General features: G+C 40.0%; 1 protein-coding gene across 1 annotated transcript; it reads right to left on the bottom strand.

Annotated features, from left to right (window-relative positions):
• Positions 1-55,182: 55,182 nt before the first annotated feature.
• Positions 55,183-69,547, bottom strand: ANXA5 (annexin A5). The gene is made up of 11 exons (XM_009887874.1): positions 69,467-69,547; positions 68,321-68,415; positions 67,376-67,489; positions 64,881-64,971; positions 63,841-63,920; positions 63,344-63,400; positions 60,303-60,396; positions 59,534-59,629; positions 58,923-58,981; positions 56,656-56,778; positions 55,183-55,507 (listed from the first exon to the last, which is right to left on the bottom strand). Exons 1-11 carry the CDS (start codon positions 69,477-69,479, stop codon positions 55,445-55,447), a joined length of 885 nt encoding a protein of 294 aa, XP_009886176.1. The 5' UTR covers positions 69,480-69,547; the 3' UTR covers positions 55,183-55,444.
• Between the last annotated feature and the right edge of the window lie 2,542 nt (positions 69,548-72,089).

Below are 72,089 nucleotides of genomic sequence, written 5' to 3'. Positions count from 1 at the left end.
AACCAGCTTTTGGTTTATAAGTTCATGGTGAACAGCAGTAGCAAATTTATGCTTAAGTTTCCACTGCTTCTCAAAACTCTGCCTAAGTTACCATCCTGTATTTGGGGGTTTTGGAGAGACTTGGCAAGCACTCAAGGTTAAAAACAATCCCACAGCATTTCCATCTTATGTGTCAGAAAGATTTGGCAACATTTGTTGACAGGCAATTCAAGGCAACTTTGTTTTCAGCTTTCAGGATGTAATTCAGGAAGCAATTGCTTTGGCAGCAAATCTGGCATAAGAAGTTCTTGATTTTGCCTCCCATGCCCTGCTTGCACAGTTCACCATCCTCCCATTTGAACCAGTGCAATGGCTTGTGGATTCACAGTATAAACCCTACCACTGAAATAATGCACTTCAGAAATAACCCATCACCTAGACAGCGAGCCACATGCACAGAGATTTTAATTACTAGATGGCAATCTGCCTTCTTGGCTGATGCCATTAACTTGCGAAATTATACCTTCACATCCTTCCCTTACAGGGTTTGTAGCCTGCACCTTTCAAGACACACAGACATTGAGCAGCTTCTGAGCTTAGACTTGTTTTTATTCGAGTTAGCTTGGCCTCCAGCTAATAATTTTGTTAAAGGTTAGAACCAAGACCTTAAACTGGCATCGAAAGCTGGCCAGGACATAATGCACAACTGTGAATATGGCAGTAATATATTTTTGGAAGACTGAGTGTTGAGTCAGGCAATTTTGTTTGGTATCAGTGGACAACAGGCATTATTTTCCTATAGAAATCCAGTAATGCAACTGGAGGTGACAAATGCATGGATGATCGCTGCCAGGTCCAAACAATGAGGATTCTTGCAGAGCAGAAGGTATGGGAAGGATCAGGTTATTTGACTGCCTGTAGCTAGCAATAAGTTCAACAGGAATTCAAGGAGTCTTACAATTCCAATCAGCAATGTTTCAGCCAGCACTGGGAGATGTGAAAAAAGGGCAAAAGTTTCTGTGCATTTGTCAATAGATGCACAGCAAACTCGTTAAGCTTCTAACCTCAAAATTTGTATGTGTGCAGATACCATTTCTACCAGGAAACTGGGAAAAGTTGGGTGTGAAGTCTTTTTATTCCCATAATAACTTTTCTTCCCAACTTCAAATTATTATTTTTACTAAGAAAAGGCAGCTCAGAATAAATTAGAGAGCAGAAATCTACATAACATTTGTCTCAAGAGATAATCACTCCTGCTTTACCAGCAGCAGCAACTTAATGAAAACAGCAAGTGTTCGGCATGGCGTCACATAGGCTGAGGGGACTTCACTGATCCTGAAAGGCCCAGTAGTAGTCAAATCCTTGAGGCAATATCCCTTCCTTTTCTAACTTTTCAAACTTTTAAAAACAACTAACAAAAATAAATCAATAACAGTGATTTTTGCAGGCAGTCCTGGGTTTGGTTTTAATTGAAATTATTTCCCCAGAAAATAGGTTTCTTGTTCTGTTTAACAGATGTGCAACACTTGCTTGTATGATCCCAATAGCAACTGGCTGCTAGAACTGCTTACTAGTGTTTATTATTCTGTCCTTTACTGGAAGATTTCTTTTCCACAGTGGTCTCACATTTTTCAAGTATACATTATCTAAATTTGTTCCCCTTAAACCTGGTTATAGGTATACATATATAAATTTTAAGGGCATTATGCATTCAGAGCATATTTGAACCTGTTTAACTTGCAAAAAATTAGAAATCAACAGTATTTCTTTGTGCTTCATATTCATATTGAATTCAAAAGAGATAAATCTGACTACAGCTACAAATATCAGTCTTTAATTTCAGCACCTCTACCCTGCTTTGACACATGTTTTTACACAGAGGTAATTTAAAGGATACCCCTGAAAATATCTTGCCCCTAGTTGCATTTTCATTCATCCTTTCAAGTAAGAAAGAAAATATCCATGTTGCATTGAACAAACTTATTAGTCATCAAAAGAAATGACATAAAAAGTATTGACCACAGACAATGATAAGACGGTCAAAATATAACAGATTCTTGAACACAGAAGTTGGGTCCATGTGGAATAATTCAGTAATAGTAAGAGGCATGTTAAATGTTGCTGTTGCTACTGAGACTATTAATTAGTTTAATCAAATTTTAGTCTTAGCTCATTAGAAGAGTTCACAGCCCAGTACACTGTTTCGACAGATTTGTGGCTACTGGAATATGATGTTAGGAAAAATGTCCAACTTTTTGATTGCATTTAAGCAATTGTATACTTCTCAAAGTAAATACAAATCTCCTCTGAAAACAATGTACAGTTTCTGGGTAAGAGATAAAAAAAAACAACAAATAGTTAAAATTATCAACTAAATGCCCAGTATTAGTTACTGCCTGCCTTAGGTCACCTGGATATTTACAACTTTAAAAATGCAGTAATTGGCTCAGTGCGTAGATTCCATTTACGTAAGTATGACACATTCACTTAATTCAGGGTGATAAGCAGGGAATCTACAGCTTCCAGATAACTCCCCAGCATATTGACAGCACATATGCAGCATTTCACATCCAGAAAATGTGCATGAATTTCTAAAAACAATTGCAAGACTAAGTACAACAGCAGTTGACATTGCCAGAGATGCTCTTCAGAAAGGGGTTGCCTTGGACACATCTTGCCAGAACTGGCTGGCTGTCCGAGGCCAATGGCCAAAGCAGCCAGAGTTGTGCGAATTTACACAAGCTGAAATTCAGCTTTTCCTGTGACAGGATCCTGTCCCTGCTCCCCAAGGAGCTTGGGAGGCCACATGTTCATCACCACACAGACCACCAGCTTGCAAGTCGCATGGGGATGATCAGTGCTAAACCTGCTGGTGTATGTTGTAGGATTGACATGCTGATTTCTCTGAAACGTTTCTCATGACAATTTGGCATGGAGGCAGTACATGAGCCTGCTCAGGGTTTGGAAACAGAAAAGGTACAAGAGGAAATGGCTGGCAACATTTAAATCATTAACCTCACAGCCCAGCGAGGTGCAGTCCCTGCTTTTGGGCTGTTTAATAACTCTGCTGCATCCACCTCCAAGAGCAGTGTCCTCCCATACTGGAACCTTATTGTAACAAACCTCTGCTGCAAAACTCCACATATAAAAATTAATATAAACATACTTTGCCAGACAGAGATAGAAAAAGATGGGAGATAAGGTATCTTCAATGCTTTCGAGAAAGTGAGAGGAATTACCAGCACTAGGAGAGATGAAATCTGAGAACAGAGAAGGGGAAGAGGACAGTACCATGAATTACCATTATCGAGCATTCTGGAAGCACTAACTCTTCACATTTTCATTTGTCAGCACAGTCTATCACGGCAGCAACAGGAACAACCCTTACAGCATTATATTTGCATAATTGTAGTCAAAGATTCCAATTTTCTCCTAGTGTACCGAATCAAATAAATTTTGTACTATTACACAAAAATAGTTAAATCTATTACAAGAGCAAAGGCAGTTTAGAAAGGCTACCTTACTTTTCATAAAGAGGTATTTTTTCATGGCTCTAACAGCTAAAACAATAGGAGGAAGAAAGCTGAAGAGTAATATGGACACACCTTTTACAGAAGAAGAATCTCATTAAAAGGAGGTCTCAGGTCATCACATGGCAATACTTTAAAAAAATCCCTATTATATTTGAAATAGGATTTGCTACTTCTAGGAAGTATGTGTCGGGGAAATTCCACTCTGAGAACAGTTTTTCTCGGGGAGAAAGTCTAGTGAAGCTTAAAAATGGGGAAGGGCCACAAAACCATTTCTGTGATGGAGGGGAGCGAGGCCTTGGGACTGAAACTTTGTACCACTGGTCTGTGCTGCTCTGTACTGCTGGTCAAAGGCAAAACATTTGTTTTAAAAAAACAGCTCCTGAAATAAAGCATGGAAGTTTCTCAGAGCAGGCTGCTCAAGAAAGAACTTTGAGATTCTTGAAATAAACTGTTAATTTTCTGTTCTCTTTTCACCAAAGGGGAAATAAAAATTGCAATTAAACTCTCAAAAGAAAACAGAGGTAATGTGAAGACTTTGAAGTAGCGTTCCCTGATTTTTGAGGATTTAGCAACTTAATCATTTTTTATTTTCTTCCCCAGTATGAATAATCTATTTGAATCTGACATATCACATATTTTATTTTTTCATGTAAAATTAGCCTATCTATTCTACACCGAAATGCCTCCTTTTTGCAGGCTCTATCTTTGCATATTTTTCAACAAGATGATCTTTTATCCATAACTGACTTAAGGATACAATAATCACATAAGTTATCTATACCTCATCTAACATGTAAATTCATTCTGTGCCTCCCAATTTAATCTGATATCAACAATGACTTTATAATCTACTTTCCCCAAATAAAGTGTTTAAAACAGGTAAATTTATGACATACGAGAAAGTAATTTAATACTTCCACAATGAATCTATTGAAGTGTGAGTTAGAAGAAAAGTTTGAAAGATTTTGTCTTGGTAAATTATTGGATCTACTTAATATATTAGCACTATCAGGTTCATTAGTGTTCTGGCAATATTGCATTTTTCAGAAACAATTAGTGTGTGCTGGGTGGAACGGCTGCATCATAGTTACCTTTTCTTTGACACAGAATACTTTGGGCTGTTTCTCCTCCTGACTTTTGAGCAGACTAAAAGCACTTGGAAGCACAGAGGCAGGTTGTTCCAGGAAATGCCTGTGACCAGAAGGGGGAAGAGAAAGTCTCAGACAGAGACATTTCTTAATTCACCCTGCTTTATATTCTTTCGTTCTGGAAACAGAGGAGTTTTGCGGGGAATTTCTGTCTGATGATTGAATCCATCACTAGCTAGGGCACAACAGGCAGACCCATACACAGAGAGCATCACAGATGACACAACAATCAGTCAGAAATACTTGTCTCACATTTTGGTAAGTCTTCAAAGTATCAGACCGATTTATTGGGAAGGACTTTTGGATCCTAACACCAAGTTGGAGAGGAACAGAGAAGGTCCCCATCTCCCCAGAGAGGCACACCTCAGCCACAGCCTCCATAGGTAGTTTCAGTGCGGCCACACAAATGTTAGCCATGGAAAGAATATGCAGACTTGAAATATCTGGAAAGACAGATCATCCAGCTTTCATCCTTATAAAATTAATAAACAAATTACAGCCTTTCCTGCATCTCAAAAAAATTAATTTCACATAAACAGGGGGAAAAAACCCAACACAGCTGAAAACAAATCAGTAAAAACACATACCAAAAAAAAAAGGTAGAAAATTATACCTGCGTCTCCATTAAGCTGCACTGCACCATCTACCTATCTATAACCAAACAAATAGCTATAAAGAATTTTAAAACTTAATACATTACCAAAAAAAATCCCCAAATACAAACAATATGGTTTCTTGTGAGGACCTCCAGTTTCCTTTTCCTTGAATTTATTTCATTTCAAGAGCAGTTTGTGTACTTTACTCCAGCAGCAGTATGTGACAGAAAAAGGCATCTCTGAGTATATCTGCACCTCCTCAGGCCTATCGAGCTAGACTTCAGTTCTTTATCTTTCATATTTATCCCTCAGAGAAACACCAACCCTCTCTAACAAATGCACTTATACTTGCATTGGCGAGCAGAGTTTTTCCTAGACCTGAAATGTCACTGGGCTTTTCAGAAAGTCAGGTTCACTTTTCAGAAGAGGTGTTGCTTTAGAAAGACTAGAAGTAGTTCCCTTTCTGATTGATTTCCTTCTTTAATTCTGCACAGTGACAGGTTATAAAGCCATCTTCAAAGCTGTTGGTGAGATCACGGTGATCTAACTCACCCAGCGGTTGCAATGTTACAGAAAGGTTGTTGAGCTCAGACGCCTGCCCTCTGGTGCACCTGTTAGTGAGAACTGTTGGCAGTCAGAAATGTGACCAGCCATGCCTTTGACAGCATTTATTTTCAATCCTGTCCATGAAGAGGGCACTGCTTGTATTTTAATACTCTAAGTCAGTGAACATGGGGTAAAGGACAGCAGAGTAAATACTGTTTGCTGTCACAGAATTGCAACAAAAAGGGTTGCTACTGACTCCTGCAGTGATGCTCACCTACTTCAGTGAGCTCACCGCTTTCAGGAAAGATTCATTTTCCCTGAAAAATGCTTTTATTTTAACACTGAGGGCCATTCATTTTGACCTAGATGCTGTCCTCCCTACTGCTGAGTTGAAGGAATACTGCTTTTATTTCTGTCTGAGATTTGTAGGCTGCTGATAGACTCTTTTAAGGGAGTCTTCATCAGATATTTCCCAAAATTTCAGTCACAGGCAGATGCAATCATTTCTGATCTGTTACAAGAATATCTTCCCATGACAATCTAGCATCTCTTTTTCTTAAAATAAAAGACAAGTTAATAAGGGCACACTGATTTAAATTTACAACCACCTCTGCATATTTGAAGTTGCCATCAATAGAGTGTTAGGAAATATTTTAAATTGCTGGCAATACTCCAAGGTGGGGGTTTTTTTGTAAAATTTCTCGTTACTGAGCATTACTGCAAAAGTCTCTCTCAAAACAACCCTCTGGTAGCAACAGCTTTGTGCTATCACCCACAACTCAAAACAGCCAGTAAAAAGAAGTGATCCCTCTCTGATCGGCACACTAGGAGATTGTTGTGGCATTCAACAGCTACTCAGTCAGAAAGGGCAGGTGTTATTTTCTTCCAGGAAGAACTGAAAAAAGTTGAACCTCAGTAAGCTGTGAAAACGTTCTACCCTTTCAGTTCTCAGACAGAAATGCAGCAATACTTCTGCTTTGCCCTGATTGGTGCCCCTTGGCTTAGAGGCCACAGCAGTACCAGGGTCCAGGCATAATACTACCTGGAGAGGACTCCTTTTCCAGCTCAAAGGGCCTTCCATACCCAGACCTCACCTTCTCTTTGACATTTTTATTAAGCACCGTATTGGCTTTTATAGATGCTACTTAGAGGCACCAAACTTTCCCCACATATTGCAAATAAACTGGTGTGTTAAATTCAGGCTGTGAATTCGACAGCATTGTGGTGCACCTAAGACTTAGGAGCTGGCTGAGTTGAGGTCCACTTTTGAAGACATCATCCTACTGAGAGTAGCAGATGAGTTATCCGTCATCTGATGAGTTCAGAATGAATAGGATAGCCACATGGCCTCCATTGAGAGTAAATCTGCTCTGAATTAGGGAGATAATGTTGCCTACAGAAACACATCAAGAGAAACCCTTCTGAACAGGCCTGCAGATCCTCAAATGCTTGATGTTCCAGCTGCATTGTTAGGAACTGAAGCTTTAAACACCTACTGTGTGTGACTGTGATTGAACAAGGTGTTTATAAGCATTAGCCATATGGAAGTTTTTGGCAATGTTTTATACTGGCAGCTAAAGCCTCCATAGGAAAATTTGGCACACATGTCCCACTTTGGAGCCTAAACCAATGGAAAGGAACTGCAGAGTAAAAGCTAACTTCTGACCTCTCAAAGCCCAGCCTTGAGCACAAGGACATCTAACTTCTACCGTTTAACAAACTCAGAGGTTACCACAGATTTTCTTCTTCGCTTGTTTAAAGAACTTTCAGCAAAACTCCTGTGTGCAGCCTCTTTCATCTGGAGGGGTGATGCTGATCATTCACTTCAATGCCTTCTGCTGCTGCAACTTCTCCCAAGTCACTTCCTGCCGTCTTCCTCTGTGCTATTAGGACCATGAAACCTTGTCCTGTGGCATGAGAAGAAGGGAAGACTTGTTCTGTCGATATGCACCTTTCATAAAAAAGTCAAAGACGATTACTGTTAAGTAAAAGTGCTATATTCAGATATTTACTCATGACAATAGTGGACACCCACCTCTACCAAGCAGAGGGTCATTCCACCTTCACTCCAGTTGATTGGCGTAAGGCACTTCTTGGGATAAGTATGAGAAGAAAATCTGTCTCTTACTTAAATTAGATTCTGTTGAAGTTTTACTGTACTGTGTCTTAATATGGAAAGCTCTATTCCAAACACTTTGTTTTAATATTTGACACAGTCAGCAGAAGCTTAGTGGGAAACAATCGTCATGCAATTTCATCAGAATATAGCAAGTGTAATAGCTCTAATAAGCTCAAATAAAGGTAAAAATCAAGATTTCTTCTGTTTATCCAGCGTATCCAGAAATATAAAATTGCTTTGGCTTCAGATGGCTGCAGTCAAAATTCCATCTGTATTTAAGAACATACACATCCATAAAACTAGGGTCAAGACATGTTTTAGCTTGTCAGCCTTGGGCTAGATGCGACACTTGGCAAGTTGTGTATTGAATTGGTTCTAACCGCTCCACTGCTGTTACCTACAAAGGCAATATAAAAACTGTCTGAAGTTACACAAACACCTGATATACAATTCTCACCAAAGGAAACACATAGCACTGACCCATTTAATTTACATCCTGTCTGTTGGCTTCAGCTTCCAGGGACATCACAAACTACAGAAAAAGTTCATATAAAGTTCAGTCATGAGTATTATTTAATGCTGTGAGTTCAATATAATGCTTAGTTTGGGTTTGTTTGTTTGGTTTTTCCAGAGCAATAAAAAGAAGCCTGTTAACCCTTTAGGCCCCATAGGATCTCAGCTTACTTTATTTACATGCATGTTAAGAAATACTTTGTAAACTTTTGTTATCTCAGGATAACATGAATAAAAAAAAAAAAGTCACATGGATCTGAACATTTCTAAAACATGTGAGAATCCTGAGATTCATCCCTTCCCTACTAATCACTTCAGTCCTGTGCCTGTATTTCTTCTTTCCACTTTTGTCCATCTTGTCTAATGAGCAAGGCAGGGACTCACCCTTACTCTTACTTCCAACTAAAAGTTTCCAAAAACCACAGTTGTGCACTGCTTCCGCACATGCCATGGGTTATAAAAACATTCTTTTTATTCCTGCTTTGTCTCTTGACAGCAATTATGGAAGAAGAAATACTGGAGAAAGTACAAGATTCCCTCAAAGACGGGTTCCTATCTGGTCAGATACTGCTTTGCAATTAGTTTCCAGCTCTTGAATGATATTTCAGTTTTGAATGGCATTTTCTTCCTCAGAATTTCCAGGAACTTTACAGCTCTGAAGATGCTTCAGGGACAGCAATGCTGCATTACTCCCAGCCTCTGAAAGAGCTTAGTTGCTTTGAGCTGTTCAGAGTATACCCAGTAGGTGAAAGCAATATAAATTTGAAATAGGTGTAAAATTTGCAATCTCTTTAAGTGAGGTGGGAGCTTAATAAAGCTTTTAAACAAATACGAGGTTTAATTATTGATATAGTTGGCCTTTTTCTACATGATGTTTCATGAAAGTAAAATGAAGAGATTAAATACTAATCATACATAAAAGTAGTCTTATAGGTTATAAACACGGCATGTAGCATTAAGTAGCAAAGATACTCTGCAGTATCAGTGTAGAAACTATGTTGCATATCAACAGACAATGATCTAATATGTTTTGGAGCAGGGGATTTATTATAAACTGTAGCATTAAATTTGCTGGTTTGCCCAGATTTCTGGGAGAAGAAACAAAAGACGTAATCTCTTTTTAAAAGTTTTACCTTCCGCAGTCGATATGAATCTTTGGATTTATAACTTAACCACATGCTATCCATTGCAATATCCCCTGATCTCCACCTCGACTGCATCCCTATTAGGGAAATGCCCTTTATCTAGGCGAGCATGCCGGCCTGTCCACTAGAGTATCAAAAGCACCAGACTCATCTTGTCACAGGGTTGGTACCTGCAGTATCCTTATAGAGCAAATAACAGAAATGCACGCATAGAAGTAGGGGGAAAATAAAGGTAACAAACAGTGCACATTTTCACAAGTGCAAAAATAAACCATGTCCAGCTTGAACTGGCTTCAAGGAATAATCTCTCGTAGAGGTGTAGGAGGGCCACAGCTGTCCAGTCCTATTTCACCCTGCAGAGCACTACATTGTCCAAGCCTGTTAAACCACTGATCGTGTACCAGCATTGGTACCAACACTGTTAATGGTTTCTCCTCACCCCAATCCCCTCCTCCCAGTCTCTCTGGAACCTTGCAGATCTCTTCTGGATTTATTGTATAGATTCTTCTGAGTCTGTTTTGTTAACATTACTGTAAACACCCCAAGGCACATTTGAAAGGTCTCAATCAGACACAGACCTAATGATAATGTTTTTCTAATCTTTTTCCACCATTGTTATAACTCAAATACATCTGTCTTTTTCCAGCAACCTTTTCAATGCTTAAAAGTCTTCAGAAAAAAAAAAAAAAAAAAGAGAGACAGTAGCTAGACTAGAAAACCACTATGGAGACCAGGAAAGGAGACTGAGAACAAAATGAAAGAGAAGTGAAAGGCTTAAGAGCTGCAAAGAAAAGGAAATCATAGAATCACTTAGGTTGGAAGAGACCCTTAAGATCATCAACCCCAGCCATTAATCTAACTCTGCCAAGTCTACTACTAAACCATGTCCCTAAGTACCACATGTTTTAAATACCTCCAGGGATGGTGATTCCACTTCCCTCGGCAGCCTGTTCCAATGTTTGACAACCCTTCTGGTGAAGAAATTTTTTCCTAATATCCATTCTAAACCTTCCCTGGCACAACTTGAAGCTGTTTCCTCTCATCCTATCATTTGTTACTCAGGAAAAGAGACTGGCCTCCACCTCACTACAACCTCCTTTCAGGTAGATGTAGAGAGTGATAAGGTCTCCCCTCAGCCTCCTTTTCTCCAAACTAAACAACCCCAGTTCCCTCTGCCACTCCTCATAAGTGGAGCGCTCAAGACCCTTCATCAGCTTCCTTGCCCTTCTTTGGATATGGAGGAAAGGACCAAAATCACTTGTTCCTTAAATCAAAAGATTAATTAAAAATTTAATTTCATTAAAAAGCGTTTAAAAGGGAATGCTAGGTCTACTCTCAGAGGCCGTTGTTCTTACAGCTTAGAATTACATCTTATGTATGGGAGTTCACTACAGCCCACATGCTATTTCAAGCTCTTAGTTCTTTTAAAAATTCAACTACAGTTATTCATCATACCATAAAGGAGATCTACAGAATTATCAAGGTATGGAAAAGAATTAACAGCTGCTAAAAATAATTAGTTCCAGCATCAAATGCAATTTCAGAAAAACTCATGGGACCATTAATTTCTAATTGCTTTCCTCCACTAATCACCACCTGCATTGTACAACTTGCACTTATTAGTAAGCGGCATTTCTACTACATCAGGGGGTACCATTGTATGAGCAACACAACACTGACTCCTGAAAGTTGTCAGCAGGTCTAGATGAGGTGTGGGTTGCTCCTTTCACAGGAATTATTGAAGTCAATTGGCTTATAGCGCTCAGCCACCACACCGGGGCAGGGGACAGCTCCCACACAGTGTGGTACTACTACCACCCTCCACAAAGATCACAGCAGGTCAGAGACTGCACAGATGGGCTCCAGGCTATGGAAAAGTGTCCCTGGGGAAAGATGAAGTGTTCAGTGTAAGTGTACTGGCTGCCTTTGGAAAAAAGGGGGCTTTTGTCATCTTTTCTCCTGCATTTTTCTATTCTAGTCATATTCTCTCACAAAGTCAAAGGGAAAAAACTCACCTCTGCTTTGGTTTCCCTCTGAATCCCCTTTACAAAGCCCAGAGAATTTAGTCAGTCTAACATGCTGCAGTTATCAGGAAGCACCTGTTTCACAGACAGAGAACAAGACAATTATTCCCGAGATGGTGGTAGTAGCAGGGAATTGCTTGAGTGACATAAGCCCTGACAGCCCCAGCAGGAGAGCTGCTCCCTAGGCTTCAGAGAAAGGTGAAAACCCGTGAGATCCCTGTGGGGCAAATTCATTTCCATCTCCAACTCAAAGATGCTCAAAGATGAGCGCACACGGGGAAGCAAAAACATCAGGCAAAGACCAGAAAAAGGATCCTTTTGCCACCACAAAGGACTGGCCCACAGGAGTCTTGTGCCCCACTTCCAGCTAAGATCAGCCCCAATGTGCCAGAGGAAAGCAGTAAACCAGACTTTGTACCACTCACGGCTGAGGAATGAAGCGTTCCTAGCCATGACAGGAGAGCCATTGCAATAATTCGTCTTAATACAGAACCACAGTGACCAAAGTGAAGAGCAGGCAGGCAGTGAAAGCAACTCCAGTTACCAGATGTAATCACAATTTTAAATCGTTGATTATAAGACCTTGATTCAAATAATGAATTCCAGCCTTAGTTTACACCTGCGCTTTTTAGCAATTTTCTCTTTGCCGTTTTCTCAGAAACAGTTGGGATTTCCAAGTAAAACACAAGCATAGCCACTGTATTGGAAGCAGCGCTACTTTTCCCCAAAACAAGAGGGCGGTTTTAAATACGTGCATGTTAAAATAGCAGTCATGAAACTCAATACTTATTTACTGCATGACAGGTGATATTTTGTTTGTTTTAAAAAGTGCAGGTTATGTGCCAACTCCAATTGAAATCATACTAACATAGGGTTTAATATTTATAAATTTAGCCAACGCTGCTTTATGAGTGTCCTGCTGGTAGTTTCTCATAGGCATCACAAACACGCAGTAGTCTCTCAATGTGTCATTTTTCTATTTTCCCAAACTAGGTTGGAAACACTCTGTTAATGGCCTTAGCCCAGCATAAGGCAGGATTTATCTCATGCCCTGACTGATCCATAGCGCAACATACAAATGCGATTGTGAATGTTTTTTTCTCTCCAAATCAGTTACCTGGTTTCAGAGACTGTTATTCTGCACACCAGCTTGCAAATTTCACCCCTTGTCACACTCAAAGCTACTCACTTTACCTGCGCCAGCATGCTCTATACAGGAGATGGCTTACACGAGTCCCTGGCAACCTGCTCCTTACATTTCCTTCCTTGCTATTGTTTCTAAATGAGCACAAGGGTTGTGCGTACTCACGCCCAGCCTTCAGCAGCTACAAGGTCACCCAAATTATCGTCATTTCTGTTACTAGGGGCTGAAGTAATTCAGTTACCTCATATTTGCCTTCAGCAATGAGCACATGCAGACAGTTACTCCACACCTGCTCCCTCATTTACTTCCAGAGTACAAGATCTTTACCTTAAAAAAAATCTCTGAGATGTCTTACATTGTAAATTATATATTTTTAAGCTTTCATTACTTTAAAAACATCCACCCATCCATGCTCCAGTTCACGTAAACAACCCATGTATAACTTATAAAACCCACTTACATATAAACTAGGCATTCCATTGAATTCTTAAGGAAACTAACAGAAAAATAACTGTCAACATTTACTTGAAAGTACTTATTATTTTATTAAATAAAAATACAGACATTGTCTTCAAATTAGATAGAGTTATGAAAGACAACAGGTTTTAAATTTTGCTAGAATTAATTTCTTCATATCGTTATTTTTAAGAATGCCAATGGTGTTTTTTTCCTGCTAACAATCTTTATTTTTCGTTATAGCAAGAAAATTTTAAATAGTCACACTTCTACAATTTCAGAAACTTCTCTGCTTTGGAGTCAATGCAAAGAAACTCACCCCCTACTCTTTTTAAAAGAACGTGCTGTTTGTAGAATATAATTAGTATCCCTTTTCATATATTGATAGATGGTGACAATAAGAACATGCGATGCCGATTAGTTGCTTGGCTTCAGCAAAGACAGCAACCACACATATCACAAAGCAGGGAAACTCACTGGGAGCACGCAACATAGTAGAAAATACAAGACCCTTTTTTGCCTCTGCATGGCACTCGGAGTGCTTTCAGGGTATATACAGCCCACCAGGCCATTTCTCTCCCGATTTCCTACTGCCTCGGCTGCAATGACGCTCAGGACAGATCTTGAGAGAGAAGACCAAGGCTCATCTGCAGGATGCTGTCCAGGAGAGCCCCAGAAATGTGGGGCCCGTTCCCCTCACCTGAAATAATCCAGTGCAGGTTACTTTCCAGAAACACCAGCCTCTGGCCAAGGTTCTTGGATAAAGCTGAATGCCTGTTCCCGGGTGGCTTTGGAAATGAAAGGCTTCGGTGGCATTCTTCTGTTTTCATCTGCTGGGCTAAATCAGTGTTTTCACTGGCGCTGGTTGGCAGAGTTTATTTCTCGGTACATTTGTCTTCACGCTGCTGGGCAGCAACTGCAAATCTAATTACCGCCAAAGTGGCTCTTGGGGCTTGTGCACAGGTGTTTTGTTGAATATTAAATCTAAATAAAAAACAAACTAGCAGGGACCAGTTAATAACAATTTGTGACATGAATGCTCTCAAGGAGAAAAGCCACAGCTTTCAACCACCTCTCCCCCCCAACCCTTTGCTGTTTAATTCCTCAGGCGGTATCACTGTGCAAATCGGCAATTATCATCACACCATTTATAGGTAAGTTTTCATAGTTGCCAAGCAAGCGTGCTCAAGTGGGGCCTTCCCTCTCTATCACTGCTGGCAACAAAGACATAATTGATTTGTGAAGCTTTATCTCAACAGCACAGGTTTGTTCATTTTCTTCAACTCATGTTCTCAGTGACATCTATATAGTCCAACAAATGCAACTCTCAGAGATTAATAAATAATTCCATTGAAAAAGTGCAAGAAGGAACTGAAAGTAAGCCAAAATGCTTCAAAAAGCAATTTAAAATATATTTGCTATTCTTCGAGGTACACTTTTTTGTAAATACACAAAGTTACGCATTGACTAAGAAGTTACCTTTTAAGCATATTATAGTGTTTCATGGTAACACCATCAGCATAAAAGCCTGGTAGTCTTGAACAAAAAAAAGTTGACTCCAAAATTGTGAAGAGCACGGCTGTGACCAATACAAAGAAATATATTGTAGGTGGTGTTGACACTCACTCTTCTTCATTCTTTCTGTATATATTTTCACCCACGCTTCAAGATTTGATATTAAATCTCTGTGTAGTTTAGGGGAATCTTAAATGAACTGTTAGCTCATTTATTGTCGGCTGTGCTTCTCTAGCTCTCACAACAATTTATATTTCCTGATCAGAAACTTATGCTGAGAGAGTTATTTAATTAGTTTTCCAAGCTTTTTCCATTTCTGGGGAATATAATGAGCGTAGAAGACAGCAGAAGAATAAAAATACATAACAGTTTCTTTTACGGACTTTGAAGAGTTTTTGTGCTTAAATTTTAGCTTCTTCAGAGTCTTGGATGTCATTTATGTATTTTAAATCAGCCAGTGATACTCCCCTTCTAGCTCCATCATTGATTGCTTTCCACTGCTCATACTGTTCAGAGGAATTGGAATAACCCTGCAAACAGCCTCCTGTCATTGCTGCCTTCTACAAGCCAGATAATATTTTTATTCCTGACCCTGTCAAAAGAAAAACCTAGAAGACCAACTGTGAAATACCTTCTCCAGCCATTCTTCACCAGTGCCTGTTACACTATGGCAGCGTGATGCTAGCAATTGTGGAGCTTGATGAACTAGAATGCAGGAAACCCACCCACAAACTCTTGAAAAATCCAGATGTTGGGTGGGCAAAGGAGGGGAAGACAAATCATTCACAAGTCCTGCAGCACATACAGCTCAACGACCCAGGCAGGAATGTTCTACTTTGGTGTGTCATATGAACCAGATCTGGGATTGTTTTCAAGCAATCATTTCATTTCTCTTTTGAAAAATATATTTAACAGTTTTGCCAAAGCTCGTTTTGCCAAAATGAAAATCTTTTCATTTGATGTGAGGTGAAAACCCTGAAAAGAAATGCCAATAGCAGGTTTTGCCACTTTTTCACTCTAACGTGGAAGAAAGGCAGATTTAAAAATATTTGGCCAATGATCACCCATCTTCCACAGGTTTCTATCTGAGGAATTTAATCAGATTCATTCAATCAAGCATTTTGGTTTCATGAAACAGCTCTTTAATCTTTCCTTTATATAAAACCAAACTTAAACAATTATTAGCAAAGATGGTGATCTCATTTTCAACCAGGGCATAGGCAGGGTAGTGACATACTTCAGTCTGTATATGAATTTATTATCAAGAAAAGAAGGTGTCTATTCCTTCTTTCAGAGAATAAGCTTCTCCTGAAATAAGTACCAAGCCCAATCCTTTAGATACTTTTGTCCTAGAATGATATTTAAAGTCAACAATCAGGCAGGGGGAAAATGACCCCAGATCATTTTAACCATGTCATGACTGACTTGTGACTCCCAATACCCTCAGAAGGTTTAAAAAAAAAAAAAAAAAAAAAAAGGATTCCTTTTAAAAGAGAAAAATAGGGAAACAAGATACTGAGAACATCCTCTATAAAAAACACTAGTGCTTAAGCAGTCTTTTTTTATGGATAGGCTACAGTTGTTTTAGTTGCTTCTCTCTTTTGTTATTGAATGAACAAAACACTGAGTAAGGAATGAGAGTACAGATTAGAATAGCAATTATAACAGTAAGCATGTCTTCCACAACCAATAAAAGCTATAGAAATGCCTTATTTTAGCTGTTGCTGATTAATTATTGAATAGTTAAATCTAATGCAATTAATAAATTCCTACATTTATCCTAATTCTTTCAGTGGTATCAGTCACATTTGTATTGTTATTGCACCATAGGTATTTGTATTTCATTACTGTGGGTAGAAAAATATTTGTGGGTTAAAAATGTAGCTCTACTAGAAAGCAAGCTGTATTTCAGCATAGAAAAGGCACCTTATTCATAATAATACTTTCTTCCTCAGGGAGGAGGGGATTGTGACTTTTCCAAACTAGTCTTTTACTATCATAGATTAATAAGAAGCTGTTGTTACCTAGCCCAAAAGGAGAGCTTGGGTATCTGCACCGAGGTGTGCAGAGCTTGCACCTGATGAGTAGGGATGAAGGACTAGGGACTCAAAGAAAGGGTATTTCAGCGCGAGAAGAAAGAAGGAGAGACTGTCGATTATCAGCTTCTGCACAGAAGTGTGTGGGAGGCCTGACCCTTTCGGAATGACCACAGCTACCAGGAGCTGTCAGTGGCAGATCAGCCCCAGGAATGTGCATTCATTTGTTTATCTTTGAAACATCTGCAGCCAGGTCAGGCTTGCTAATGATTTGGTGCCATGCACGGGAGCTGACTTCAGAGATACCGTGTCACACCTGAGGAAGCATGAGGCCGATGAGACCTTGGCGGAATTCTTTCCATAAAAGGAGACATGTACTGCACAGAACTGACCCCACCAAATCAGGTGGTCCTGGGTATAGTTGAGGCAGGCAATAAAGGAAGAAAGGTGTGGGGGACTTGAGAAAATACGACTCATGGGGATCCAAGTGAGGCGCTTCTCAGAGAAAGGCGATAGGAGACCTGCTCTTCTACTGTTAGCTGAACTCAACTGAAGTTAGTGACTTGCAGCAGCAGGAGAGAAGAATCAGGTCCAAGCTGAAAATGCTCAGCCTGCCAATGAGGAAAAAAGTGGACTCTCTTCAGCATGTTTATGTCTGAACGACTATAATTTCTTCTCTTCATCTTTTCCAGACTTTTCCATCTGAATGAGAAGTTGGAATGCTGTATGGAATTTGAAAACAAGAAGAAACTTTCAGAAGTGGGAAAATGAAAACTGCGCAACTGGCAATGAGATTTGTTTGCATACTTCATTCCAATATCAAATGGAAAATATTTGAAGACGATACAGTCATCAGCCTGAAAAGGTAAGAACAGCAGTACAAACCCATTGAGACAATCAAGATGTTTTCCAGGAAAACATGAAAAGCCAACAAATTTCTCATTCCAACCAAGGCAGGAGATAATGCTTATTTGCATTTAAAAAAAGTTGTAATCAAACATTTAAAATGTAAATTTTAAAATGTAAATTTTAAATGTAAAACATTTAAAAAAAGTTGTAATCAAACTTTTTCCAAATCCTCTTCTAAAGGAAATTAGTTGAGTGCCACATCTAAAAAAAAAAAAAAAATGTATCCAGGAGAATGAATGCTGACAAGCATAGGTGTTTATTTGAAATTACTTAATTGCTTCTGTTTGTAATATTTCACTAAAAGCTTCTTGACAGCTTCACATTCATGATTTCAGACTTTCACTTTTGATCTAAGAACATCCTGAAAAACAGTCTTTCATGATACTACCCTATATCTACTTTGTTCAGCATTAATAGCAGAAGATTTGTAGACAGAGGCAGGTTTCTGCACATTTTAGAACTTCAGAAGAAGTTTCAATTAAATTTGATTCTAAAAATTAGTTGAAATAAAAGTTGTGGCTGGAGTGAGAGACTCGTGTTTAAAGTCAGCTAGCTTGTTTCTCAACTGAGTCTGAAAACATTTCCCCTTTGGGAGTGTGTCACCTTTTATGAAGAAACGGATTTTAAATGAGATTCTATGAGTACAAAAAAGGGGATGTTAGTCATTCTCTCTGAGGAATCATGAAAGGAAACCTGAAAGCATTCTACAGAGCGCTGGGGGAGAAGTGAGCTCAAGACTTGTGAAGTCCTGTGTACTGCTTAGAGCGATGGCATTACCAGAAAAAGAATGAGTGAACTTCATGCAAGTCTAACAAAACAGGACTAGACAGGCTAACTCAAAAGCATGGCGCTGGAGACGGAAGGTGTCCTTACGTGTAGAGATTCAGGTCACCTTCTGACACATGATTTCATCAGGTAAGGTTTTACTTTAGGGCAATTGAGGCTGGTTTTGGTGAGTCAAAAAATTGTAGCAATTTTACCATTGACTTGCAGAAGAAAGCCAAAGTGAATCCTTTCCTCTTCAGCTTATTGCAATCCCTGGGTAGCTGACGTCTCACCTACTCCAAGCCACTTACTTTTAACTTTCTTTTCAAGCTTCGCAACAGAATGGAAGGCTTTGCAAGTGCCTTCCTTTCCTTTTTGTGTTTAGAGAACTCCTCATCCAAACAAATTTAGGATCAAGAAACAAATTTGATATAGTCTACTTGACATTAGTAATTACAGAACTAGTCCTTACCCGATTTCCTTGTCTTTGAAGAAGTCATGGATAAATGAGTAGATGCCTGTCAGAAATGTTTATTGGCAAAGGAGATGTTTGCATACATGAGGCAAACTGTTCTGCTATTCTACATGCTTTGAGATAATCGGGTTTGGTTCCTGCCCTTTCTTCCTTGGCTTTATTTATCTCCACTCTGCATTTCTCCAACAACAGAGATGGATGCTTTTCAGTTCACTCCTTGTTTCCCTCAACCTAGTGGAATCCAGTTAGGAAACAGACTTCCACACACCATCTTTTACCTTCTAGAGTACAACTGGAGGGTTTGGGCCAACTTTAGAGTCAAAAAGCAGCCTGAATTTCACATATTCCTCCCAGGGAACTACAAAGCCCATGCTGTTGTGGTTCTGCTTTTCAATTCCTGTTCTTTTGTACTTTTGTGAATTTACAATGCAGGTAACTAGGAAAATAGGAAAGCTATTGTGTCTTCTTTATCCCATAACCAAATACATCAAAGTAGTGAAACATTAGCAATTCATTGAAGTATTTCAGTGAACAGCTTGTCCAACAATTATTTTTTTATGCATTTTATAGCCATTTACCTATTTCATAATAAATTTTTAATATAGAAACCGATTGAGAGTTCTTACACAGACCTGGAGGAGGTAAGAATCTTCACTGAAAAATTAGAAATACTGTTCAGCTTATAGAAAAGGTAGCAAAAGGAAATCTCTAATACCAAAAGCCTGAAGAACTAGACGCTTCATCCATTAAATGGAAAGCACAGCCCAACAGATTTGTTTATTCCAGCAAATACTGATGCTGAATTCATCTTGCAACCAGAAAATACCTTTCAAAAGGCACTCACCTAATAAAACAGTAAATCCAGCTTACCTAATAGGTAGGTATAGAGGAAATAACCATCACTTTTGGAAGGCAAAAAAATTCAAAAACAGATTAAGCCATCACCCTTGATTAAAGGAAGCTTCACATCTTTAGGAGCATTCGTGCAACAGACGTGCAAGCACACATCAGCACAGAGCAGACAGAATGCAAACCACCACAGTCTGTCTGTTTGGTTTACTTCTCAAATAAGCAGCTCAGAAACCTGGTTTTTAATAAGTCACTATCTCCATTTTATTTTGTTTTATGAGACAAATGAGAAAAGCCATTTGAGATGTGTGGTTGCAGACATTGGAAGCAATTAAGCAATTCTAGATTCTTCATTTGTAAGTAGATAAAACTGCCAAATGCAAGGAGGTGGAGAAAATAGCAGATTTGGGGGAGGGGACAAAGGATGTGTAGATGTGACTCTAGAAAAATTATTCTATGCAAGAGACCATAAATTCTGCTACCTACACCCAGTATTGTCCAGCCTCCTTATCCTCCTCTTCACCACCCTGTCTGGTTAACATGCTATATGAGAAACTATGTTGATCAAAACAAATCAGCTATGGGCAAACAGAGCTTATGTTCAACAGCTACTTGCCTTGCTCTGCCTTTGCCGTAACATTCTCATGAACACCATTGATTTTATTCTTCCCTATAATGTAATCTGGAACAGAATGGCACAGGTGATCAGTTACGCTGTTGCCTAATACCCGTGAAAGTTGCACAGGCAGTAAAAAAAATCACCAGACTACAGGGCCAAATGGTGAGCTTGGAAAGGAATACTTTTCTGTGCCCCGTGGCAAGATCAGCTGTACATATGTTATTCTTGACATGTATTTCTGCAGCCTGTTCTTAAAGACTTCAGTGTCTGACAGATTTCAGTCTTTCCCATCTGTGCTAGCATTTCAGTATCCTTACCTTTAAAAAGTCCTAGTGAGCACCTCTGAATTTTCTTCAATTTAAGCCTGTTCATTCTCGCTTTACCAAGAGCAGTCAGGCAGAACAAGCCATTCCCTTCCACAGAATCACAGACAGAATCACAGAATGGTTAGGGTTGGAAGGGACCTCTGGAGATCATCTAGTCCAACCCCTTCCACCCTGCAACAGTCTATAAATATGCGCAAAGGATGGATCCTCCCAATCCTCTCTTCTTCAAGCATTGTAACATTGATCCTCCCAATCCTCTCTTCTTCAAGCTAAAGAACATTGATTTGCTTTGTCTTTCCTCGCAGGTCATGTTTCCATACTTCCAATGACTCTCTTTTCCTCTCTCTACACAGTCCTCAATTGCTACACAGCTTTCTTGGATTTTGGTACCCAAATGCTCTAGGATTTGGTACCCGATACTCTAGGAGAAGCCTTTAATAACACAGGAGAATTCACCCATCTCCCTCCCAGGCTATATATCTCATTTACACCCCCAATAGGATTTTTCTTTTTACAGTCTTCCTCTGAAGCCGTCACCCTTTTCTGTACAAATGCTATACAGCCAGCTGTCCCCATGCCATCCTTATTCCTAAGCACAGTGCTTCACATTTGTGCCTGTTGATGTTTTACTCTTTTCAGACTACACCTCTAGTTTATCAGGATCATTTCAAATCCTGAGCTTTCTATTCTCCCGCGTATTTGTGCCACCCTCTCCACTTAGCGTCCTCTGAGGATTTTAAAAGGGCATTTTCCAGTTGTTTGTCCAAGTCACTAACCAAAACACTGAGTTTTCGTCCCTGTTCTGTCCCCATCTATGTTATGTGCTTTTAGACAGAAACAGCAACAGCTGTCTGCAGACTTCCAGGAGAAGATGTCAGAGTGTTATACCTATACATAAATAAGAGACAAATGAATATTGACAGCTATCATCGTGTATTATATTTTATTCCTAGAAAAATCAGACATTTCCGATACCAAGGAACATATGCATTCACATCCACCCTCTTATGCATGATCAGATTGAGAATTTGGAATTTAGGTTTTTAAGGCTTTTGTTTGTACATTATTACTCAACACCAGTGAGATTTTAGCTCCTCCAGAACTAAACCAACATTGTATTATAAGCATTTCTCTCTCTAATGTTTTATCATTTCAACTTTTATGCTTATTCTTTCTTACTCCATTTACTAAACTGCTGCCTTATTGTATAACTCCCTACCTTGACAAATGCTTCACTGGTACAATGCAGTTACAGTAATTGTTGAAAGAAAAACATACATTTATTTTGAGAAACTAGCTTCTCTCACAATGAAGCCCATTGTTTAAGAATAAGAAAAGCATCTCCTGGAAATGCTTCTCATCTCATAGAAACCTTACTTTTTTATTTCACCTAAAAGCAGTTTGCCAAGAATCTTTATATTCCTGTAATCCTCTCTCAAAGTTATCTCACAGATGTTCAGAAAATAACTGAACTGAATAGCAGTGACAAAACAGAGAAAGCTTTGCCTCCCCAAAGTGGTTTTTAAGTTGCAGCCAACTCCTATAATCTCTGTGCACAACCAGAAAGAGGCACAGGCATAGCTCAGAACAATTTAAGCATTTACAGTACTCCCAGAGACGGGGTTGTACTCAGCCTTGGGAATCCTGCAAAATAATGAAAGATTAGCAGACTTCTCTCAGCAGGTTGAGATAGAAGAGAGCATTTCCAGGATATTACAGCCTCGCTGCTCTCCTGACAGTGGCCTCAGGGCAGAGGGCTGACGAGGCTGTGTGCCAGTCCCACAGCACCTGGGAAGTCCACCCACAAAAGGTGAGGTCTCAGAGCACCACTTTCAACATTTTAGGGCATTTATCTCACCAAGGCAATGGTAAAGGACCTTCATAAAATTCAAAACCATGTCAAACACAACCACAGTTTTCTCTATCACCCTCTGCTTCTGAGGTGAGGGGCGGCAGATGTCTAACAGCACCATTTGGCAACACTGGCCAGCCGTGGACAGGCAACACAAGTATCTCATCTGTCTGGGGACAAAAAAAAACATCTATAACAAATGGATCAGTCAACCAGACTGAAACTTGTTGCCAGCACTTTGTGGCTAAATGGGGAATCATAAATCAGACCAATGAGCTGCTGCTGGAGAGATGCTACAGCGAAGTGAAGTACAGGCCCAGCTGTAGGGCGTGCAAGATGGGAGCCAGCTCTATAAGCTGCTCAGGAGGAAAACCAAAGCAAGACTGTATGGTAACACTATTTTATTGGTAGGGGAGAAGGTAAGGAGCTGGGGAAAATTGCAGTGGGGAGAATCAGCATTAAGGTTTCTACCACAGATGCCAAACATACACCATAGCAATTTATGAGGTTAAAGAGAAAATATCTGAAAGCAAAGGAGCAAAGCAAAGCAATGCAAGATGGCCGAGAAACTACGAAGCTCAAATAAAGGTGAGTCACATTTAGAGTTTTAAGTCCCTTAGATGTTCTGAGAATTGTATGCTGATGCAGGCTATATGCTGTGTCAAACAAAGTTCTCAACACACTCCATCAAAGTGATCCTTGAAAAGGTTACGAAAAGGGCTGTTACCTAATAACTAGTTTTGTAATAGTCAGCTTAAGACACAATAATTGACTTAATGTTAAACATAGCATCAGGGTTTTTTTTTCTCCAAGAGGAAGGATATGGTCATTGAAAGTAAAACAGAAGATAGGCAGGTAGGAAGGTAGATAGATAGATGTATATATAGATAGAGAGACTTTGGAAAAAAAATTGGAGGTTGGAGGCTTCTTATCTCCCTAGGTCACAATACCCACTCAGAAACTTGCAGAGTTGAGTAGCGCCACCCACGCGAGCCACAAGGACAGGGACAAATGCCCCTGGAAGTACCCAGAACAGCTGGAAGAAGTGACTGTGAAGCACAGAAAGTTGGGCTGACCAGGGCATAGAGTAATCAGGAAGCAGTCTTTGTGACTGTAAAAACTTGTATACTACCTGTATACCCAGAAAAGGTCAGTAATGATGAGGGGAAGGAAATCAAGACCTCCACCTGACTACGTACTGGTTTCTTTTCTTCCATTTGTTTCATCAGCTTCCGTGACTAACAACTTCAGTTTAAAAGACAGTTTTTTCCCCAGGTTTGAAGAGCACAAAGGTGAAGAAAAGCAACTGAATTCAACCAGTTTACCTTGAATATTTTTTCCTCTAAATATGCTTTGGCTGCTAGTCTGCACAATCGAGTCACTGTCAGTGTAGGTAAATTACGTGGAGGCTGACTCATAGGCATCTGTCAGTCCCAGGCAGTTAGTGTTTAAAGGGAATGTTTGGTAAGACCTCACACCTTTTACCCATCACCTTTTTCCAAGCTAAATATGATCTTACAAATAATGCTGTTATTCAAATGTCTTTCTTATCTATCAAAATAAGGGTCTCTAATTATTCAGTGTCAGTTTCAAATGGACATTTTCAAATCATTAAAATACAGAAGTAGGTTGTTTCTGATCTACTGGTTTGACCTGCCATTCATTTAACAAGGCTACACCACAAAGTATATTTGTTTCTCTGCCCTCCACAGACCAACTCTTCCAGCCACTGCAACAGGCAAACTCCCTTGGGACGTAGCCAAGCCAAGCAAATAAACAAAACAAGCAAGTTGTTTGTAAAACCAGCCCTGTAATCCTGGCTTACTGAGGATCCATACTGAGCACCACTGAGCCTCAGTACTTCCATCTGAGCTGTCCAGACACTGACAGACTGCTGAGAACAACTAAAAATTGTAAAATAGGACCCAATATACTTTTTTTCCCCCATATCTGTCAGCACATTTGCCTGCTGTTAGATGTCTGCTAACAACTTGCCCTGCCCCATGTTTATTTCTCCTAAAGCATATGTCGTAATAAGAAACAGGACTATACAACTCCAAGATAAATAAATGTAAAAATTTTTTGAGTCAATACAGAAGCCAAAGTTTTTGATGGCTGACAAGTCAGCAAACCCCAGAAGTCCAAGCTCAGCTTTACAACCGTTTTTATTTTCCAGGCTGTGCTGTACGTAGCTTTCTCTTGCTCCTTTGGGCACACAGAGCACAGAATTCTTAAGAGTTTCATTCAACCATCTCTTATTTGCATAGCCTGCCTTTATTAATAAATATAGACCTTGGTTTTCCTCCATCCAGAGGCACAGCAGGTTTGGCAAGTCACCAGCAAACTTGCAGTCACTTTCCTGGGGCTGTGACCAGAGCTGCAGTGGCTCCATTAACTCGGTAAGCAGTGATAATATCCAAACACTTGCTGGTCAGTTGGAAACAATAGCCAGACCGACCCCATTCCCAGCCATGTGGCATCATTAAATTAAACACATTCCTCCTGTCGTCTCATCACGTTCCTCACACCCAGGATTCCTTTGTACTATTCCAGGTCTCCAACATTCTAAAAGAAACTAAAGCAAAACTCAGACAGTGCAGTGCAAATCTTTGCTCATCACAGGCAAGCTCCCTATATTGCCTTTTTTTGATCAGTCAACACATTTATCATTTGCATCAATTTTTGAAGTGACATGCCACATCCCACACTGAAAATGCGGTTTGATTCCCGAGCAACTTGCTCCAAGCGCCTCCACTTCACTTTAGCTGCTCTGGGTTAATGACAAAAGACACTTTTTCCACCTGGGAGAGCACAAGTGAAGCTGAAGAACAAAAAAACACACTATTTTCCATCCTTCTGAGTTTTCACACAGATTTAGAAAACAACAAAATCCATTCAGTTTATGCTGTACCTGGGGAAATAGACCCCAGGCCAATGTCACAGCTCCATTGGCTATAAAAGGCTGAGAGATTCACAAACAGGCCTTGGAAACCAACAGCTATACTGTAGACTGCGCCACGGTATAAAGATCTCCAAGCTGACTCAAACCTGGAAACCTGAAGCAGATTGACTGCAGCAACGATAAGGCCCAACAGATTAACCTGCCTTGAGCTCTGTGCTGCCTGCTCATTTACAGCTAGTTCAGCACCCTACTGAGGTGCCAGTAATCTGCTATAGGAGTTACCCATCTTCTTGGCTGTGTTTCTGGCTCATCGAGAAAGGAAGACCAACTATTTTAACTATCATTTTAAAAGGCATGCCATTTTGCAGGGCTGTACTTTGCACACACCTGAACTTAGTTTTTGTCTGGTTTAGAGTTGGTTCATCTAACACTAATAATTGGTTGTTATTTAGCAGAAGACAGTTGATGCTTACAGATGAATAGCCTAGGTATCAATCATCTGAAATGTTTCCTGTGAAGCATCTTATTTTGCATTATTTTTCCTCCTTTCTTTTCCTTTTTTTCTCCCTCCATGTAATAATGGTTCTCAGTGTAATCGTGCAATAGGGTTTGCTATCATCAGATCTAGATGCATTACCTTTAAGTAGTAAAGAGAAGCTTCACTCCTTTCACACCTAGCATGCTGCTGTCTGCAGTTCTTTCTTCCGTGAGCAGAAAGCAGTTTTGAAGGAGAAAAAGTCATTACAGTATTTTCAAAGGAAAAAAAAAAAAAATCAAGTTATCAAATTTGTCTGAAAACTCAGTTTCCTGAATGTTCCAGTCTGATTTTTCAGACCGCAGATGTTTGAATCCTTCAAAAACCCTTACGATTTTGCTCATTGCTGATTGGATTTCAATATTTATGATGAGCCTTGTTGCCCCAGCAGTACCTTCTCTTTGGGTCTTTAGCCAAAGACTGTTCTGCCAACCTAGATTTCATGCTGGGTGATGACCCCAAACCAGTAAAGTCTTCCCTGTCTCCACCTGGAAAATCTTGTATCATTCATAAGGTCATTTCCCACTTAATTCTGCTTCATCTCGTCACTCTACCTGCCCGCAGTGCTGCTTGTTATCTGAGTTGTTATCTATAAGGACATATACCAATTTGCTTTGCAAACTAAGCCACAAGCATATATTTACCCTGCAGCTTTACTTGCTGCTCCTACCACTCTTTACCCCAGCCCACACCATTTACCAAAGCTGCTAACACCGCAGGCAGCCATGGTAAATACAGAAAGCTATTTTCCTTTAGCTAAAGTATAAAAGGAGGAAATCTATTGGGATCGAATTTGTCTCTTGCTGATGCAGAACGTGGACCCCAAGGGGAGACTGCACTGTATGGGATATTTAGTATCTCAGCACCATCTACAAAACAGTTGACTTAACTGCACATCCCTTCAGGACAGCTGTAGAGCTCATTGGCTTTAACTCCGGCATTGCCCGGAGCTATATCAGGTGCAGCAAGTGAAGCACAGGGCGGGTAACATTTACCATCCAACAGTGCCCTGAGTTTCAGCGTGTTAAGTTGTCAACGTAATTAAAGCTAACCATTTCAGTAGGTGGTTAATGCCAGCCTTGAGATATTGCACGTGACAATGTGACGTACCGGAAATAGTCTTTGCCTGCTGGCTGTCGTGGTGTAGTATAATCTCCCAGGATAGAAATAAAGGAATCAAGCAGAAATAGCTGCATTTTGTAGAGTCTAATAGGCATGTCCACCTGGCACCATAGGAAACATTAAGACTTTACCAACTAAACTAACCCAAGGAAAGGGAGATACATCTATTGTATCACGGTAGATATTACCGTGTATTTTTGCTGCTGCTTCAGCAATCATTGATTTATCTTTTATAACCATGGCAAACTAGGATCTAATTTATTATCAAATTAATCTGAAAGAGAACTTAAGGTTTTAATGGCATTTAGTAATTTCCAGTACTTGAAAGTCTCGACGCTGTATTTCAGTCATTGATTTTTTTTTTTGCCCCAGATATTTTTCTTGTTAGAGATATACAGTTCATTGCACATTCTCCTAAACACCAGGAACAAAACTCTCCGTAGACTTAATAGACTTTTCCCTTCCTGTGCTCACAACCATTTTTCCTCAAGATGATTAATGCACCTTTAAAACATTTCAAACAAACATCTTTTCTTCAGTTTCACACCTCACACCAGAAATGTAGTCTAGCATTTCATGTTCCAACCCCAGCGAGCCCCAAGAAGAGGCCATAAATCACTTGTGTTATACCTGAGCCAGACCTTGTTTATTCCCCCAGTCCAAGGCTCAATGCCAGCAAATATGCACTTTAAAGTCCCCCAGGACTGTTAATTTCTCTATATTAATAAAAATAGGCTCCAAAACTGTTCCCTTCGCTTAGAAGTACGTTACTGTCCCAAATTTCCTGTTGTAAGAGGTAGTATGCATTCAAACTTGCAGGTTAATGGTAGTGACCATGCAGCTTTGTATTAAGCTCATTAAAGTAAGCAAGCTAAGTGATTTTGTGATGTTGTGGAAGTTTTATTGAAAAGAAGAAAGCTAAGAAACGTATTCTGCATGAAATTGTAAGATGTTGTGAATTACAAAGTCTTGTAATTGAAAACACCATAGCAGAACAGTGGTAGACTGGCTATAAATTTAAAGTGTATTCACAGAAATTTCTGAACATAATTAAATGAAAAATTATATTTCAGTAATTTCTCAATATTTATCTCATGTGATTTGTGTTTCTCCGAGCAGAATTTTGTTCTGCTCGATTATGCCACATGGGTTTGAATTTTATGGATACAAGAACTTTTTGCATCCATCCAATAACTGAAGAAAACTAATCAAGAGTGAAACACAGAAAGTGAATTAGAAGGCAGAGGCTGTTTTTAATCTTACCTGTATTTTATATATTACAACTCAAGATAATTAAAAGTCATTATGCAATAACAATGAAACAGGTCAACTGGACTTGATCTTTGTCAAAGACATGTGGAAGCCTTTACACCTGACAACAATTCATACTACATTTTCCAGTAAAAAGGAAAGTAAGCAAGGCTTTAAAAGAGAAACTAGGTGTTCCCATGTGCCAATACATCCTTGATGCTTTGGTTTTATCAGTCATAATGCTGTGTAGCTGCTGTTCTAAAGCCCTCACTACTGAAGGCAAAGCAGCCTGCTTGCGTAGCTGGGCTTGCGGCTCCTACTACGGCCAGTAGCTTTTACAACCCGTTGATGCCCATGCCCTGCTGCTTACCGCCGGGTTCCACCTCAGCTGGGTTAACTCTAATCACTCAAAAGGTAGGCGGTACAGTTTACAGGTGATAATACACAACCGCCAGTAATAATTGGTAGAATAGCTACTCGTCACTACTAGAAGAGCTTGCAAGTGGCAACCCTTCCTAACAGATGTCCTAATAGTTTACTGTGTATTAAAAACAGGCTTTCAGCATCAAAGCTTTCAAGTAACAGTATAATGAGCACAACCGTGAACTTTAAATGAAATCCAATAATGAGTATCCGAGGTTACAAATTTTAATGACCGTCCTCGTTAGAGCTGCATAAGTAATCTTCACCTATTGAGATGTTCGGCAGTCTCTGTTAGCATGGCCTTAGCCTGCTGGCATCTACGTGCCATTCCAGGGCTGCTTCTCAGGTGCTATGGCGAGTCTCAGAGACTGTCATTGCTTGTAGCCTTCCTGCTGCAAACTTTTCCAAAAGGGAAATGACAGAGCAGTGAAGGAATGATGCTGACCTAATAAAGCGCTCCTCATTTAGGCTATTGGAAAACTCATTCACTGGCCCTAAGCAGGGAAAAGCCCTCATAATGAATCTACAACATCCCTGTCTTTTAACAAAGGCTGTTTTTCTTTATTGTACCTTTATCAGCTTTTCACCCAGCCTGATCCTAAAACAGGTCCAGCAGTGAGGCTTCAGCACTTCCCAGGAAGCCATTTACATAGATAGTAGTTCTCATCATGAGGAAATTTCATCCTAAATATTCAACCTAAATTCAACCTGGCTTAATTTCATCCCGTTATTTTCGCTGTAATCAAATAAATCAGTCCTTCATCTCTGTTCTGCTTAATCTTTGTAACCCATTGGTTCTTTCATTACCTTCCAATTTCTGTTAGGCTCCATCCCATTTGCCAAAAATCGCTATCTTGATGACATCTACAATCCGGTCTTCTAAATTACAAAGATGTATTAGTGGAAGAAGATGGCCAGAATGGCTCCTGTTGCTGTTACATGACACTGGAGCTGCCATCTACTAGCCTGTCCTTAAGTATTTTTTCACCTTACTTTATTTTCCAAGTTTCTACCCCAAATCTACCTCCTCACTTGGATTATTTTTTACTTTTCACATGCTAGTTTGCACTTTTCATAGGTAACTATTATAGCCTATTTTCATAGCTAGATCTCTGCCCCTGAGCGATTACTCATCTGTAGAAGTGACCTTCTTACCCATATATTAGCTTTGAAAACTGTCAGTCCCCCCCAGAGCCAGAAGCATATACACATCTCTTATCAGTAAGCAGTAAATCAACTCGTCAAAAGTTTCATATTCTCAATATTAGAAGTAGATATTTTTTTTTTATTTCAATGAGTCTTCAAACAAAAGCAGATTATTCTTTTTAGCAGTCTCATTATTAAAAAAGAGAAAAAGCAGGTATGTCTTGCTAAGACAATGTCTTTCATTTCAAAGTTCCTCCAGTTTCCTCCAGCACATTAAATGAGCTAGTAAAGCAGGATAAGAAGACCCCAACACATAAGGAAATGCTGAATATTGTACATTACATTGTGACTGAAGCACATGTGAATAGATACTAGAAGATTCCTTACCTGACCCCCAAATAGTTCCTCAAAACCAGGAGCACACTCACAACACACATCCACTCCAAAACAACGATGACCAGTGGGACACACGTTACCTGTCAGACTGCATGGCTGCTCTTCATCGAGAAGTTACTTTAACCTGACCCACGCAGCATGAACTGGGTCCCTATTCCTACCAGTATTACACTTTTATGATCCTACTGCTGCCATGTGTGCTTATGGTGTGATGTGCCCTTTCTGCGTGTCAGCTGCAAAAGTCTACGGTCTAGACAGCTCTTACTCTGCTCAGGGAAACAGGACATTGTGCCTTCGAGTGTCAGTGCTCTGACACCCTGACACAGCAGCAAGCTGCTCACTAGTCTACAAAGTACTTCATTATTTCTTTTCACTAAAGAAAATCCCCCCATATGAATTCAGAAAGCCTTGGAGGTCTTGAGGAGCCTGCATTTATCCAGTCTGAAAATCACAGATATTTTCTTGAAAGAGCAGAGCAGCTAAGGAGAGTAAGTTCAATTCTCCCTCCAGCCCCCTGTGACAGCTGGGAGTCTGAAGCAATTGCTAAACACGATGAAATGCCTTTAGACGTACAAAAACAAAAGAAAAAAAAATCAGCCTCCCTGCAGCACGATAACAGTGGGGGAAATAAGCTTGTTTATACTTATAACTTTCTTCTATGTCTTACACAGTTTATTTGCTTTTGGGACACATTGATTGTTATGCATGAATGCATCAGTCGTTTATTGCAATCACTGAATTCAGAGATTATGAAAATAACCCTGGAAAAGAGCTTATGAAGCCAGCTAGTCCATTCCCCAGCTTCAGGGCAGTACCAGCTAACATTTCTCATTTCTGATATATTCCAACCTATTCTTTAAAAAGCTCCAGTCATGTAGAGCCTATGACCTTCCTGTCAATCACATACGACAGTCTGTTCTCCGTCACGCTACCAGCAGGACTTTGACAGCCTGATTAAAAGCAGAACTGGCTTTCTGTTGAAAATGGGGTGAGATTTGGAGCCTATGATATGCGATTCAAGGAAACATAAAATGCATTCTAGAAGAGTAACATGCTATGGTAGAAAGCATCTGTTCAATTTGTTTGGTTTAAGTCACAGAACTATGTTGCTTTTACAGACTGTCGCTGGGGAGCCAAAAAAAGTCGCTCTTTGCCCAGTCCTGGCTGATGCTGTGGAGCCTCCAGAAGGAACTGAGATTACCCATCGGTTTTGGCAGCATCTGGGCAAGCACTAGAGGGAAAAGGTTTTAAAGACCAGAGCTGTATAGGCTGGGAAAGAGACTGAACTCCAGCCAGCAGCACAAGGGGAGCCTGGGAAACAGAAAAGCATGCACAGAACTGGGAGTCTGATGGGTCAGACAGAGAGATTTATAGGGAGCTGAAAGGGACTCTGTGGGGTTTGTCAGCAAAAACGGCTCAGAACAAATGCAGAAGAACCCACTGCGTTAGGACACAAGGAAGATAGCATTACAACTCCTGCTTTATTCTGTTTTACCTGCCCTTGAACTTTTTTCTGGTTTTACTTTAGAATGTTAATGGCTCTTGTTTACATGCAAATAAATGCTGACTTTTAAATATAATAACCTCTTTTCAGTTTGCTGACATTAAGGAAAAGATCTAGGTAAGTCTCCCTGAAAGGCTCAGGATCTCATCACAGGTGCAGAAGTACAGACCTAGAGCACGTGCCGGCGTGCCAGCACTGCACCCCGCACACTAGCTAGCAGTGTGCCTAGAAGCAATTATCACAGTACAGCAGAACACAGAAGTGAGAGAAGCTGTTTTTTCTGCAGCAGCCTGTAATTCTCGAGGCTGCACTTCCACTTGAGAAGCAGAGATCTCTCAGCTCCTGCTGCAGAGCCTTTCTACCCGGATCCTAAGCATGTTGCACTTTGCTTTCCAAAGGCTAGAGGAAAACTTGCTGCATTTTCCTATTGTTCTCAAAATGGATTGCAGCCCAGGGTTCAAGAGCCAGAATGAAACTAAAAAAATACTACAGATAGTTACATAGGGTAACATCTTGCTGTCCAGCTTTTATGTTTATCGTATGCAGAGCGTTTCTGGAGCTTACATATTAGATTCTGAATAAGGCTGTGTAATGCCAACCAGAGCACCAAAGGTCACCTCATCCTCAGCCACCACCTGCCCTGATCTCTACGCAGGCTGCTAGAGGAATGGCAAAACAGTGGATTAAAGGCATTTGAGAAAGTAACTAACAAACACCCCTTTCGCCCTACCAGGTTACTCCAGAGCAGACAGCTGTTTTGGATGGCAACAAGTTACCAAGACCCCATTTATGCAAAGCTAGTTTAAACCTTCACAAGCAGAGAGAGGGATGCAGATCATAAAGCCACATCTGGATCTGCATCCATATTCAGGTTGCCACTGTGCATGGAGATCTGTAATGACCATTACTGCTTTGCAAGCTAAATTAAAATCAAAGATAGATTAATGTACCTGTCTTTTGCTTTGTACACATGCCTTAATATGTCGTCACTTTAGTATCACGTTTTCATTTCAAGTGGGAGAGAAATCCCATCTCTCACTAAGATGACATAGGAGTCAGACCCATAAACATATTTTGAGCGTCTGCACATCTTGCTAGATGTGGAACTTTATTTTTTTAATATTTCCAAATGATGTAATACAACTCCAGTATAGAGAGACTTCTTTCATGTCATCAAGTGTTAGACAGAGGCATAGGTGATTTGGATTATGAGTCCTTTGTCTTCAAACACTGCACACAACCTACTCTGCACAAAGCTGTGTTCAGAAGTACCTGTCAGACACAGGTCTCTAGCTGCACACTGATAGGACATTAGAGAAATGTAAAACCACACTCCCAAAACATGTAATTCAGTAGAGAATGAGTGCTTCTGTGTCCTTTAAAAACATAAATTATAAAACATTCATTTAGAACATTTTACAGTACTTCCTTATGATTCTTATCAAAGTACATATAATTAGCCCTTCAATTTCCAACTCCAACACCCAGGCTACTAAAAGCCATCTTTGTGAATTCATGTGGGTTTTCTCAGTCTTATGCCATTTGTCTTTAACTTCAGCAAATTCTTAGTAAACAACTCTACAGCAACAAAATCCTTTCTTCTAGGCCAGCAATTCATACACTATGCAGAGAGAACTCATGGTACTTAAATCTTGTCGCAAACAGAAAAGTTAGGAACCGCGTGGGGTTGGGTTTTTTTTTTTTTTCCTATGTAAGCCAGACAAAATGGAAACACTGCTATTCACCAAAGCAGTTTTGCTACATTATGCATCACAGCAGATAATTAGAGCCACAGGGTAAGGCAAAAACCTTGTTTACTATGCAAAATGTCTACAGCTTAAATGACACCCAGGGGATGAGTGATTTGCACAATCATTAGGATTTTGAATGTTGCTCTGACAGATGTTTTGGGGAAAATCGTTTGAAAAATCCTGGAAAGATGTTTAAGCAATAAAGTTGATGCCTGTTTTTTCCACCTTATAATTGTTTCTTGAAGGCATAAGAATTTGTATACATGAGCCTGAAGTTTGGCCTCTAATTCCATGCTTCACTGCCAGTGTCTTTAATGAACACTCAAAATATTCCAATGTTCAGAATTTCCACTAGGTCGCTATCTCAAGAGCCCAAGTTTCATCCTATTTTGCAAAGTTTTATTCTTAGCGTGTTTTCAATCAAGCAATCTTATAACTAACCCTGTGACTGTTCTCATCAGACCATGAATCCCCACCATACTGGTCTCATTGGGAAAGGGATCTCAGCCAGGATATGATCCCCCAAAATGGGTATAGTGCTGACAGTTTTTCTTCACAGTACATTATTTCATTGCTACTGGTCTGCAGTGCTTTCTCTAAGGTAGACAGTATTTGAGAATTGCTATACTAGACCTCTGTAGTACAATACAATTTCTAGTACAAATAATTTCTTAATTTTCACTACTTTAATTCAAACCTTTACTTGTTCTTAATACCTTCAAATACCCCCTTTCTCTACAACAGTCACTTTCCCCTGGTCCCTTAGTCCCTGCAAGATGAGAGACCGTGCGGGCTAACACTGTGACAGCATTACAGCCAGTGTCCCCAGGGGTGGATTGGGGCTAAATGGGCCATTTTGCCAGACCCCAGGTATTACCTGTAGGGAAGCTCAGGCTCCTGAAGCCCACCTCACTGAATATAGCATGCTGGCAACATTTGTCCATTTGTAAACCAACAGTTCCCACCTACGGATGTCTGTTTCCAATATCCTGCCCTCCTTTAGAGTCATGGTTTTACTCTGATTGTTACTGGAGGTAATTGAAACATGCAAGTCATTTACTGAATTACCGAACAAGCTCAGGAGTGCTCAGATATAAACTCCAGGGGCTAATTATAAACAGTAGAGCCATTCTCCTTTCCTTCTGTAGTGCTGGCTAACCAGTGGGCTTTGAATATTTGATCACAGCTTTCTAAAGTCTCCGGAAATATCCTCACTTTAAGAAACAAACAAAAAACAAGCTCAGCACACAAACACACCAATAATCCAGCCACTGAATAATTTACTGCAGTCTTATTTTAAGCCATATGAAAACCAGAGACCTGCCACAGATCCAAGAGTCTCTTCATATTAGAAAGGTACAGGATACAGCAAGCATCTAAAATTGCAAGTGGATGTTGAAGCCACAGTACTTTCACACCAGCTGGGATGACATTTTCAGTAAGCTACCAAGTGTAACAGAACGTGCTCTCCAGAAAATTGCTTTACTTCAATAAACAAGTTCAGATCATCTTGCCTTAAAATTATGCACCAGAATATAAATGCCAGGGTAAACAAAAAACCACATGTATAAAGTTTTGCAGATTAAGAAACAAAGAAATACATATAATCAGAAGTGCAGGACTTAAGTCCATGTTATTTTTGTGAAAAACTAAAACAGCTTCTACACAAAGCCTGCACAAGGGAGAGGAGCACAAGGGAAAGTCTGCACTTTTCACAGCAGATGTAAGGAAACAGATAGCTGGCGAGACTGCTCATCGCTCTGTGAAATGTTGGGAGTTTGGTGTCCTCTCAGACCACTAACATTAAATCCTGCAGATTCCCCAAGACCTCTTCCGTCCTCATCCTTTTATGCCTGTTCTATGCCAGCCAGCAAATTCCAAAGTAAACTACCTAAAACAAACCACCATAACAGCTGCCTTTACCCAGAGCCCAAAGAAACAGATTTCTTTATCTGGAATTTAATTTCAGATCATTCATTACAGCTCAGGCAGGAATTGCCACCACCATGCCAATGAGAAGAGAGCTATGCATGGCATAACACAGAGTTGGGGGGCACCTACAGAAAAGAAAAACAGCGAGTAACTCTTTTGCAGCTCTCCTAGGAACTTGCTTGGTACAGCCGGGTTCAAAAGGACAGCTCAAGGAATCTCCTTGAATTAAAAAAAAAAAAAAAAGTCCTGCTGGTCATCAGGTATTTTGCAATTTATTGTCAGGGTACAGTGTCTATCATTTAGAGCCATATGTTGGTTGCTTCCCTTTGTATATTCACCATCCAGATTAGCATCCTGTATTATAATGATTAAGAATTTGCATCATTTGTGTTCAGTTTCATTATGGGAATCTGCACGAATTTGTGAAAATTTATTTAATTAAATTCAAGCAGAGAAAATAAAATAAAATGTTCATCGTTATTTGCAATCTGCTTTGGATACACACCAAGCCATTTCTCTCTATTCATTAATAATGCTTACTGAAGCTTGGCTTATAGTCAGCCAATATGAAGCAAGAGAAAGAACTTATTGACATTTTTGCAGTTGACACCTTTGTTCACGTAAAGAAAAACAAAGACTCAGCCAGACCTTTTTGAAGACGTCACACTGATGTGGGGGTCAAAAAGCAGCTTCTTCCCTTCTTACAGTAAGAGCATTTTCAGAATACACATGAAATTGTCACCACCATACCTCTCACCATTTTCTCCTACCGTGCCATTATTAAAATATTACTCACACCTTTATGTGGCATCCATAAAATTGTGACAGCTAAGAAAGCAAGCATTAATTTATTCCAGTAAAAAGTATGAACTATTTTTTCTGCCTCTAAGCAGTTGCAAGCTCATATATAAAATCCTGAATTAGGTCCCCACACAGCAGCAGGGAGGAGATTGGAGAAATGGGATTGATTGATCCCTTTTTCTTTAGTATTAAGTTTTCCCTGTTTCAAAATCTGGAATTACTTAGTCTGATTCTTTTAAACTTCTTCCAGAATTTATTCCATTTCAGAAAGCTTGGAGTCAAAAATGCCTTAAAGACAACTCAAAGCTATCATTTAAAGTGACCTATATAAAGACTATGGCATCATAACCAAAACTAAAGGGGACAAGATTAGAGCAAGAGAGACAGTGTGCAAACGTGAGCACAGGATGACACCTTACAGACCTCACCCCAGTTTTACAACCACATTTCCTACTTATATTTTATGGATTTCTGTTTCCTTAATCAAATCTCTCTATTTACTTATTTTTTAAGCAAAATTGTTTAATTGTTTTGCTTTTCACTAGAAATAAGCCATTTTTTCATAGCATTTGCTCACAGCCAATGAAATGTTTTTATTTGTAATAGCATAATAAAGAATCCAAAGTTAGAGTTTGCTCTCCTGCTCTTCAACTGTTTCTGCATGCTCTTATAATATTTAGTGGCTTTCTCTCCCCCCCGTCTTCCTTTCCCCACTCTGCTTGTGCTTTGTAGAATCCTATTCCCATTCTTTCATCCTTTGATAATCTCCACTTTTTCTAACCACTATCTCTTCCCTCCTTTTTCAGCTCCTGCTCTTTCCTTTCCTCTCCAGCAGAATTTCCTCCCTCTTTCATATGGGAAACACCCCCAGAAGGGTGATAAGAGGAGGGTTCCAGCTCCCCTCTGCCACTGGCCTGGGACCACTTCAGTATCTCCTCCCCTACCTCGGTCTCAGTGTAAAGCTCTTCCTCTCGCTACTCTTCACACAGTAATCACCGATTTTTGGAGTAAAAGAGATTTAAAAGCAGAGATTAATACAAATAGGCACAAGCTGCAGCAAGGAAAATTCTGACTAGCCATAAGAAAAAAATATTTACAGTGACAGCAGTTAAGCACTGGAACAGACTGTTCAGCAAAGCTGCAGGATATTCTTGGAGATATACAAAACTCAGCTGGACAAATCCCTGAACAACCTGACCTAACTTTAAAGCTACTCCTGGGTTGGACTATATGACCTTCAAAGCTTCCTTTCAATGTAAATTTAATGCAAGATCAAAGACCAGGTAAATATTGTAAGCTTGTCCACCTACAAATCTTTGTAGATGTATACCAAAAAGCAGTTTTATTGCTATCCCTGTGGAAATGAGGCATAAACCATGCAATGCCACATCATGTGTTTGTCTGTTGTTCGTTGCCACCTTCTCCCAAACCTGCCATAACTTTTGAAACAACTGAGCCAACATCAGATAGGTTTGATAGAGCGAGGTCTCAAAGCTAATCATATTTCTACATATTTCAAAGTATATATAAACATTCACACACGCTGAGCAGTCACACAGTCAGAAGCAACCAGAGCACATGATGCCCCTTGCCCAGCTAGTAGATGGAAGACAGCAGAGGTACCAAGAGAGCACGAAGGAGGAACATAAGATATTGTTGAGATAGTGGTACAGCCATCAGGAATATGAAAAGCTAGAGTTTATTCTGGGGACAACAGTACAAGTTCACAGGAAACTTGACTTCAGTCTACTGTTTATGGAATACCTTGTTATTTGTGTCTATTTTGTCTTACCAAACGAGTAGCGGGTGATCAGAGGACAGTGCAAGAAGCCTGCAATAGAGGGATGAAAATGAATCTTCCCTCCGCATAGAAGACATTGAAATTCAGCTGATCAGCAAATAGCTCATGGTGTCTGAGTCATTCTTCCCACAGGGGAATTGGGCAGGTGGGAAAGGAAGAGTGTATTAGATCTTTAGGAATTAAGCCATGTACCTACAGATAGGATGGACGGTGAAAGGGAAGGCTGGAAACTCTGCAGAGCAGAATTTTCTTGAGATCCAGTTGAAAAGAGCAAACGAAAAAAGCAATGAATCCACAACTGCTGCATGAAGACTTAGGGCAGTGAATAAATGGGCAAAGCAAGAGATTCTGTTCGGAACCGGAAGGTAATACGCCATCTCCTCTGCACTGTGCAGATGGCAGCTGCAGCCACTGCAACCAGCAGGGACAAGCTGACTGCATGCCAAACCCTGCTGTGCCCTGAAATGCCATAGTGTATGTGGGGTGGTATAGCTGGGGCTCCACCACTAAACATTTTACAACATTCCTGTCTCCCTGCCTAAGGGCTTCATCCTGAATGAAAAACAGGCATAAAAGGACCAGCAGAGCAGGTTGGCTGCAACACTGAGGCAGGATGTAAGACAAAGAGGATAAGAATGTACCTGAGAGGCTTCAAAGCAGTCCTAGAAAAAAAGAAATGGGCAGGAGAACGTGGATTTAGTCCATGCATATGTGCTGCTTTGTCTTCTCACATGTCAGCTTCCCTTACGTCTTCCTATGTCTTGGTAAATGCCTAATATTTTATAAAATAGGAAAAAAACCTTCAGAGTCTTGCTCAGTAGAATAAGAAAAAACAATAGCACTGTGATATACATACAAACTCTCAGCAGGACAGGTCCCTTGTTATTATGAGGAGGGTTATATCAGCACAGACTGTAAGCTAGGCTAGTATGAAGCTTTTGCTGATTTTTTTGTGTAGTCCATATTGCAGATAGAAATGGCATTTTAAACAAGACATCTAACAGAAAGTCTTCAAGCTTCCGGCTGCTTCATGACAAGCTAATTCACTGAATAGGGGTCCACTATCCAAATCACTGAAAAAGTAATTGAAAAGCAGATCAGAAGCAGATCATATATAGAATCAAGGAACACAGACAAGAGGCATTTACTGTGCCTTTCCTTTTAAAGCTCCAGAAATCCAAAGTGCTTCTCATGTTGTATCCGACAAACAGTATTTTACAGAATATACTGGCAAAACGCAAAAGCTCTAGAAAGCTATTAGCCCCAGTTTACATCCAGGAAGCCATTTTCCGCTTCTACATATAGCTTTCCACAGTAAACAAAAGCCTTAGATAAATCAAAGAGTGAGATCCATTTCACTGCTCTTGAGAAGAGAGATGCTTTTGGGTTCAGATGTTACAAACACAAATATAGCTGCACAAAGAAATTGAATGAAGGTTTTCCCTCTGCTGCACAAAATTTTAACTACTTCAAGGTCATATAAATGTGATATCTTCTTTAAAACTGGGATTCATCTGGTTTTCAACAAAACAGTGACTTGAGTCCTCACTTGGAGGAGAGGGTACCAAGTTATACATTTCAATCTTTTCTCCAAAACGCACCAGACTCCAGTCCAGATTCAGGGGACAAAACTCTTAATGCTGCAAGGTTTCAGATACACCCCTCTCTCTGGGATTCCCTACCACCAGTTAGCCAGCTCCCGCTCAGCATGCTGTCACGGAGAAGCACACGCTGACCTTCCCCACGTCTAGATGCATAGGAGTCTTGCAGATTCGAATACCATCCTCATCACTCGGGTTTCTTTGCAAACTTAGCTCAAACTCATCAGATCCATTAAGTGAATCAATAGATTTCACTGTTTAACACAGGAACTCATCCTTCGTGCATAGCAAAGGCAAAGCTACAGACCTCTCTGTCAAATAAGACTTCAAATTTACCCATTGATCTGTTGTTGCGGTGACTGCTCAACACAGCATAATGCCATTGAGGCACCCTGCAGGGAACACAGCTCTTGAGTGCCAATTAGCTCCAAGATTCAAATCAGCCTGCCTTCAGCAGTAAGACATGACTCAAGCAATTTTACATGCATTTTCTCATAGCTTTTCTGTTTAATTATTCCTTTTTCAGCCTTTTGGATTCTTAAATTGTAGTCTTGTGAATCAACTGGCATTCAATAACTCTGCTACAGATCATAAAGTCATTTTGCATTTATGCCATTAGCACAAGTTTTTTCTGTGCAAAACCATTGCTTCAAGCCTTCTCTTACAGAGATCGTGAGCTCACTCTTCAATAAACGATAACAATTAATTAACTCTGCAGAAGTTTACCATAAAATCAGGCCAAGAATTCTAAGAATCGTCTGTTCAGATATATCCAAACTAACAAACTAATTTGCTGTAGTCTACTGAGTGACTAATTCACCAGCTAAATTCTGGTTCAGTTTAATTTCAGCCAGCAACAAATCTCTCAGCCTTTTGTTTTTATTTCCATGAGACTTCTATTTGCCTCATCTAAATTCTGGAAAGAGAAAAAAAAACCCAACCAAACACACTCCTCAACACCCCCCCAAAAAAAAGCAAACCCAGACCTTTACTGAAGAAATATAAATTAAGACAAACTAAAAAATTGCAAGAAAAAAGGTCTTTTCCCAATCCTTGGTATACAGAAGAAATTAAATAGCCCAAGGGTACCATGTTCTGTGTTTGGGGGTTTTATTTTACATTATGAAGGAAAACTTCAGTCCTTGATTTCCTAGAGTTTTCTTAATATATACTGTATTAATTTATGTAAATTTAATCATAAATTTTAATTTAATCTTGCTCATACTACATTGTACCAGCATGTCAGCAATTCATTTTCTGAGCGTTTGTTTCAGCTGTTTTTATATTACAATCTAGAAAAAACAATACCTCCTAATGTTTTTCATTCAAAGCAATACCACCTTTCCTTAATCTCCACTGAAGTCTCCCTCACATTTTTCCTCTATACTTATTTATTGAGCTGTGTTTCACAGAGCAGGCTAAAGATCTGTCAGCCATTAAATTATTTCTTTTTCAAAGTTCCAGAAAGTTGTAAGCTAAAGAACATAAGCCTCTTGTGGTACCACCGTACAGCCTTATGTATGCCACTGGAACTCAAGACTACTGGAGTGGAATACACATTACAATTACCAAAACAAAACACACAAATTTAATTCATTATTCAACCATATTTTTTCAGACCATCAAGTAAATGCATGCATTAATGTTTTTATACCCTCTGCCCAGAAAACCTCTCAAAATAAAGCAGCTGTCTTGTTCAATGCTGACATTGGAAATACATTTTGAGAGTGAGACTGCCACAAAGTAATATGGGATCGTCCTTTCTGGCTTGCTTTCTCAGCTCTGTTTTTGGAAGGCAAAGCTCTTCCTTGACCCTTCCCTCCTCCTGGCTACTCAATAGCCTGCCAAGGGTGCCACCTTTCTCCTTTAGTTCCCCCTGCGGTGTAAACCCATTGAGAGATTGCTACACATACCCTTCTCACACGCGTCGGATTTACCAGCACCAGGTCCTCATGCTGCCTACTCCTCTCCTTACAGCCACTTTGGGACATGCTGCAGTGCATTCTGTGCTCCTACCTCATTTTTGTGGCTTCAGGATATGGTTGTCAGGCTGATTAACCTGGAGGCACCTGATGACAGAGTAGTCACGCTCCCCCAAAAAACAGATGCGCCTGATATTCCTTGATACGTGACTGCCAACCCCATACAAAAGTTAACGTATTCCAGGTCTCCTCTTTTCTTTCACTGTTTTCATGACTTCCCATCTCTTCCCTCATTTCTTTCAGTCATTCTTCTCTGCAGGTCCTGGAAAAAGTCATATATTAGAATAAGAATGTTGTGTTACAGCCTAAAATCTCTTTAAAATGTAAATTGTGACTGCATATTAGAAGTCATAGCAAAGAAATTGAATTCAACCATCAGCCAGGAAAGGCCTTATTGATTATCTGCATTTATCTTTTCAAGCAAAGTCACATTTGTATTTCATGTGATTATTTAAATGTGAATTTGCCGGAGGGACCCAAATCATAGCGAAGTCGGGAGGAACTGCAGTTGCTGCAGGCTAAATTTCTGCTCTCAATTACTCTGAGGAAGTTGCTGCTATAGACGCAGCCACAGATTCTCACAGATTTTAAAAGTCATCATCACATTTGAGATAATTTTTCCTGGCTGTTCAGTGTTCTGATGCCAACAACTAGATGAGGCAGAAAGCACTGTGCCTGAACTCCCAGTAAGTGAAGTAAACTACAGGGTGCGATTTTGGGCAGAGAGGAAGGTTCCAAGTATCTCTACAGCCCAGAAAATTGCCACAGAGAAGAGACAGCTCCAGGGTGGGAAGGACAAGGCTGGCAGATTCACCACAGGGAAAGCCTGCAGCCCTGGTGGAGGGAGCCAAGAGGCAGCCCCACAGTAGCACTGAGGAGGGGCCTTGGTGGGGCTGGTGGCCTGGAGGCACCACCACCCACCCCAGAGCCCCAGGGCAGGAGACACCACCGCCCTGCTCCTCCAGCCCAGAGGAAGTGGAGGAAAAGCAGCAGGTAGTTTTTATTTTGTAACAAAATTGGTGCCCAAATGGTAATGGTATCTAAGGAAAGAGTAATTTAAGACAGCTTGCAAAAGCATTTTACTGAAATAGCTTGTTCAAGCATGTTGTTAGAAGCCACACATTTATCCCACGTGACCTCATTCTCAGTAATGTTCATGTCATTAACAGGTTGTATCATCTTGTTAGATGTGCTCTATCGCAGTCTGCACCTGAAATTGTACAGCACCTGTATAACACCTACAGTACTCTGTTAAGGTCTGATTTCTACCAATCAATGTGCTATTGAAATCTCCTGTAGGATATTCTGGCAAGTTCTGAAGCCTGAATAACTTAAGGAGCACGATTTCTTCTTAGAGCACCTCCATCTGTCCTCACAGCTTCAGAGCTCACCACTAACATCAAAACAAGAACTTGTACCGTCTGTGAGAGCAGTGATACCGACACCAATGATGCAGGTCCCTGTCAGACACAGACAGAGAAAGCTATTCTCTGCCTCTCTGCTATTTTTCCACATTTAGCACAGAGCGACTTCTACCAGTCAGTAATTTTCTAAGGAAACCCTGTCCTTATGCCCTATTTTCAAGACCCCCTTCTGCTGGGAAAAACATGTCAAAAGATAAGCATTTATAGAATTTGCTGTTGAGGGATTTATGGGTTTATTCAACACTTAGCTAAGATCTCTCTCCAGTTGTATACAGCAGAGATCCATAAAGCAGAATATCCATTTAGCTTTATCAAGCTCTATTAAGTATATTACATAGAAGGAACTAAATTACATATCATAATAAAGTCAGATGAACCGATGCCAAAAGTGAGTCAACAGCTGAATAAGACTTCATGCAGAAAAAGTATCAGTTCGGTATATTTTCCAGCTCAGTAGTTCTCTCTCATCTATGCATAACAGTATTGCCATTAAAATGATGGACAAGATGACAAAACCTTACATCTTCCTTCCTTCCAATCAGAGTTCCCACGTGACATACGACCACTAGCAATTCACAGACAATACTGCCACCCCACGAGTCATCAATTCACATTTCTCTAGCGTTCTGAGCATTTTGTTGGTTTAATAACCGTGACGCCAGAAAGGGGGAAAGCATCACTGCGTTGCTGTCTTGAACCTGGACAGGATACTTAGGCTTTTGCTTCCATTTTTGCAACTACAAAAATGACAAAATTCAATTTTCATTTGGGAAAGTCTCTCTCATGGGTTATGCAGATAGATAAAGAAACATCTGAACATCTTTGTTGCAAATTCCATTTAGGTTTCAGCGGGAGAGCTGAATGAGCTAGGACAGGAGCGGTGCATTTCTGGGCATGCCCAAAACCAGATATTAAGCTGCATTTAAGCAGCTTCATTGTCGATTTTCAGTATTTACATTTTTTTCTGCATCTGCCTGACTGCATCGTTCGACTGACATTTTCTGGACTATCTGTAACTTAAAGGTTCCCTTCAGTGATATCATGTTCTGAAGTTGCCAGTGCATCTCTAAAGCAATTAAAACTACAGCTATTAAATTAAAAGTTCAGCTAATTATACATAACGTTACCAGTAAAATGTCGTCTCCGCTCCTCCTTTACAGTGTACCTGTTCAAACAATTGTGTGTTTCTTCTTATTAAACACAATCAATGCCAAACCCCAACTAGCAACAGAGAAAGCACAAATTTGGAGGAAAGGATGAAAATGCAGGTAGCCACACCTTCAGAAGGAAATACAGAAGACTGAAGAAGACTTTCACAATAACATCAGCCTACTGCAGGATAATGGCAGGGATTGTCCGTGGGTTTTCCACCAACAAACACAGGAGCGCATCAGCACGTGATCCAGCTGCAGCTCAAACACACAGTTATTATTCTTTCAAACCTACCAGGATCACAGTCACTCATTTATTTCACTGATTCTTAAAATCATTTTCTGCTTTGATTTTGAAATCCGAAGTCTCTCTCGGGTTGCCAGTCAATTACAGTTGCACTCAACCATGGAGTCCTCAGAGCCTCTGTACCAGTTTCTGTTTCTGTTTGAAACGGTGGTTACAATGTGGGGGAAAAATAAAGCATACTTTTATATGGTCCAGTGTAAACTTGACTGTATTAAACCAATCTGCTGTAATGATACCTTTAGGTGCTCTCAGTACTGACTATGACGAATACCCTAAAGCCAAACCAACCAATACTGAAAGAAGACACTTCTGTCTACACGAATATCACTCCTCTTACACTACAACTCTCATATCTATCAGTTTAATGCTCTTATTTTAAAAATAACAAGTCTTCTGCCTCAGGAGGCTTCAAAAGCTCTATACTGCTGACTGACCTTAACCTCGCTGTTACTGGGGGAGCTGAGTTGACAACCTCAAAGAAGAGAGTTCACAACCCAAACTGTTCAACTGTCAGGCCTTCAACAGTAAACATGTCCTTGAGCAATCAGCCCATGGAGAAAGAAGGGAATGCAGCTGCACAGGAACAGTTACAGCTTTTAGCATGGGCGTGGCCAAAAATAAATGTGGCTGTTCCCATTGGCAGTTGTAAGTAGAATTTAGTCTATCCATTTATACCCTAGGGTGGTTGTTATAGGCCCATCCATTAGACACTGAGCAAGTTCAGTGTCCTACACTGAGAGCTGTGGGCATTCTGAAATGTGTAAACAAGAAAAAGAAAGAAACAGACCTGCTTCTGTTGACATCAGATCTTTACTGACCATCAGTATTTGGCAACCACAAGCCCTGGATGAGAGTGCAGTGGGGTGGGATACTCCTCCTCATCTGTTGTTTCTGAGACTAGCAACTGGCAGAGGTCTGCTTAAAACAAAACCCCTTCAGAACTCAAATGTTTCCTGCTGTATCCAGAAAGGAAAAAAGAGAGAAGGCAGTCACACTACTTACCTCTTTCAGTTCAGTACAGTTTTGAAAAAACTAGTAGTGAGACTACAATTAGTGCACTTTGTGAACAGTAAGAAAACTACAACGCTGCATTCAGCCCTGCAAATGAGCTCGGGGAAAGATGGACTGAAGGGTTAAGAGTCAGTGTCCAGACACTGTAGATGCTCACATGAGACTGACACACGCATGTACCTCCCACCACCATCTTTGCACTGCAATAGATGGGCCACTGGATTTTTTTTTTCTCCCCTTCACACCACGGAAGAGGTAGGGCCCTCGAGCAGTCAGTGGTATTTTACAGATAACACCATACAGCCCAACAAACCACTGCAAACACTTAGTAGAAAGGTCTCATTCATCTACAGACACACACACCCCCCATGCAAAGGAATAAAATGGGAGGGGACCAGGGGGAGAAAGAGATGCGTGTTCAAAGCTGTCCTTCATTTTCATTGGGTTTTTTTTTCCCCAAATAGGTTTAGGTGAGTCTTCAATTAAAATATGTTGAGAAACACTGCCCTGTCTTCTCCCCTCCCCAAGGCAGAACGAGCCACATCTACAGCACTCCTGACAGACGGTGGTCTCCACTGAATCACTTCAGCTCATCTAGGCATTCATCAAGGTCACTCCCAAGAGGCCATTAATTAATAACCTCCTGACAAATGCAGCACTTGCTTGTGTAGAGAAAGTCTTACGGGAATATTTTGCTTGTTTAACATGTGACTTAGCAGGCAGCCATGGGGAAGACAAACTGCTAGCCAAGGAGTTAAGAGGGGGAAAAAAATAAAAGCTGCCACCTGGGTCAGAAGATGGGCCATTTAATCCGGTAACCGGTTGCCAGCAGCAACAGTCATGAAAGAGCATCAGAAACAGAACAAGTGCAGGGCTCCCTGCTAGCTCCCAGAAAAAGCAGCTGGGAACAGCGTGAGCGGGTCACTGTATCTGGTTTAAAACCTACCAACGGACCTATCTGCACAAACTCGTCTTTTTATGTTTTAAGTGTCATTTATAGCCGTGGTCTCCAGAGTACCATGTAACTGCAAGTTCCTTGACTTAATCTTGTCATGTGAAATTTTTTTCCTTTCATTTTTTTTCTAAACTTACTACCTGGCAATGTTGCTGGGGGCCTCTGGCAGTAAATAATGACTCCTCCTCTTCTCCTGGTCATTTATCAGTTGGCAGTCTTCTCTCATTCCTCCTCATTTTTCTTCTCAGCAGCAGTCCCTGTGTCCTTTTGGTCTCTAAGCAGCATATATAGCTTAAACGCCGCAATAACATCAGGGCTCTACCTGCATCTGGACTGAAGCAAACTGTGACAAGTTATCTTTTGTTTAAATGCAGTGTTATCTTGAATCACACATGCTGGGAGGGCTGCTTGGATCCAACTCTGCAACAGAAGAGCCTAGTAAGACAGATCAGACAGAGAGAAAGAGACAGATTAAGATACATCAGCTTTGAGTGAAGGTGACACAGTGGGTTCTGAGCCAAAGCAAAACAGGTTAAATAATTAAGCCATTGTTTTGACTGTTTTTTTTTTTCCTTTAGCCAGAGGATGTCTTTGATGGATGTCAGTATATTTTTACTCACTGCAAATGCCATTACGAGGTGGCTGTTATATTATATCCTTAAGGTTAACAGATGTTTTATACCCAGCTGTACAGGACAATCACTGCATATCATATGCTCTTCATGAAGCAGCAAGTTAGATTACCTGAAAATAACAGGATCCATTAAATGCTTAAAAACCTTAACATAAACCAGGAGGACAAGGGCAGGGGACACCAAACCCAGTCTCATTCTTCTCTACATCATTGCAAAGGAAAATTTTGGCTGTGTCTGGTAAGGAACAACCTGAGAGAGACCATTTCAAGTGAAGTCTACATATGGGTCTGCATATAATGCAAGCAGTGCTACTGAGATGGCGAATACAATAAAAGTGTAAGCTGTGATTAAATGCTGGCTTACTGAGTTTATTTGTTACCAGCAGTGGATGGCAACACTGTAAAGTCAGTTCTACTTCTAAGCTGCCTTTGCTGAAACACAGTAAAAATTAATGCACTTGTTTTGGTTCTTTAGTATTCATACTCACTTTGTGGTGCCAGCATAGTCAGGATCCATAAACTCTTAATTTCCTCCATCCGTGTTTTTTGTAAGTAAATAGTTTTTGAAGGTAAATATAAAATGCCAGAAGGGCGAGCACAGATAAAAAGGTAAAACATAATTAATGAAGCTTTAAAGGCATCTGCAGAGTAATTTCACCGATGTAATATTTCCGCATACAAAGACAAAGCAGTCAGTGTGAAAGAACATAAGATGGGATGAATACTTGGCAACTAATAAGACTTCTAATGACATTTTCACTAGATTTCAGAGATGCTATTGTGCCTTTCAGGCCTCACTATATGCAGCCTGGAGCCTGTTATTACTGAAGGAGGCTTTCAGAACAGGAAGGGTAAGAGGAAAGTAACTTTATTTCAAGGTGTGTGGACATAACCACCCACACAGGTTGCCTTTCTTTTCTTCCTTCAGGTTACCTCACTGTCATGACACACTTCGTAGATGTGTGTAGAAGAATGACCAAGACTTGGACCTCTTGTTCTACAATACTGCTTCCTATTGAAATTAAGACTAGAAGTAGCCAAAAAGTTAAAACTATTAGACTATTCCACGAGTGAAATTCTATTAGCACATGCTCTAGATCCAGGAGAATTTAGGAGTCCATTTCCCATAAATATCAATGGAAGATAAATGCTAAATACTACTGTTGTGATCCTGAGCTGAAACTTTTGCATACCCAGAATATCACAGCATTTATCTCCTCAAATCTAGAGCACCCACTAAGAAACTGCAGAAAAACCCGATGATGTTTATTTTACTGCTCCTTCTGGTAGGAGATAGATGTTTTTCCTCTATGCATCAAAAGCTCTCCAGAAGTTATGCTGGGACATGGATCAGCAGCTCTGCTCTAGCTGATTAGCAGCTAGATCTGACAGAAGGAAATCAGGCATACAATTCCTCAGACAAAAGCAGCCCATAGGAAAAAATGGCCAAAGCTTTCTTGCAGTAGCAGACTAGATTAGTCTGTGTCTTATGGCATCCTTCCTCTTTCCTGCTCTGAGAGTTTGTCATCAAATCGTACAATTGCCATCCCTATTACCACAACTGGCTGAAATTTAAAAAAAAAAATTATAATAAAAATCAAAAATTCACTTTCATTTCTGCTCTCTAAGAGTAATGATTTTTTCCTGCTAATTACACAGCTACTTTCTAAAGGCTTACTAAAACATGGTAGTAACTCAGGGACTGGAAGTTAGAAATCTCTGTATATAATGTAATACTGCACAGCCAAATCTGTTCCACTAAACTCATAAATTTTAAATGAACAAGTTTAACAAAAATCTATTTTCTAACTTCTCACAACTGTGACTGGGGAGGAATAGTGGATATTGCGTATGTTCAGACTGTAGAAGGTAAACGTTCAACATTTAAAATGTCATGTGCATAAACCCAGCTTCTGTTTCTAATATATTGTTCATTATTCCCCACACATCAGTGCTTTCTCATTTTATACTGAAAACAGATTATATGAAAAGATTCTGAAAGTATAACAGCAAAACAATTGAATTATCTGACCTATGCTCTAGGTCGAGGACACCGGAGAAAGCAATCTGAAAAAAAAAAAAAAAGTTAAAAAAAACCCAAACAACCAACCAAAAACCATTAAGCAAGTGATTTGAGAGAGAATGAGATAATCTTGAGCACCACCATCGCCTGCACGAGATTACTTGGAACAACAGCACCACCCACTGTCCGCATGGCGAATGGCACAGGCACCGCCTGGGGAAAGTGACCCTCCTGTCCCATTTGGGAAATGGGAATTGAACTCGCTCCTCCACCGACACCAAGACGAACGTGCGCTTTAACTACAGGCACTAAAAGACTAGAAACAAGCCCTTCCAATTAGTTCCTTTCGCTGATTATAGCAGGAAATGTTTCTTGAAGTCACAACTAGGGGAAAAAAACCCTTCTGTGTTTCATTTGCTTTTAGGAGGAGGTAAGTGCGCTGCCAGGCAGGGAGGGAACTCCCGCTGGCTAGGCAGGGAGGAGGAGGCGTGGGTGTCCTTCCTCAGGTCCCAGGTAGAGCTGAGAGGGGGAGACCCAGGAGTGCTGCACCCAGCCAGACAGGAACATCACAACCATTAAAGCTTGGGATTCAACTGGGGCCTCACAGCGTATTCCAGCAGTTGCATTTTTGAAAATAATTAGTGAATTGAAAACTGCGTGGAGAGAACAAGTCCATCCGCACAGCAGCCTTCGTGCAGTTCCACCAGACATGTCCCCGAACGCAAGAAGCGCGCACAGCCACTCCAGCAGGCACCAGCTCGGTCCTCACCACCTTCCAAGGCACTGCTCGCACAAACGTGGGCCACAGATTCAGTGGTTGTGCCTGGAAGGCTCAACAGCACCCCTCACAACAAGGAGAAGACCAGCCCAGAGACCCCTCCGTGAGGTTTCAACATTTCTGTAGATGCTTTGTTGAACAGGGACAAATGTAACCACATGATTAAAAGCTTTACTGAGTCAAAGAGATGAAGCCTTTCATTTACCAGTCAGAAATGCAGTGTCGGTAGTAATGAACTACAGATACTTGACAGGTAAGTTATCTACAAAGTGCTTTGTAGTCGCATTCCACATACTTATTCCAGGCTCTGGATTCTTTTCAACATCATTTTTAACATTTTTTTCTTTCATTTAAAACTTGCAAGACACAGAAAGGAATCATTCAGAGGACAAAGTTACTATTTCTGATGAAAGCAATCCAGAGCAGCTGCATGTTCTACACCAGTCACCTCTCCTCTCCTTGAATGCCAAATGGAGGAAGATAAGAGCCTGCCTGCTCTGCCTGTTCTAGGCGTTGGAGCAGAGATTTTACGTGAAGAATAATTAATTTCTTTAAAGAACAGACAAATGTATAGCTATGGTCACAGTGATGAAATGGCGGGGAGGGGGAAGAAACAAGTTAAGTTCTGAAAAGGTCCCATTTCTGAGGCACTTCATTATACTTCTGACAAGACAGAAATCATGCTCAAAGTCAGCATCTCTATTAACAGCTTCAGCAGAGAAATCAGCATCTGAATTAGTTAAGGATTTATCTAATCTCATTTCTCCATACTCAGTCACTCTCCAACAAGCTTGAAATGAAAATGCAGTAAAAAAAATTTTGTATGCTGTCACTGGTCCAGCAGCCCCGTTCCTCTTTGGGGGGTCAGGGGAAGGGGAAGAAAACATCAGCTTCGAATACTATCAGGTTGCATTTCTAAAGGATGTCAAAAACACCTAGACAGAACACAAAAGCTCTCATTCGCACTCCAGCATAATGACTCACTCACCAGTACGCTGGACATACTTTGCTGATCTATGACTTTTAGATGTATTGTTCACTAAATGAAAAAGGAGAAAAAAGTTATTATTGCTTAGGCTTTTCACACATAGTCTTGCCTTATTCATAAATTATTGCTTTCAAGACAAGATTTGAGTAAATGCCCACAGAAATTCCAGAGTTGAAATGGGATAAAGAAATAATATGAACACCACCACATCGGGTGATCCAGTGATACATGTCCACAAAATCCTGTTTAGTTCTTCAAATTAACTCTATGCTTCAGTACAAGTCCTTTTTCTATTTTAGATTTAAAGGCCTCAACCATATTTTCTCTAAATGGCTGGATTATCTAACAAGATAAGCAGCCCAATTTCACTTAGCAAGCATTTATCATGAATAAAAAAAAATGATATGCATCAACAAAAAATTGAGAAAAAAAATCAAGTAAATAAGCTAGTAATTCCATTTTTTCATGCAATACGCTGTGTGTAATAGCACTAGGATAAACACTTTGCAATGAAAACAGATAAAGAATATCATATTTGTGTGGGATGGAGAGAAAAGAAAGGAGGCAGAGTAGGCAAAACCAACAATATTTGATTTCTTGAAGTTTGCTTTAAAAGAGTTTCCTCATATGTAAGAGGGTTGATTTTACTGCTCATGTTACAATTTGGTCTTGACTTAGCAAAGGCATTGATAGGACTTACCCAACACTTCAGAATTGAGCCAGAAATGAACTGAACACAAATTTTCATTAATCAAAATCAGAAGGTGGAGAGAAGAAAAACAAACACCAGTGATTGATTATTGCCACAAAGAAAGTCATTAATTCATAGGCAGCTGTCGTTTAAAGTTATCTTAGGATTGCACTGTACTGGAGATCCCATATTTTGTATTCCTAAAGGTAAGTTATATGCCAAATACTAGAAATACAATTCAATAAACTTTTTTCCATTTTAATTAGATTTATTTGAAAGCGTATGTTGTCAGACATTGTTTTCTCTGTTTAGTTACTTCAAAAGGGAATTTCAACCACTTCTGCACCACTTGCATCTTAAAACTTTCTGTAGATGACTGATACTATAATGACCCCAGCACAACTCCTGTTCAGAGTTACTATTTATAAATTCTGACAGGAATTTAGATCAGTCAGTTTAAGGCATAAGCATCACGTTTGTAACAATGGTGGAATAGCTTTGCTGGAATAGCTTCACATGCGCAGCAGTCATCACAGACTCTTCTGCCTTTGGTGAAGGAAGCACAGCAGCAGCCTGCTATATACAGCACACACTGAAGGATGCCTTTTAAGTGTCAACAGAAAATACACAACAAAATCTACAAAAGAACCAGTAACAAATCACGAAGATCAGATGCTATTTTCCTAAGAATTCTAAAGAAACTGAAAGACGACGAAAAATTAAATATAGTGTCTAATCTCCAGAGCAGCAGAAAGCAGTAAATGTGGCGCTTTGGCAAAGATTGTAGAGGGATCTACTGGGCTGAAGCTACAGGGCAGTAGCTCCAACATCCACACTGAACAAAAGAATAAAAACCATAATAATGAATACCAGCAGTGAGGATTATAAATGTGACACATTGTAGAAGAGCCAGTACAGCTTTTGGGGAAAGAAAGTCTTGCCCCCTACACCTATAAAAATTCGTTGAGAAGTCAATAAGCGTACAAACAAGGAAAACTACTAGCTCCAAGCAGATCTGATCCCACACAGCCATTTTCACAGCCATTTTCATAGCTGCTCACCAGCAATTATTTTGTGCATGATTTTACCTCAGCAAATACTAACTCACTAAAAATACAAACAAAAAAACCAAACCCACGCACCAAAAAACCTTTCTGTCGTCACAAGATTTCTAGGCAGTGGTAATGCTAAGCTTGTAGTGCATGCAGCTGGCCATGTTATTCAAGGATGACTAACTGCAAATTAACAGTCCTTGCTAACATATTGTACAGACTTGACAAAAAGCAAAACTTACAAATGCTTAAAATTAATCCCAGGAAAGAGAAGAAAATCAAATCTGAACACATGATATAGTTTTTTCTTCTGCCAAACACCTAAAGATCTAACAAAAATATTAGTGCTTGAATATTATTACCGTTATGTCATGTTATTTGGAAAACATTTGATCATATTCCAAAACACTACACTGTACCACTCTGACAAGCTGGTAAACACAATATAGACAGACAAGGTTTGTAACCGGCACAGTAGCAAACCATACAAACAGCTTATATCTATCTAGACTGACTCTATTTCAGTCTTTACGTATAAAGTCTCAACTATATTTTATGTACATTTGGTTTCATTTTTAAGTTGCTTCTCTACATCTGGATTCTGCCCCAGTCTCTCTCACAGCCAAGTAAAGGCGGAAGAGGAAATGTTACGATTAAGGCACAGTCGTAAGATTCATGAAATCTGATTTCAGGCATCACCTTTGACTTCACATTCAACCTAAATTTCTTAATTTGGGCCTGTATCTGCAGAAAGCCATTTGAAGAATTCCTTCGCTAATATTGTGAGGCTCTCCTAATCCCAGGTGCAGCTTGTGACAACAGACACCAGTCCAGAGCAACTCAGCTTAAGTCCCACCTCCCTTTCCACAAAATTTCTTCTCACCCCGCACTCGTTCCTAGCCCTTCCCTCTGCCAGCAGCTGCCCTCACCAGACACCTCAGTGAGTTCCTGAGGACATCAGGCTGCAGCTGTGGGGTTGGATTCTGCCAGCCCAGGGCAGGTCACCCAAAGGGCCAGAAGAGCTGGAGTGCCAGCATGTTGGAAAGCCGGGAACATGCAGCCTGAAGAAGAGGGCAGGGCAGGATTACAGCAGCACCATTTCGATCAGTTTAAACCATGGTGCAGATGCAAACCGCACCCACAGCCATCCCCACATACAGCAATAACATAGAGAATTCAATAAACTGTTCAGGAAGAGCAGCGGAAAGCATTTAACTGTCTCATTTAAAAATAAAATAAAATCAGTTATGCTGGTTTTAAGTCTGTAAGTCTTAAATTTGGACAAAAAGCAGCAGGCCAGAGAAAGAGAGTGAAAGTGACAGTGTATGAGCAGGAAAGATTTTTAAAGAGTGAACACATGTATGTGAAAGAATGGAAAACAAAGAAGGTTTTAGAGTGGATTAGGCTTTAGTTTACATATTTACTTATAAAAAGAGCTTTCATATCCTACATTGGAAACCAAGTACTTATTAGCAAAAGATCATGACAGTAATAATTCAGAATTACAACACAAAAAAAAGTACTTCACATGTATTCAATATGAAACTTTTAAAGCTCTTAGTAATCTGTGAAGAATCAATTTCAACAGGACTATTAAAATGTGCAGTTTCTACAGCTGATTTATGTGACTAACCGATAAGCTAAGTTTAGAACCATGGTGTTTAGACCTTATAAATGCATGAAACAGAAGTCTCTTTATTCTCCTTCACACATGCCAATTTAATTTTCAGAGCCAGTCATAAATGATGAACCGAAGCAGTGAATTTAAGGCAGCCTATGTAACAAACCGGTGCTTCTCTCACACTGTGCTTTGCTCCCCTGCTAACCTGATGAGAGGGCGGTGATGCAACCATCCTCTTTTCACTCAAAATCCCTGAAGTATGGATCACTGTCTTCCCACCTCTTCTTCACCGGCTTCCATCCCAGAAATCTTCGACTGGTCCTACAAGTGCAGCATATCTGCTCTACTTTGGCACTGTGCAAACAGCTCTCCTTCCTTCCCCCAGCTTTGGAGAAGACAAAGACAAAGCAGCACAAAATGAGAATGCAATGCCCAGCAAGTACCAATAGTTTGGTATTCCAGCTATCCTGAACAGCAGCACCACTACAGCACCCATATACTAGACTAGACATCAAGAAAACATCATATATACTTAAAAGCCTGCATGATAGCAGGAAAAAATATACCAACAGTTTGAAGCAGTGGAATCATATGAAAGGGAAAATACATCTTTGCCCATTAAAAACCACATACAACTGTGCTGAGAGGGAAAAAATTTATTGGTCCTTTAGATTTCCAATGATTGCTAGTATTGGGTTCAGCAATTTCATTCAAATATTACATACAAAGGATATCTTTTCTTCATTTGCAATGTTAGAGCTAGCTTAACATTCAGTGGAAATGTAAGGAATAAAAGCAAAAATAAAAACATCTTCAAACTATTAGTGAAATACATGATTATTTTTTTTCCTATTTCAGCAAAACACTTGCAAAGAACTGGGTTCTGTGCTCAGTACGCATCTTCCATACTCACAGAAGGCACTTGAATTCCTGGAAGTTGGGATATCAGGAAGAGGAGGGACCAGCTATCGCTTGGATAACAATACGCTCAATAAGTGCAATACTAGTATAAATTTAAACAGCCACAAAGCATTAAGATACAAAAACTTAGCTAGACATGCTAACTAAAGGGCTGCAAAGCTGGAGTACAAATCCTTTGTGTCACTGTCACCATTACTCATCATCTCCACCACAGAGGAGCAGGAGTGCTTTCCTGTAGTCCCCAGATGTATCTTTCTGTTAATATAACAGACCAGTCACCATGAGTCACAACCACAGAAATGTGAAGAAAAGCAGCAGCCAAGGAGGACTCCAACAGATTATACATTTGTCCCACCCACAGGAAATCCACTTGGATGACTCCACTCAGGAATGACGCAAGGAAATTCTCTGTCTCTTATGTTAGAGCTATATTTACACAGACAGACTTTCAGAAACACAAAAAGCCTCCGAAAGCTTTACTAGAACTGAGCTATCCATTGCATATCAGAATGCATTTGTCTGCAAGTGAGAAAGTCCAAACAAAGAAGCCCAAAGCAGCACCAAAAGCAAAGACCTTTAAATGTGCAAAGTTGCTTAGAAAGGCCCCAGCCCTGCTCCCTGTAATTAAGGGGAAGCTCAGCTACTAATTCCGCAGGACAGCTCTATGGGCCTGACTGACAGTGTCAAAAGCAACTCCACCCAGCCTAATTAAGAGAGCATAATGACAGAAATGATAACAGAAAATCGTAAAAAGCAGCATTAAAATATTAAAAATAAAACAAAGTACCCCCAAAAAATTCCTAGGAGAAAAAAGCATTTTGGCTTCAACTTTGCAGCAACAGCTGGCTCTGGATTGCTTGCTGGCTCTTTCCCCTCCTGCTCCTTCCCATCCACTCAAAGGAGATTATGATTCAGACTGATTCCACAGTGAAATGCTTTCCACTTTGAAATGGTGCAAAAGGTTCCACACCACAAACCAGGTTTTAAACTTCAACCTCATGATAATTTGGACTCCCAACCCCAATATTGTTTCTCTGGAGCCTGAACCCCAATATTATTTCTCTGAAGCCTTTCTGAAGCACTGAAAATTAGAAGGAACGCAGACAAGAAAAAGGAAACGAAGCAGTAGCTAAAAATGGTGTATGAGTAACTGTAATTTCAAAAAACCACATCTGCTCTCCTAGTGAACACTGGAAAGAAACCTTTAGCTTTTCATAGGAAGTGTCTCCCACTTAAATGACACTATGTAGTACTTCCCAAAACTGCAGACCAACCCCCACCGCTCTCAGAGTGCATTGTGTTGTCCGGCTCTACTCACATCCGCCCCCTTCCATAAAAATAAACACTGGAAACAATGACATCTCAATCACCCGTTTTCCCTGACAACAGAACAGTAATTTTACCTGAATCATTTGATGCAATGATTTTGCAAAATTCTTTCTTAATTCTCGTCTAATATCCAACAGATCAATTTCACTTCTTGAAACCATGACCCTGATCAAGGTATCATCATCAGTGCCAGCCCCCTAAAAAGAAAAGTTTAAATAATATTAAAATACCAGTTTGTTCTGGACAGATTGTATAGCAAAATAACAAATACAAACAACCAGAGTGCAACATGAAAGCACCAAGTGCAACAAGTGGTGTCTCAGAACGCTCCTGCACTACATTTCTGCTCCAAAACAGACAGTATCTGGGACAATATCACAAGACATTCACACTGCACTGTGGAGAACAGAGGACTGACCACGCAAGGTGTTCTAATCCCTGAACTTCTATGAAGTAGGGTCAGACCTCTTATTTCATGTTTCATCTCACAGGCTTCAACCGTGAATGCCCATATAAATTTAAAATAATCCAGTTCCAAGATTACATAGTAGTATATCCGATCGTCACGATCGGAATCACATGCAAAGCACACTTTCAGTGTAGTCTGAGACTGCAGAATTGCAGTCGGTTCTGGAACCGGGTACATAAATCCTAACAAAGACTAATACAAAGCGTTTAACATCATACAGCAAGACGCAGGCAGAGCAACTCATCCCACAAATTATCCAGCTGTTTATTATGAAGGCAAACTTCATAAACCTTTTCCAGCCACGCAAACACACTCCAGTCTTTTATTCCTATTTATCGCTTTAAACATTTTAAGTTCCTGTGCTGGCAGGCAGTGCCAGACTAACATCCTGACCCCTCCTGCTCAGACAAGTCAGACTCCACACAAGCTGAAGCAACACAAATTTTGACATGCTGACCTGCTAATGCACCTCAAGGAAGGACTTGGCAGAGCCCCCACGATCATCTTCAGCCTAACGTCCAGGGTCACTCAATCCTTCGACTGGGTGCAATATTCTCGGATTACATCTAAAAATGCCCTAAAGCTGCTCAAAAGTTACGCCATGAGTCCAGTGGTTCCCAAGTAGGATTTAACATTAGAATCTGGTAAAAGTCAGGCTCTGCCCCATCTAATCATGAAAGCAAACTCTGCGCACTGTAGAACTTTGTCATGACAAACTGATTAATTAGAAGGACAAACTCTCTGCCAAAGTGATAAATTATGATCTTCCTTATCCAAAGTGCTTGATGATTTTTATTTACATTAAAAAAATAACTAAGGATGTCACCAGCAGACATTAATCAGGCCCCTCATAATAGAAATGTAAAAGATTCTAAAACCCAGAGGAAAGGCTTTTCTATTGCATTCTTTAAAAAAAAAAATTAATAAATAGATAAATAAGAAAAAAGTAGTCCTCCTCATACAGCTGTCAGCATACTTGTATAATGTTTTGTATTTTCCACCTAAACCTTATTTTACACTGATGTTCATAAAAGCTGTAAAGCAGCTTTTAAAAACTAAGCTATCGTTTCATCTCTTTTCACTAATTCTCATGCTGACACCTCATCAACACAACCACCTGGTGACAAACATGCCTCAGTGCTTTCCAGCAAGGGGAAGGGAGAAATTCTTCAGGGAAGCTGATAACTTGCCTGAAAACAACAGACTACCTACCTCGGTTTTAATTAACATTAGCCACTGTGAGTTAAAAATACAGGTTTCCCTGGTTATCTCTTCCAATCCAAGAGAAAGCGAAGCCAACAGAAACACAGCTGCGTCACTGATGGGATTCCCGTGCAGAATCTTTCATAACTGTTTAAGACTCTCTCCTTTTTCTCTTGATGCATTTCTTTTCCTTCTCAAAATGGGATGAATGGTCATCCCAATGCGTTTCAAAGCTATCCACACCTTCAGTCTGTAAATATTCATCTCCAAAATAAAAAGCACTAAATCTGCACTATCTACAATTTAGTTTTTGTTCATATTTACTTCCTCAATATATCCACCACCTAAAGACACTGTAGTCCCTATTTAGCTGAAGGTGCCCAGGATCTAGCTAGACATTTTCCAGTGTAACAAGAGCAAGTCCAAAAACAGCTGATGAGACTGACGTTTCCTGTAAAAGATTTATGGTCTGACAAACTTACAATGAACTCGAAGTAAAGTTTATGAATCCTCTCTCCCAGATCTGCATTCCTCAAACCTTTTGCAGATGCTTAGTAATATAGTATTCTGTTGGCATTTACAGTGAAAGAAAAAATGAAGAACAAGCAGAAGGGAGAGGAGTTGGAGCTGGGGGAGGTGGAAAGTGACATATGGGAAACACATACATACCTTCATGGAATAATACAAAGTCTCAGCAAAATAGGCAGGCACGCTTCGGATGCATTTCACTGAAAAAAGGCAAAGGATTAAATTACTGATTGTTATTCAATACAGGACAATCTTTCACTGTCAAGACAAGGCGTGTGCTACTGAATCATTCTCTCCATTGTGGACAATTAAGTATACAGCTGCCAGCTGGTCTGTTCCTCAGCTATAACTCTCTGTGCTCTAGGAGTTCGAATGCACCATATATTTCCAATTAAAAAAGAGACCTTGCTAGTCGAATTCTACCCCCAGTTGCAAATCTACTATGACATTGTCCTAAATGAGACGCCAGGAGTACAAACCAAGGCAGAATTTTGTCACGCTTTGACAGAGGCGCACATGACCGAACAGAATACAGTTCCCTACTGCGCTCTGCCCCACTTCCCCCCTGCCCCCCATCTATCAAAAGAAGAATAAAGGCCTGTTCTCTAAATACAATGGCACAATTTACAATTCCAGGTGATTAACTTTAAAAAGGAATCATGTTTTCATGCCACTTCCTATAATAATGCCATTTAAGGAGGCCCAATAGTAAATGAAGACAGCCAATTCTAGATCTAATAAGACTTAATTACCAACTGCCAAAAGCAGCTTCTCCAAATCACCAGAGGTTTCACGGTCAATGGTCTCTTCAATTTGAAAGCCAGAAATAGTCATGTATTTGTCAAACACTGCAAAACAGAAAGTGTGCTTAGTCAGGTGTCTAGCCAGCATTTCTCCCAGTACCCTCCTCTGTACAGGTTAGTGCCATCTGTATCTCATTATCCACAGTTCAAACACTATCGTCCACTCATTCTTTCTTCTGTCCTATTTTAAATACCTATTTTCTACTGGATTGCTACTATACAATGCATTCCTGCACCTAGGGAGGAACTACCTCATGCACCAGCACACACTAGGAGTCAACCAGCTGGAAAGCAGCTTTGCAGAAAAGGAGCTGGGGGTGCTGGTGGACACCAAGTTGAACATGAGGCAGCAACGTGCCCTTCAGGTCTGGAACTCCATCAGATTATGATGAATCATAACGGACTCTCAGTATCACTTCTACTGCCACGACCTCTTTCAAAAGGGAAAAAATAATAATAAAGAAGCATCCAGAAAGAAACACCCCAGCTGTCCCTCAGATCTATTGCACCACTCCTTCAAGCAGGAGATCACCACTGCTAGGGGGGGGAAACGGAATTCCAGGAAACAAAATTAAATATATTAAGTACAGGGAAGAGGTGATTAAAGATTTCTGGGCTTGACAAATGTGGTACCAGAAACAATTTTTCTACCACCAAGTTGGGTAACGCTGAGATTTCAGGCAGAAGTTTTCAAGTGTACGTGAACCATAAAACCTACCCCTCCTTAAATGGGAAACGCTTCGGGTTCCCAAGATGGTGATGAACTTTTCTTCATCTGTTCCCCATTTCAGCTCCCCAGCTCTAAACAAAACCTGTTGTAAATTCAAGAGATCAAAACAACAGCATTTGTTATGTGTCCACATACCGTGTAGAAAAGCTTGATTTGTCTCACTCTAAGGAGCATTAAACTTACTAACAAGCTATAGCTGGAGGGAAAAAAATGAAATAAAGTTGTCAATTACTGAATTGACTTTAGAAAGAAATAAATGATAAATTCTGAAATCAACTGTGAAAGCATTCACATGAATAACATGGCTTAAAGCTCTAAAATGGACTGTGCGCTTAGCCCCCTTCATAAGCCAAAGGTTTTCTGAAACTGTGATAATACAGGAGATAAAATCCATTCCCAATACTTTTTCTGCCTTTTTTTTTCCTTCCCCCTTTTCATATCAGACTAGCAAAACTTTATTACATGATGACTCATATAATGGGAGAACCATGCTAACTTGGCCCAGGAGGAAGTTTTCCAATACGGAGGGGAAGATGGATTTAGAAGCTCTCAGAAACAGGATTTGCAGGCTGCTTAAGATTCTAATCATTTAATCGTTTTAGCACATTCACTGCTCTTCAGGCAAGTCTTTTTTCAATGCAGACGATGACCAGGCGATTTGCAGCATTTTGGAAAGTAAAGCACTTTTAAAACTTAGAATAAGCAACAGGAGGGGGAAAAGGAGAAAGAAAAATAAAATAATCAGAAAAAGAAATCAGTTATTCTTCCTGACACTCAGAAGGTTTTTTTCCAAATTGTGTGCTAAACACCACGTAAGGAGAAAGGTTTGTACATATTGTGCTATATGGTATTTTTTTCTCCCTCCTCAGTGAGCAGAGGACAGGCAAACAGGTTACCACCTATATTTAGGCAGTCAAATATTTCTTAGAAAAATCCCCACAACCAAATCTGCTGCATGGCAATGCTGTTAGCCATCTGTCTGTCCACATTGCAAAACCTGAACGGGATGTTATGAATTTCCTATTTATGTTTGTCCCACAATCCTATTCAAACCATTTGTGACTGCTGCACGCTCTTTTTAATATTAATGGTACAGCTAAAAAAGGGGGAAAAAACCAAAAAAAACCAAAAAAACTATTAAGGCATTGCAAGGATATTTAGTTCAAATAATATATGCTAAGCTCTTCAAATGAATACCAGCAGTCTCCATCCAGTAGCAAATTTGAAGTACCAGCACAGCATTTAGAAACGCCAGGAATGCATTTATTTAGAGATACTAGAAGTTGTGAATGGCATTTTATGTGAGCTCTAAGTTTTTACCTGCCTTGTCGCTGTGCAATACCCAAAATGTACGTCAATTGCATAACTTTTTTAGTCACAAAATCTCTTCCAAAAGTTAAACATTCTCCTTCAGGTGTTCTCAGCGAAGTTTTGCAAGTTCCCTGCATATTCATACTATCTTGTAGTGTGAATGTCCATTCCCCAACTGCTTAATTAATGCTTAGTAATCATTGACCCCAAAAAATTAAAAATCACCATGGAGCAAAAGCTTGCCCTCTAACGTATCAAATCCTTCCCAGAATATATTAATCAACAGAAACACTGGGAAGCCAAAAAAAGTCTTACATTTGCACACTCACGTACCTCGATTCTGACCATTTGCACCTGGGAATAACAACTAGAAAATTCTCTGAATCTGTTCCAGCTATGTTATATGTTGAATGTAAAGATATCAATAAAGATAAATGTGACAGAACACTTCTTTGTTTGGGTCCCAGCTCAAGTCAAATGTACACAACAAACCACAGAGACCGTTTAGAAAAACAGGACTTTTTCAACATTTACATACGGTGCCTTCTAAATTTAGATGTTCGTTTAAATGCAATTAGAGAGGCCAAAAGGAATCTACCTACCAAGGCCTGTGGTTCACGGGTTTCCTCAATTACGTAAGCCCAGCTAAAGGCAAGACCGACACAGCTTCATGAAACAGTCTAATTCACGATTCAAACATTTGCCTCACTAATTGTCAAGCTCCATTTTCCACAGGATTAATTTTAATATCAGGAGAACAGTGCTTTCTGAATTTATATAACAAAGGATAGGCCTGCGCCAGTAAAACATATTTTGCCAGTCTGTCTCTCCATCTTGCCCTGCTATCAGGAGAATGTTTTATTGGTCTGGTATTCTGCTTTTCCTCCTTGTCACCTCGGACAATTCATCTCAGCTGACAATTAATGAGAGTAAAACGTCTAGCCCAGAGTTATTTGAAATAACTGAGAAGAAACATGCATTAAATGAGTTCTGTAATCAAACTGCTGAAATATTGACTACCACTACAAAGCCAATAGCATCCAGCAAGAGACTGCATCAAGGATACCAATTAACTGCTGGTATTCCTCTTCCTGCCTAGAGCACAGGTTTCGTGATCAGTGACAACGATCGTGATCATGGACAATGCTCACAAAGGGCAATATGTGAGTCCCTACAAACTCTTTAGAGGCAATTCTTAGACTGTTACAATAAAGCAGAATATTTGGTATATTTTCTCTTTTTAGTATTTCACCCTCTCTGGAGGCATCCCTTACCAAATAGCATTAGCATTTCACTACAACACGTATATGACACATGATACCTAAGGATTGAATTCAGAGAGAAGCTCAAGCCAGATATTAAGGAATGAATTGTTAACGTCTCTTGAGTTTTCCAGCAGTGGGTCTCTCAGCATCACAAAGCCTCAATCAGAGCTCTCTCTTCCAGTGATCTAATCACTGTTCCATTCAGGCATCTCATTAAGTAATAAGCAAAACAAGACATGCTTTACACCGAAACGTGAAAGTGCCAAAAATCTTGATCCCAATGTTGCAGGTTTTGACAGTTCTTTTGTCCAGAATGTATAAAAGCATGGGAAAATGTAGTAAGAAACACACACAGAGAACTTTAACAATTTCTCTCACATTTGAATTCTAGCTGTATACTCTCTTCGCAAGATAACTTGTAGAAATGCACCAAAACCCATGTCATTCACCCACCTGAGCATCCTGCTCAACAAGACCCTCATCAACTCTGCCATCAGGATCTCTATTCGCCTAAAGAGAATGTTTAAAAGTTGTTAAACTGAAGAATCAAAAGTTGAATCAAAAAACAACTTATCTGTTATATTGCACCTGTAAGAGTTACTGCGAGAAGTCAACCCCTAATGGACTTTCTCCAAGATCACCTTATTTTTCCCTTCTGCTTGCATGTGTCTTTGAAATATTGCCTTCAAAACCCCATGTAGCAGGCATTCTGCTCTACCCATGAGCATCACAGAAGTTTTTCAATTCAGTGATGTAGAAATGACCCATACCAGAGCTCAAGACAGACCCTGCAAGTCAGGGAAAGTGACTCGGTTTTAGAACCAGACCTGCCTATCACCAGGTCTATCCAGAATCCCTGCTTGGTAAGCAGAAAGTGACAAGTGTACATCAGACAGGAAAACAGAAGTGAAAAATCATACACACATGCCTATACACAAAGAGATACTCACCTGCAGCAGGACCACCAGCAGCCGCTGAAAATGGCCTGATGTTTCTCCTGTGATCTTATCCTCCAAGTTGGCCTCATACTCTGCAAAAGAGCAACACCCATTCATCACCTTTCAGACTTCCTTACTATTTTGAGGAGAAAACAAGGAAAAGCAAAAAGTTAATTTGAATCAGAGCTTGTAGAATAATTTATCAGAAACAGCTTTAACAACTAGGACATACTCTGCTTTTACTTATAACCCAACATTGTTGTAAAAGAGGTGAAAAGACAGCATCTCACACCTAGTATCAGGAGCAGATTACTCAAAAATATTTTGAAATACAAGGTGACAGGCATAGATTCAGCTCTTTAAGGAACTAAAGAGCATACAGATCTGGAGTGATGCTAAAATATGGCAGTCTCACAACTGTGCAACAACTGTGAGCCCAGAAAAGTCTAGTAATAATGAATTTTGCCCTTGGAAACTCTTAAGTTTTGCCTTGAACTTTATTAAGACATGAGAATTCCTTGTGTGGCAGGAATCTGCCTAGAGGTAAAAGAAATATGTTGAATTAAACACTGCCTTAAAAAAAAACCCAACCCTACAATTACAGGGTAAAAGCACATACTCCTGTGGATAACCAAAAAGGTGCACCTGCTTTAGCGCAAATTCATTTGAACAGAACGCTGAACAAAAGGCAAAAAATCAATTCTCTTTTTTTTCTGTGATACCAGTTTTCGAGCCTCCAATTACTAAAAACCCCCTTTCAGTCAAAGGGATGAAAATAATGGGTGAGAGAAAGAAATGCGTTTGAATGAATTCTAAGTATAAAGCACAAAACACCACAACTTGCAGTCACATCACCAAAATAAAAGACTATTTTAGTTTACAATCCAAACTCTAGTTTCTTTCAATATGAAGTTTTGCAACACAGCAGAATGAAATCCCGCTTATTGGACGCATCCATCAGTTCACAGATAGACCAATAAGAACGATTAGCTAAAATCATATTAAGAGAACTGAACAGAGATCCTAGAACTTTATTTCATACATAACTTTACCTTGCAGATAAACCTGTTTAATGTGCCGTACTTCCTCAGGTGTTCTCGAGGCAAGAATTTCAGTCAACACTTTCTCATTGGTTCCTGCTCCCTGCAGAGATGCAAGTATAAATCAGTTGATGGAAACACAAAAGGAAAACAGGAATTCCCTTTAACAATCAAAAACAAGCACCAGTTTAGACACTTGGACCAAATAAAGAAAAAATTAATTTCTTCTTTCTGGTATATTGTGGAGATTTTGGAAAGAATTTCTTCCAGTTCCAGCTTGGCTGTTTTCAAAACCAACCCAACTCTTAATAAAGGCTCACTACTGCAGGATTCAGATGAGCCCTTCCATGTTCAAGCACACCCACAAACGCCTCGGTTCTTCACTATTACAGTCAATGACATCAAAGTGAATGAGCAGAGTAACAGTTTCCATCTTACCTCTAGTTCATATACTGTCTTTCATCAACTAGTACACAGATAAACGTAGAGCCACGCAGCGATGAGCTTTACCCTTCTATGAATTGTGCTATGTTAAACCCACCCCCTCTTCCACTGCAAACACACACATTTTACAACAGAATTGCTAACCCAGATAGTTTAAGCTGCTGCACTCTATTACAGCAGGCACAACAGGTACTCTTCACTTTTAGAAGGATAAAATTTACAAAAGTCAAGCCAATATCTTGTTTCCACAAGCCTGAGTCTACTTTGTCTGTAAGAATAAGCCATTGCTCTTCACGCTTCCAAAGGAAAAATACAATACTGTGTACTCTTTGTTTCAGCATGTTATTTACAACCTTTTCTGTAAGGAAAATCTGAATACTAACTGCACACAAAGATATCCAAAATACAAATCTGGCAGATTACATGTAATCATTTTCAAAACACAGGTGGTTGCAAGAACATGCCTACTCAACAAGTGAGGCAGGCACGGTTGTATTAGTTCTAATCTAAGTAGCAGCAGTGAAAATTGACAGGAAGCTCTTCAGCACAGTTAATGCTCTTAGTGGAGTTGTTATCTTGCACTGAAGTGTCTGCTATCACATCTTCTTTACTGGTGTTATCCACCTTAGATGAACTGCAGCTAGTATCGACATCTTTTCCTGTGCAGGCACATTCTCTGAAATCCTATGATCTTGTGTTTACTATCATTTTTTGTACGCGACAAGAACAAAACCACTCTTGTTTCATTATCTCTATTTTCCCTCCTACGCCCCTCTGTTCTGTCATTTCCCTCTCGGTCTTTGACTCCTAAGTCAACAAGAGGAGCTTCGGAATACATTTTTTCCTTTTAGTCAACAAGGCCTTTATCAGTTTCTCAGTCAGGTGCCATCTCCCCTTCCCCCACTGCATATAAAGACATTACAGAACATTTCCAGGATTAAAGTTTCTGTTGTCTGAGATACTATTTGCTGGGTTGTGAGTTCATGAGCGCTAGCTTGCACAGTTGACTAAAGCCCACATATTAACCAGTTTGTCATCAGGGATCTTGGCAGTTTACATGTGGCACTCAATCAAGCACTACCTGACACGGGACAAGTTCAATGTCCTCTACTTTAATCAACAGGTTCTGTGAATAATCCAGGGACATCCAATTCCTGAATTTCCACAGGCTAGCGATGTCAGACAGGTGTGACAGAGGCAAAAAAAAAATAGGACCGCATGGAAGAAAACACACTAAAATATCTACCCATACAATATAAATTGTTCAGCTGGCCTTCCGAGAAAGGCACTGATTATATGCAGCTAAAGAGAAATGTTGGAAAGGTAATCGTGACAGGGCTATCAACTCTTCCCTTTGTATTGCTGGAGGCAGCTTTTAGAAGGTATTCAATAACACCGATAATACCCGCTTATGATTTTGGTGGACACCAGTTTACACAAGTATGCTAGCCCATCTATTTTGGAGTTGCACTGTGATCCATCGGGGCAAAACACTCTCTAGCATAAATAATAGTCAAATAGACATACAAATAACATCACACTTTAATGAAATGCCTTGAACTAATTTGCAGCCTATGCATACAACTGTATAGCTTATAAACTTTAGGTTGCTTACAGCATAAAAAATCTAGTGTCCACAGGACTTCAGCACTGTACTTCAGCAGCAAAAAGAATTTAAAAGCAACATGCACATCTACCCATATTTAAATCAGAAGGAACAAGTCTTAGTCTTATGCTATATAGATTTTAATCTGCATCTACAGCAACACTGTTCTCTTAAAATTACGTAGTTTCTCATGAAAATAATTTCACATAAAACATTATACAGACTAGATTTCTAAACTATCTCTAATGAATTATTAGGATGAATAAGAAACCAGGCAAAACCATGGCATCAGCAATAATAGCAGGTGTTAGCATAACATTCCTAATAGAAAAAAAAAAAAAAAGAGCTACTTCTATTGGCATTCCTCTTAACAACCGAAAGTTCATTCCTAAAAAACAACAAAAGAGCAACAAACATTTCATATAATGTATTAATTCCTTTCCCACACTCCTCTTACCTTGATGGCATGCTTCAGCGCATGAGCATCAAAAATATAAGTTGGTCTCATCAAAGATACCATCAACGTTTCAAATTTGCCGGTAAGTTCTGATTTCAGGTCATCTACAAGATCCTAATGCAGAACAAACAGTGCTGTAATGAAGAAGGACTAAACATTTTAAAATGGATGTGTGTGTCTGCAAGCTAGAACACTCTGGAGACATAGCAAAAAGAGTAAAGAGACAGGACTCCTTTTGTTTTAATTGGTACCTGAACTGAAACAAATGTAGCCAAGTAAGGCAGACGAGAAGGATACAAGGGAATTTGGAAAACCTGAAGCATATTGTGATTTTTTTTTCCCCCTCAATATAGAAGTTCTTTAAACCCTAGTTGTTCACTGCACTTGCTGTTTGAAACAAAGGTTACCCAGCCAGAATATGAAAGGATCCAACAATGCTGGAAGAAAGAAACAAGCTGTCTTTGCTTTAAACTCACTTATGGCTTTATCTCCCAATATATTTGGGTTTGTTCTCTGCTACAGTATTAGGCTGCTTTATTTCTGTCACATTTTCTAGCTCTAGAAAACTCTTTCCGTGCTATCACTTTACATTCCAGACCTTGCAACATAATATTTGGTAACTCCTTCCACGCTGAGAATGAGGTCACTACTAGAAGCATACTAACAGGAAACTACAGGAGCTTTTGCACAGAAACCCACCTAAGATACTTTGGACCAAAATACAGAAAAAGTAACTAACTTCTTTGTGCTAACCTAGAAGAAATATTCTAACCTAGCCAGCAATTAAGGATATGCCAGGGTGGGGGAGAGGGGGAGATAGAAGCAAAACTAGATTTTCTTTGAAGGAACCGTTTACAGGGAGCGTGATGAATATGCCTCGCAGTATTAAGTGATCATCAGAGGCCACATTCAGCTCATTTCTAGAGGTGTTTTTCTTCTTCTCACCCTGCCAAATAAGGTTTTAAAGGCAGACGCTATTTCTTGACGCTGAGCATTGTTTCTGCTGGTAAGGATCTTCAGAACAGTTTCTTCATCGGTCCCTGAAGTTAGAAAGAACAGAGAGTTACAAACACACTCTAAAAAACAAACAGCAGTGGCACAAACTCAAAAGGCAACGAAAGATTCTTTGAAAATAACAGTCTACTGACAAACAGCAGAAGCATTTAAATAACAAATGTCACCATACCCCAAGCTGAGCCGTCAGGTTTGGTGTTCTGCTGTTGCGAAAATAAGACTGAAGGACCTACGTGTTCCCAGCTCCCAGCACCCATCAGCTGTAACATTCAGTCACAGCCTGTATTCTACATAGAAGCTTTGCCTGTGGGCTCACCGAGGGATTCACTTTAGAATAAACAATCTGCCACCTCCCAGCAAAACTCAGTCCAGTAACCCCAAACAATCCAGTGTACAGAAATGCAGACCAATTGTCCATTTTATGTACTATAGTTTGTGAGGCAGCCCTCACAACACAGCATCTTACTAGCCCTTCCGAATTTGCCAATAGGTAAGGTGTATCACATTTCCCTTCTCTCTACTTCCTTCCGCAGGCAGCTTCAAAGAAAGTAGCAAATTAGGATTTGTTCTCACAGGGAAATCTGGGGGCAGAAAGCTATAGCATGAGTTTACGGACCACTTGGTTAGTCTACATTCATGCTGTGTGCTTGCATTCTTTGTTCACAGTAACTGTAATGTGCTTATGCACTTCCAGACCGAGGGTGCTGTCACACATTTTCCAAGCACAGAGCTTCTACTATACTGTCATAACTCTCCACAGTTGTCGCCTGTAAATCCACAGTCTAGCTTACTGTGCAGTAAAACTCTGTGTGCAGAGAAGCCTGTGGAGTATCAATTTTTAATGGAGAACGTGCAAACCACCTTCTTTTTCCCCTTATGCTAACCTAAAAATAAACACCCTTGAGCAGCACAGTCAAAACTAGGACGCGCCCAGACTCCTGCAGTCCTGGGGTTGTCATTCCATGGCATGCAGATGCATGCCCTTCCCTTATCTGCTAATATAAAAAAATTACTTCAGAAAGGATGGTTTCAAAGGAGCACGAGCCCTTTCCTTTTCGTGAAATAAATTATTCTTACCCATTCCCTTCATGGCCTTACGAAGAGCTTCTGCATCAGCTCTGGCATCAAAAGGAGAGAAGGCTGTCACGGTGCCTCTTGTGTACTAGAGGAAGGAAAAAAGGGTGGGGAGAAAAGGAAAAATCCATTAGATAGAAGATAGCATCTTTCAGTTCTCCAGACATGAGCTCAGACTAAATTTGAATCCACAATCCAAAAGATGATAGCGGGTTTTTTTTGCAATTGTCTGACTAAATAGCAGTCTGTGGGTATTTAAACACAGCTGTCACTCAAAAGGTACTACTATGGTTTTACTCAGCAGTACATCAAAGTTCAGGTATATTTACATAATGGTAGTTTGCAAGATTTGTATTTACAACACCAGAGCCTGAGTGCTGGAAAGCAACTATGAAATTATCATTTGTTAAAGTAATATGGGAAATTAATTGCACAAATCACATATGCTAGAAAAGCTGCACAAAGATCCAAGACACATTTGGAAATAAGAACTTCCTCTCCTCAAGGAAAACCTACTGGAGCTCTCAACCAGTATCACACTGATTTTTTCCATCACATTGCAAATAAGACCTACTGAACTCTGCAGTGACTTTCAATTTTTTTATCATGTTTCTTTTGGCATAAGCAACTTTTTACTCAAGTGATTCAGCTACATTTCTCATAATACTTTACAGCTAAAAAAGAATTAACAGTTCAAACATAAGGATAAAAGATTAGCCCATCCAAACACAAAAATAATTCCACTACGTTTCCATGGAACATGGCTCTTCAGGGACTTCCCCTTTGGGTCGAACACAAAAGAATAGTCATCGCCCTTACGGAAAAGTCTTGCCTTTATCTAAACATAATAGTTCAAGAACCAGCATGTGTATAGCAGAGTAGTTCATTTTTAAACTATAAAAGTCAGGCAATGGCCAAAAGGGGAAACAGCTGGGGTTTAGGAATAGGGAAGTTTTTCTCACAGCTGAAGAAGAGAAATTACTTCTGAGCATCGCTGTGTAAAAGTCGTAATCACTACAGGCAGGGCATTTTTCCACTCTCAAGGAAGAGGATGAAAGGAAGTGCCAAGACACCTGCTGAGACTGGCACCAGATTACTTCACAGGCAGCACAGCCATTTGGCCTCTGCCACACAGCCTTTCCCTCAAGTTAATAATTTCAGCCACACAGTGCTTTGGTTTTACGTCAATGTACTCATCCAAGATAGGTCAGCCAGAAGAGCACAGAGACAAAAGAGCAGGCACACGCTAACCAGAAACTGTCCCAAAGCACTGCTGCCTCTTGGGCCACCTGTGTGTTACTGCCATCAGAGACTCCCTACCCCTCCCACTGCAGGAGCAGCAATGAGTTTGGTTTTCCTTCCCCATATTCCAGCAAATCAGAACACAAGGTATCATGGTGTTTAATAGCAACAACAAACGTCTTTCTGGTAGATGCTGTCCAATATCCAGCATACTTCAGAGGCATGACAGTTCCCCTGAACTATTCTGCTTTTCCCATTACAGGCAAGTTTTTCGTCACTAGTTCAAATTTAGGCACAGCAATATGTACTTATTGTCATTTTCCTAACTAATTCCAAAGGCTATTGTGAAAAAAATCCCAAGGATTTGGGACTCAACTTTATAAATCAAATTTAATTTGATAAAACAGATAAAGAGTGAAAAGCCTCGGTTTTCCTTCTCCTCCCTTATTACCCTGCCAGCCAGCATGGGGTTATTTAAAATTGTATTTCCTGCTGTTTGTTTCATATCATCTTAATGTAACTATTATAGAACTACCACAATTCTCCTTTGGACATGACAACAGAGAAAACAGTTATTGATTTTAAACTTAAAGTTTTCCTTTGCTTATCTTGTTAACAAGCAAGTGGAATTCCCCTTCACAATTCTTGTCTTTTGACAACTACTCAATATTCCTCTGTGGCTGTTTTAGACAACACGTGCGTGAACACTAAATGCTAGATTAAATCTATCTCTGCATCATCCTTCTCATTTTTGTTAACTAGGAAGAATCTTTCCATAAGTCTCTTTTCCAAAGCACAGTATGGAAAGCCTCAGCACACACTAAGCTTGACGAACAGTTCTTGAAATTCTTCTGTTACAGCTGTAGTCTGAAAGAGTTTTCTTAATGTCTGAGCACCATTTGCATTCCAGGCATTCCCTTCCGATGCACAGCATTTACTGGATTTTGGCTATCTACCTGCCACAATCACACTTGATCAGTACTTGAGCTGCACATAGCGTGCAAACCAGAAATACTGCTGCAGCTCTGCGATCCAGCATAACAAAAATCCTTGTCACCTGGGTACCACAAAGACAGCAGCTATAATGGCAGAATCTCCAGCTACATCTGCAGCCCTTGACTATAGATGCTGGTGCTAATAAAGCACATCCACAATAGGGGCTGTTAGTATAAGACAAGCTTGGATACAGCTTTGGGGGCTCAAGTCCAACCTACAGTCTAATTGCCCTCAGAAGCTGTATGTGGGCAGATATGACACTGACAATAGTTGGCGCATCACTGGGGAAGTGTCGAGCCATCCCTAACTTTCACATCAGAAACCTACTCATCTAGATTTTGAGAGCGCTGCAGCGTGGCCCAGCAATCAGGGTATGGCAAGAAATACT

This window comes from Charadrius vociferus, unplaced genomic scaffold (assembly GCF_000708025.1).
Source record: "Charadrius vociferus isolate BGI_N301 unplaced genomic scaffold, ASM70802v2 scaffold806, whole genome shotgun sequence".
Lineage (NCBI taxonomy): Eukaryota > Metazoa > Chordata > Aves > Charadriiformes > Charadriidae > Charadrius > Charadrius vociferus.
This window is presented reverse-complemented; position numbering and strand designations above follow the sequence as displayed.

What these genes read in the sequence shown, in the direction of transcription:
- ANXA5 (XM_009887874.1), bottom strand. An exon ending in CGTTTCCCATTTAAGGAGGG is followed by an intron (nt 59,630 to 60,302) that starts GTAGGTTTTATG and finishes TCTGTTTTGCAG; the next exon opens with TGTTTGACAAATACATGACT. An exon ending in CTTTGTATTATTCCATGAAG is followed by an intron (nt 56,779 to 58,922) that starts GTATGTATGTGT and finishes TTTTCTTTTTAG; the next exon opens with GGGGCTGGCACTGATGATGA.